Genomic DNA, 72,089 nt, shown 5'->3' on the forward strand with positions numbered 1-72,089 from the left:
TACTGTGGAGACCTCACGCCCCACGTGTTGAGCAATTCGGCGGTACGTCCACCCGGCCTCCCGCATGCCCACTATACGCCCTCACTCAAAGTCCGTCAACTGCACATACGGTTCACGTCCACGCTGTCGCGGCATGCTACCAGTGTTAAAGACTGCGATGGAGCTCTGTATGCCACGGCAAACTGGCTGACACTGACGGCGGCGGTGCACAAGTGCTGCGCAGCTAGCGCCATTCGACGGGCAACACCGCGGTTCCTGGTGTGTCCGCTGTGCCGTGCGTGTGATCATTGCTTGTACAGCTCTCTCGCAGTGTCCGGAGCAAGTATGGTGGGTCTGACACACCGGTGTCAATGTGTTCTTTTTTCCATTTCCAGGAGTGTATTATCTGAAGGCAATGGAAAACTGTAGCTTTCTGCCAGTAGTTCCTGTCTTCTGTAACGCAATGTGGAGAAGAACTCAATGATTTACTTACGCCTAATGAGACTTGGTTCCAATTTTGATGAATATGTGAATGCACACTATTCATGCATTTGGACTAAGGAAAATCCACGTCGGCTGTACAAGTCCATTCTGCATGCTAAAACAGTATGTGTTTGGCAGGCAATGTCACGTATCACATTCTGCCATGGCAGTTACGGCAAGAAAGGAAGAATGAATTGATTGTTGGTTTTAATAACGATCATCCTCCTTTACCTCCTCTGCATTACTGCAGATGACGTGTCACTGAGCACATTTGTACTGTGCATGCAGTACACGTGAGGCACCTAGTGGTTTCCACCGCACTGTATGGAATACTAAGGTTCTGTTATAGATCACTAACCTGCTGTCTTCAAGTTGATGTCCCCAGCGCAGAAAACAGCACGCAGGTCGTAGGTTCTGTATCTTGAGGCTGAAACTGACTTTAGCTAGGTTCTGTTCTGAAATAACGTATCACTCTTTGGGATGCCACTTGCGTATTTTAATATAGTCACACGAGAAGACTGCATGATCTTAATACAACACCTTCTGATACAGCAAAGTACATGATCAAACACAATTTTTATGAAAATGTATCTTTACCCTATTTGTGGCACGTGTCTGCGCCTCATGACTACCAGAGTGAATCTTTAAATACTGAATACTGGCAAACACATCCTGCCACAGACAAATGACTGCACATCTCGACTGCCTAATCCAGAGTGACGAACAGGAACTTAAATAAAAGTTGGAAACACATCCTACGACAGACAACATGTCTGTTCTCGACTGCCTAATCCAGAGTGACGAACAGTCCGAAACACTTCGCGCACCATACCAGAAAAGGTGTGACCCGAACGCTTCCAAAGTGCTTCATCAGCAATTCCGTCTGTCTATTGTTTTTTATTTAAATTGCTTTTAATAATTCTAAAATGACTGATTGATAGTCAGCTGTTGAGAGATTTTTATATTAAAAAGTAAAGTCATTCCAATGAGTAGTTTAACTAATAATAATAACTATAGTTTAACATTTTGGCGCCCTTGCTCCGAACACAGCAGCCAATCACAGAGCAGTAGTATTATGCAGGCAGTCTTTCTCACGGGAATGGTACCGAATATAACATCTGTCACAGGTGCCTCACACCACATTTCGACATCTATATACTTCTTGCATCTCCATTGCTCTGGAAACAGCTTCTTGGAGCCTAATATGATGGCTGACTAAGCCAGAAATATTACACAGTATGAACAGTGAGCCTCAAATACAGACGACGCAATCAACGGCGGCCATATGACAGGTAATTGGGAGAGAGGGGTCCTAGACCTGGAGGTGTGAAATATTTTTAATGTTTTCGAAGAGGAATCGCGACTTTTAAATAACCATAAAGAAGTTCCAGTTGCGACCCAGTTAAGAACCGACATACAACCGATCTTAAATTAATTTCTTGAAAGAAAAACATCTGACTACACTGTATTTTTACCTCGGCCTGAGAACAGGGTGAGGGAGGAAAGGAGGGGCGCTTGGTCCCAGGCATGGGCACCCTTGGGCGTAACATTTTATACCTGAAGACAGCTACAGTACAGGTGGTCTCAGAAGGATAATACTATGGATCATACAGCCATATACATCACAACTTTCTTGGATCAGCGTTTTATGGCCATGTAAGTTCGAAGGGATTGTGACCACCTCGTTCCCCAGATTTATACCCACCTGAATTTTTCTTATGGAGATACCAAGTTGCTTACAAAACCCACCCTCACACTATTCTGCATCTACATCTACACCCTCCAGATCACTGTGAAGTCTATATGCCACATGTTATGATTTCCTTCCTTTCAAGTGAGAAGAGTAGAATGACGATTAAATGCCTCTGTGGGTGCTCTAAGTAATGTAATCATTTTGTCACGAGCTATGCGGGGGTAATACGTAGATGTTTGTTGTGTATTCCTAGATTTCTCGCTTGATGCTACTTCTTGCAAATTTCTAAGCAGGCTTTCGTGGAATAATTGACGTCTGCTTTCATACGTTTGCTAGTTCAATTTTTTCAGCATTTTCGTGACTTTCTCCCATGTTCGAGTTCACTTTAAGGTGTAACGTTCTACAATGAGGTTCTTCTCATCTTTGAGGAGTCTGGGAAGCCAAGCTTGAAAAATGGGGTCAAAAGGCGTATTCTTGCCATTCTGTGGAAACATTCATTAAGAGAGAGTCAAAACATCACACAAACGCATTAGGAGTGATTTAAAATGGAATGATCATATAATGTTGATCGTCGGTAAAGCAGATGCCAGACTGAGATTCATTGGAAGAATCCTAAGGAAATGCAATCCGAAAACAAAGGAAGTAGGTTACAGTACGCTTGTTCGCCCACTGCTTGAATACTGCTCAGCAGTGTGGGATCCGTACCAGATAGGGTTGATAGAAGATATAGAGAAGATCCAACGGAGAGCAGCGCGCTTCGTTACAGGATCATTTAGTAATTGCGAAAGCGTTACGGAGATGATAGATAAACTCCAGTGGAAGACTCTGCAGGAGAGACGCTCAGTAGCTCGGTACGGGCTTTTGTCAAAGTTTCGAGAACATACCTTCACCGAAGAGTCAAGCAGTATATTGCTCCCTCCTACGTATATCTCGCGAAGAGACCATGAGGATAAAATCAGAGAGATTAGAGCCCACACAGAGGCATACCAACAATCCTTCTTTCCACGAACAATACGAGAATGGAATAGAAGGGAGAACCGATAGAGGTACTCAAGGTACCCTCCGCCACACACCGTCAGGTGGCTTGCGGAGTATGGATGTAGATGTAGATGTAGACCTAATGTACTGCCTTCATTTATCCCTGAATGTGGCTATTGAAAGTACAGGGTACTTCATTCCGACACTCACTGCACATACCGATTTGTGAGAATATCAACTATCATTTATGCTGAGGGCTCCCCATTTTTCTTTTCCCATTCGAACTGAAAATAAAATGTATTTTGTGACATGGGTAACATGGACAAAAAAGTTATGCTCACAGTCCCATTATTACTAGAATGTGCTACTTTTTTGTATGAATAGTATAGGTGCCCACTCCTGTCTTTTATCCATGGATGATAGAGTGCAGGCTTTCACAGCCAATGTCAACTTCTGTTAGAACTTTTGGGCTGAGAAGTAGTGGTCTATGCATTAAACTATTCAGTTACGTTTCATCCCTTGTGTCGGAGACAGCTTCAGAGACAAAACGCTGTGGCAGCTGCGTCTGAACTAGGACTGTTGATTTTTTTTAAAAAAATCAGGAATCCTATATATCGATATGTAAAAAGTATGCTTATTGTCTCACGATATATCGAGTAAAGTATCGATATATCAACATGAAAAGATTCGAAGTACCTGCCTGTAAAAATATCGGCTGCAAATTGTAAATGTACTGCCAGTTTTAGAGCAGTATATTTAAGTTTGCAAAAACAGACATAGTGTCTAATAGGATAGCCGCAATCAGTGATTTTACAATGTTAATTATAATCTGTCTTGATTGCAAAATGTTTATTCATATGACTGGTTTCGGTTCATCTAGAACAAAGTTCAGATCTGTAACAACAATGATACTAATTTACTGTTTGACGAATGCAAATCTTTTTCATCCTATGTAGTGAACATCAAATGTACCAGAGCATACCTGATATTTCGGTTACAGGAGTAACCCATCCAAATACAGCAACTTTCACATGCTGCATCACATAAAATTGGTTGGCAGAACGCATGTCATTTATATTAATTATATCACTATTACCGACAGGCAGGGTCTGGTACATTTGTTACATTACATATGCACACACTGTATTCAGTAGATTTTTGTGATTAACTTTTATCTCCAAAAATACTTAATTAAAATCTATAGATGTCAAGGTTAAAATCTGTACTTATCAAAATTAAAAAACACAGTAAAATTACTATGTTTATACGATCGAATACCGACATTTGCATACAGGAGAAATTTGTGGTGGTCTGCAGCAAATCAAACAGTAGGCTGATGCCACAACAATAGCTAATTGTGGAAAGAATTACCCTTTCCTGTTAGATTATAAGATGTACTCTTTAAGGTTTTCCCCAACATAATTTCTGTGAAAGCATGTGTCACAATGTATGAGAGTTTATGAAGCTGTAAATTGGTGTGCCTCTGTATAATTATAAAATATTTCTTTCATTTCCATAGTTATTATGTAAAGTGTATATCACCACTCTATCAAAATCTCAACAGTAAACATTCATGTGTTGTATAATATGTTTCGAGCAACTGGGAATATTTGTGGATTTCTGTGTGTCACCTTAATAAATATGTGGCAAATTGCCCAGTTATCTTTATATATCTTTCCCATTAATCTAACTCGATAAAAATCGCAGCCAGTGAACAATATTCAGACAATAGTTCCTCAGGTTTCTTGTACCTGTCTTCCCAACAATTAGATTTATGTGGTTGTTCCAGGTTAAATCTTTCATATTGAGAAAAGCACTGTATATTTGAGCATTGTAGCATATTCCAGTTGCAATGTATCGACTTGGACTCTGCTATATGTAGTTTTCTAAGTAGCATAAGCAACAGAGCATCTGGGATTCACACAACTGGAACCTGCAGAATCCATGTTCGTAACAGCAGATTAATTGAGAGTTGTGCCTTAGTAGCTTAGATCCAAGCCTGTGAAAGGTAAAAGTTCCTGGTTCAAGTCTCTGTCCATCAAACAGTTTTCATTTGCCAGGGAATTTAAAGCTGGAGTGTAATTTAGTTATTTGCATGTTCCATGAAATCTTAATTGGAACCTCTTGTTACGATGTGGAATGAATCATTCAGAAATTTTTCTATGGAGCAGGGTTGACAGCAGATATGATTTCAGTTTGTGTTTGAAGTTAATTTTATTACCTATTAAATTCTTTACTCCGATAAGTAGGTTAGTCAAAGATTTTTATGGTTGAATACCTCTTTCTTTTCTGTGCTAAGGTTGAGTTGCTGAGTTCACACAGGAGAATCGTACAAATATATCATCATTTGACCATCGGACAGACTTCCATATGGATGACATAATAATAAGTATGCCTGGTGTAGAGTAACAACTGAAAGATTTGAAAGCAAATAATTCCCCAGATCCAGATAGAATCCCGATTCGGTTTTACAAAGTATACACGACAGCATTGGCCCCTTACCTAGCCTGCATTTACCGTGAATCTCTCGCTCAGTACAAAGTCCTAAGTGACCAGAAAAAAGTGCAGGCAACTCTAGTCTATGAGAAGGGTAAAAGAATGGATCCGCAAAATTACAGAGCAATATCCCTAACTTAGGATTGCTGCAGAATCCTTAAACATATTCTCAGCTCAAACATAATAAACTTTCTTGAGACTGAGACACTTATGTTCACAAATCCGCTTGGTTGTAGAAAGCATTGGTTGTGCGAAACTCAGCTTGCCCTTTTCTCACGTGATATACTATGAACTATGGATGATGGGCAACAGGCAGGCGTCATAGTTGTAAATTTCTGGAAGGTGTCTGACACGGTGCCTCTATTAACAAAGATATGACCATAGGGAATAAGTTCACAGATATGTAAATGGCTCAAAGACTTCTTAAATAACAGAGCCCAGAATGTAGTCCTCGACAACACGTGTTCAGAGACAAGGGTATCGTCAGGAGTGCCCCAGGGAAGTGTCCTCTACATACATAAATTATTTAGTAGACAAAGTGGGCAGCAATCTGCAGTTGTTTGCTGATGATGCTGTCGTGTACAGTAAGGTGAAGAAGTTGAGTGACTGTACGAAGATACACCACAATTTAGAAAAAAATTCTAGTTGGTGTGATGAATGACACATAATTCTAAATATGGAAAAATGTAAGTTAATGCGGACAAATAGGGAAACCAAACCTGTAACGTTTGGATACAGTACTACTAGTGTCATGCTTCACACTGTCAAGTTATTTAAATATCTGGACATAACATTGCAAAGCAAAATGAAATGGAACAAGTAGGTGAGAACTATGGTAGGAAAGGCAAATGGCTGACGTCAGTTTATTGGCAGAATTTTAAGAAAGAGCGGTTCACCTGTAAAAGAGACTACATGTAGGATACTGGTACGACCTGTTCTCGAGTACTGCTAAAGTGTTTGGGATCCATACCAGGTCAGACTGAAGGAAGATGTTGAAGCAATTGAGAGGCAGGCTGCTATATTTCTTACCGGTAGTTTCGAACAACAAAGTGTTACAAAGATGCTTCAGAAACTCAAATGGGAATCCCTGGAAGGAATTCGACATTCTTTTCAATAAGCAGTATCAAGAAAATTTAGAGAACTGGCTTTTGAAGCTGAATGCCAAAAAATTCTACTGCCATCAACACACATTGCACACAAGGACCATGAAGATAATATATGAGAAATTAGGGCTCATATGGAGGCATGTAGACAGTCTGTTTTCCCTCGTTCTGTTTGTGAGTGGAACAAGAAATGGTACCATCCACCACACACCAAATGGTGGCCTTCAGAGTATCAGGTATAAATATACTCTTCAGGGTACAAAGGCAATACAAAAAACACTTAACATAAGTATACAAGGCTGTTTACAGTCTCAGCATGTGCTGTAGCCATCTTTATTCATTCAATATGGTTGTCTTCTTGTGGTGTGTTCAGTTGTGTCTACTGCTGTGGCTCTTAACCATTGATTATAAACTTGCAAATGACACTTAAAACAAGTCATCACATTCAACAATAACAAGGCTACCTAACTGCCCTCATAAAATTAAGTGCGACTGGCCTTAGAAATGTCATAAAATATGGCACAATGAAAAGGGATAAGCATACAGCAAACAATTCCTAACAGATATTGTAGTTTTTATACACATCAATACATATACCAGGTGACTGTTGCGGTTTACTGCTAAATGAAGCAACAAAGAGGAAATTATGTGTATGACACACATGTTGATTCAGGAGGAATCCCACATAATTTGTGAGGTGATTCTACATGTAAAAATAAACTAAGAAAGTCCTATGAACATCGTCTGATTGATGTTTGATCATTAGGGACATGGAGCAAGTTGAAGACTACACACATCCGTGAATGAATATGAAGAAAAGGGTGAATATTACTTATCGAAATGATGTGTAGGCACAGTGGACAGAATAACGGAGGAGGAGATGACTGACCCATCCTACAAGAGGTGTGGGACTTCTCCAACAGATGGCAGCACTGTGACATTGCACTGAGGCAGCAGCTACAAGAGTACCCAGTGTGTGGAGGGGGGGCGGGGGGAGTGAGTGAGTGAGAGAGAGAGAGAGAGAGAGAGAGAGAGAGAGAGAGAGAGAGAGACCACCTAGTACACAAGTAACATCAGAATGTGAGGACATATAGTCAGTTGAGGAAAGGGAAGACATTATTGCATCATTACTATGGAGTCCCAGCACCAGTCTCTGGGCATTTGTAGTCAGCTCGATATTCCACAAATGCAAGTGTGGCATACGTTATATTCTGAGGGCTTGTACACAATCCATTTGCAGCCTGTGTAACATCTGTATCCAGGTAATTCATAAGGTGACCAAATGCAATTGTTTAGAAAGGAGGACAAACAGCTTCAAAAAGGAGGACAAAATAAGAAAAGAGGGCACATCAAACGGGCCAACTGCAGATCTGGATACCACCCGTCAGTTTTGGACAAGTCACGTGACTGCCGGGAACTACCAGTAAATCTAGTAGTTAATTGTTACTCATGGTCAGGTGGTGGTTAACTGAGCAATATAAAAAAATTAAAAACATTGATTGTGGTGACAGTGTGGCGTCAATTGTTTTGTTATGTCAACAACACGAAATTGTTTGTAAAGCGAAAAACGTGAGACCATTCACCTCCCTTCTTTCGACGCAACGCTACCAACATCTACAATTCAAGCAGCAGCTGACGACATGTAAACAGCACTTTAACCTTCCGAATACAAATAAATTGAATGACTATGGAACAATGAAATAAAACCATGGCAGTTAATCTGTCGAGCTATTTCCTACCTTTATTGGCCACCGAGACGTACGTTCCAGCTCCACGTATCTTACATTCCACTTCAAATTCATTTATCCCTTTCTTAAAGCCGGATATTTGCAGGAAAGGACATCCGAAAAATGTACACTTTCGTTTAGGCATAGCCAAATATTTTACGTAACTCACTCGGTTAAAAATTACACTCACAAATCACACGTGCACTACAGAAAGCCAAGCCAATACAAAGTGAAGATACGAAACGAAAATTTTAAATAATCAATATTTGCATTCGCTTATAAGTAGATCAACAATAACATCGACAATCCTGGTGCCACCTACTAACACCGCCTTCGTGCGTGTTCATCAAGAAGGCTGTGCCAATAGTTAAAGTAAGAAATGAGCAATAGAACGGGACGAATTGTAAGTTTAACTGTATTACGCCCAACTTTGCGAAACAGCCGGAGACTGTAAAAATCCGCCCGGACCCCGGACAAAGAGCTGAAAAGGAGGACATGTCCGGATTAATCCGGACGTCTGGTCACCCTAGTAATTCAGTAAGCAGAAAACAAGTTTGTGAATCATTGGCTGTACACAGAGACATCATGCAATACATTTTACTTACAGACAAGGCTAAATTTACAAGCAATGGTATCATGAACACACTTAATTCTCATGCATGGGTGATGGAAGAAGCTACATGACACCAAGGGAGCAAGATTTCAAGTTAGGTTCTTAGTGAACACCTGGTGTGATATGCTTGATGACTTTGTGTTCCTGCCAAATCACAGGGCAGACGCAGGTATGCATGTTTCCTGGCAGAAAATCTATTTGCACTTTTGGAAGAGGTGACATTTGAGCAACAATGGTAAATGTACCTGCAACATAATGGATCATTGAGTCTCTATACCAGACATGTGTCCCAGGATCTGAATAACACATTTTCTCAATGGTGGACTGTATGTGACGGACCCATTAACTGACCTGCTTGATCACCCGACCTAACTCCATTAGACTTCTGTTTATCAGGCTGGTTAATGCAGAATGTGTATACTGTGAAGGTGTAGACATGTGAAGAACATGCCACTCACATCATAGACTCTGTTGCCTGCATGAACCCTTTCACAGGTGCATTGTTTTGTAGAAACCCAGCGAAGATAATTATTTTGCTATTCAGTTATAATTGTGATCAAGTTATCTTTTACTTTATTTAAAAAATTGATATTGCAGTTTACTTACCACAATGTGGAAAAAGTCTTAGAAACTTTATCATGCAATAAAGTTATGAGCTGATACAGGACACAATAATAATAATAATAATAATAATAATAATAATAAGCGAAGCAATGTGTTCTGACAACTGTAGCAAATCCACGACAAACTGAAACTGATTGTTGTAATAGTTTTCATACATCTGGTGCAATGTACTACCAAAAGATGTCAGACATACATAGAGGTGATAAGACATATTCCCACAAGCTTTGGGATACCTCTAAGTTGGTTTTATGTATGCTTCACAAGGACCACAAATGACAGATTAATTCTGTGGTGAGTATATTTCCCAAGCCCCTTCCAGAAACTGCTTTGGTGGGAACCAAACTTCCTAAGATCCATTAAAACACCATTGTTTGGTAGGATATATACTTCCCACAGTCCTTAGGACTATATTTCACAACAAACAGAAACTACAGCTGGTGCAGTAGATTGCCACTAGAAGCCAGAAGCATACAGAAGTGGCAACACAAATTCCCTTCAATGTTATAAAGAAACAGTGGACAGTTTATGCCCCAGGGTCCGTGCCAGGGTTAAAACCTGCCGAGATGATGTTCAATGTGCAACACAACACACTGTTCAAGGTGCTGACAAGTGCATTGAGATGAGTGTGGGACTTTTTGAACACCTCTTGTAGGATGGATCAGTCACCTATCACACCATTATTCTGTCCATCACAACGCCTACACAGCATTTCAGTAATATTCACACTTGTCTTCATAATGATTCATGGATGTGTGTAGCCTTCGACCTACTCAAGTTCTGCAAGGATCAAAAATTGGACAAATGTTCATAGGACTTTTTCAGTTTATTTTCACATGTAGAATCACCTCAAAGATTATCTGACATTCCTCCTGAATCACACTGTGTGTGTTTTTATTTTTCATGTAAATTATATTGTGACAGTGGAATTTAAAACTTACCTGGCAATAGAATGCACCATAAAATTTTGGGCCAACTGCTGCATGTGAATAAGATGCTGTCATGATATATATGACATGATGTTTCGATGTAGAGACTCCTGGCCATCTTCAGGTACACACTGGTGAAAGTACACAGCGCTCCTCTGTAAAAACTGCACCAGTGCATGCATGGTGTGCATGTTGTGATTGTGCATGTGTTACTAGACTGTGTGTGCAACTGCTGCATGTCTGTGTTGCTGGGAGCATCCTCTTCAATATCAGATTGGTTGTCTTCAAACAGTAAATTTGCAGAATGATGCCAATTACTCAAAGCAGGAAGTTTTTCTGTAATATTATTGCATGCATTATCTAAATGGAAACCACCATCCCGACTGATGAGGACCTCAAACAGTTGTATTTCCACTGCCTCATTGTTAACAAAATTCCAAAAGTTTGAGGTAGGCCACAATTTTTGTTTTTGTATATTTCACCAAATGACCAGTAGAATTACAGTGTTCTGTGGTAGTAGCTTTACTGGCATGGAGATTGCGAGTAAGCTGCTGGTATTCCATGATGTGCTCCTGAACAACTGTGGCAAATCATGTACACAAAGGAGCACATCATGAAACACCAGCAGCGCACTGACTTCCTCCAAGACAGCAAATCCACTGTCACAGAACTCTGTAATTCTACTAGTCATTCAATGAAACACAACAAAACAACAATTTTGGCCCCCACTTCAAACTTTTATAGCTCCGTTATCAATGAATCAGAGGAAATATGACTGACTGAGGCAGTTAACAATCGTGACAGCACTTTCCATGTAGGTAATGCATGGAACCCTGTTATAGAATAACTTCATGCTCTGCATAATGGCATCATTTTGCAAATTTACCATGTGACAACAATTGATACGTTAATGAAGAGGATGCTCCCAGCAGTGCACAGACTTGCAGCAGATCTGCATGCGCTCTAGCATCTATACTAAAAGTGATAAGTAGCACACCATGCATGTGTCGGTGTGGTTTAAAAAGATGAGCTTAATTTACTTTCGTCAATATACACCTGAAGATGACCAGAAGACTGTGCCCAAATATCATGCAGCTGATTATTGATATATGGCAGCTCACAAAAATTTTAAGGAACTGTTCTGTGGCTTGGCATGCTCATTAATTCTTCCAATTACAAAATTTATGTTGGTTTCAGAAGTACTGGATTACTCTTTAGAAGTTTGGTTTTTCAAGAAACGAGTTAGAAGATGTGCAGATGAAAGAGAGTGGGAACAATCTCGTAAGTGTTCAAACAAGTTGTTTACCCATCTTTCAGATTTCCTCTGCAGAATTTATGATTTCACAGTGTGTCAGTTTGCAGCTGACTGCAAATCTAAAAATTTCGAAAATTAGGTAGTTTACTACCACAGAAGAGATGCAAAGCTTAACATCAGACACATGACTGATATTGCTCTTCAGAATGATGTAAACACTGCGTCAGTGTGAGTTGTAAAAGCCCTTAATAAAACATTGTGTGGAACAAACTAACATAGAGTTTCGAAAGCCAGTCAAGAGAGATGGGCATTCGAAAGATTGATGCATCACTTGCTATTTAGTTGGATCCTAAGCAACATGATATGCATCTGAACACTTCTGGTTTATTAGTATGATGCCTTACAAATGATCTGATATCTTCTTATGACTGATTATTTTGACAACATTGCAGCTTACAAAAAGTGCCCCGTTTTAATCTAATTTCAACTCCAACACTTACTTTGTACTGAAACATTAATTGAAACTATGACAGGTAGTAACACTGTGTAAGGTTCCGACTGGTAAGTGGTGGTGGTTAGTGTTTAACGTCCCGTCGACAACGAGGTCATTAGAGACGGAGCACAAGCTCGGGTTAGGGAAGGATTGGGAAGGAAATCGGCCGTGCCCTTTCAAAGGAACCATCCCGGCATTTGCCTGAAACGATTTAGGGAAATCACAGAAAACCTAAATCAGGATGGCCGGAGACGGGATTGAACCGTTGTCCTCCCGAATGCGAGTCCAGTGTGCTAACCACTGCGCCACCTCGCTCGGTGACTGGTAAGTCACAATAGTCATATAAATATGACTACTATATGTAGACGAGTTGAACAACAAACTAAGATGGAGGCATCATGTAAATAATCTCATACGGTGTAACGGTACTGTAGTTTAGCTTGGCACATATTGCACTTGGGAGTATCTCTACTGTGTTGACACAGTGCTAACTTATGTTGCATACTTTCACCCCTGTACAGATCTATCTTCTGGGAAAATGTAAGTGAATAAAATACTTCAACAAATGTTAGCAGTAAGAATAGTGTGGAGACATCTTCAAAGATACAATCATGTCCCTGTAATTTACATCTCACAGATGTTTTGTTACAAACAATAAAAATTAGTTTCAGACAGACTGTGATTTATATATATACACAGTGCATAGTATGTTTACAGAATGAATTTCCATGTACACTTAGTCACCTTGTCTACAGTACAGAGTGGGGGTCTGCATTATGGCACAAATGTTTTAAACAAGCTACATCAGACGGAAACTGGGAATCCCACCAAATTCAAAAGCATCAGCTCTTTTGGAATTAGAAGGTTAAATTTAAATTTTAACAATGTAAGCACAAAGAGTATATAGCAAATAACCCACATGAATGAAATTATAAGCCACCACATGGATAGTGTCACACATTACTGCCATGTCTGTGTATCAGTTATGGCATCATTTCACCTATTACCTTTTTATTTTCAGGATCCGGATATTCAGAATACTACATTTCTTTGCAAGTGTATGTTTGTTCTCAGGAAACACCTAATTACACCCATTAACAGAGTGGTATATCAAATACTGAGAGATGCAGCTTTACTTCATTCTGCAATGTTTAACAGACACTAGTCTATAAATCACAAACAATAGCAGTCATTGGGGATCTACTTTTTTCTTATGAAAGGAACCATCACAATCCAAGTAAATCACTGACATTCTCAAATCTGTTTTCTGAATTAGATTATGGCAACAATTTGCTTAGAATATGTTTTTACATCTACAAAACAATTCTTCTTTGTAACTCAGACATCTATCTGTATCATACAAATAAGATCTAAGTGAACATAAAACTGTGACAGACTCCAGTGACCACACTTTCCTTGCACGGCAGTACGCACAGATTGTCCATGTTGGAATATCCGAAGTTTCTCATTCTGTTCTTGTTTTCTCTACTTACCAAAGGCGAAAAACCACTAGAAAATTCAGCTACATGTGACACTATCAACACCCGAAAGAGGTGGAGGACTTTATACCGCATCATGGTTGGCAATGAAACTTGTTGCTCACACAAGTGTGGAGTCTAAACAGCAATCCTTACAGTAATAACAGTTTAATTCAGCAAGCCAAAAAAGTTCAAAGCACAATAAAAATGCATTTGACATCATGGGAACTAAGTTTTCAGAACAATAATGTACGTTTTTGGCACATTTTATGGTCAAAAATAAATAACGTGTGAGATGTACAGTCAAATAATGCTGTGATCTGGAATTAGCTTACTAATGACACCGCATGCTCAGCAGCTGGTACCTGGACTATCTAACTGATTCTTAACCTTGTTTGGGAGATTTTTGAATGGCCGCATATGGTTAAACAATAAGCTTAAACATGGATCTTGCTTCATTTACATAACACAAGGTTTCTTTTCCTTCAGGAGGTGTCACCATCATACAAGCAAACAATACATGATTCCAGTAAGTGATCACAATGCTAATGTGTTGGCTAGTCACTCATAACAGCTTTCAGAATTTCCCCGCAAAAAATAAAACACGAATACATGCAATCAGTTACTTTTGACGAGTTACTTCTGTAGCCAGGTGTATTCCTTTTTAAAATAAATAGTACCAAAATTTCGATACACAAGCCCACAGACCATCCCCAATCCCATCTTATCCTATACAATCAAAACATAACACATCCAGGGACCATCACACATCTTTACAGCATAAGAAGAAGACTTTTCATATCATTTCTAACACATTTAAGTATTGAAACTTCCAAGTTCTTGAGAGGCTGAAATAGCAGGCATTGGAATTGTAAGCCAAGGGTCCAAACTGGCTTTTTTTATGCAAAAGGAAGTCGCTGTTTAAAAAAAGGAAAACATCAACACCAGACAATATGCTGTACTGAAAGCTAAAGTATAACAGGCAGTTTGTTATGAGTACTAGAAAGCACCAGCTTTACACACAAAAAGGATAGTTTAACTGCTTGTTGGTGGTACGTAGAAACCCTTCCTCAAAATGCGAGTGACAGACAAAGTGGACATCGAGAGTAGAGCATTGTTTCCTACTAGTGAGACGTTACTCTGAAAGGCTCATGACTGACGAGGTATTTGTTGCCAGTTGACTCTCTGTGCTAGGAAAACACATTCTTCCTCTAAACCAGTGCCTCAACGAGAAACATAATGGGGAAACTAACTGTCCTACAGGTAAACATCCACACTGAAGCCAATTGAAGGCTTCTTGAGCAGATAAGCTAATCTGCAACACATCGTAAGCAGTCATCCTGCAGGGCAAAACCATGAGAAAACTTGCTGGATGTGTGTACACAAAAGGTCCATAATAATAGAAGGTTGCCCCATTGGAATGAGGAATCAAGATGAGGAGAACAGCTTAAGAGGAATCAATCATCAATGGGCTGGCACCAACACATCATTAGCCAGCGATAAGATGTGACAACAAATTTCAGTGTGCTGGAAGTACACAAAAGAGAATACATGCACAAAAACTGGGTAGTTACAGAGCGGATAGGGCCGCTGTTGGCAGAAAGACAATGTTCAGCAGTCCTTTTCTTTTATGAGAGTGAGACTTTGTAGCATTCTTTCGCGAGACTTTATGTTTGCACTTAGGTCTCAAGACACGGTGGTCAGGACCTGGTCTGCACTTACCCTTGACATTGATCTGATCACGCAATGACTTCAGTCTACTCCTTGTTGTTCTGATTTCCATTTCAGTCTATGTTGGATTTCATTACAGTTCAATGCTTAATTTCATGAGTGTTCAACTTTGTTTCCTCTTATGAAGCTAGCCTTCTGTCTCCCATATGATGTTGCTAAGAGCATTTTCGAGTCCAATATTGATCCAAGTTTTGACTCTGCTGCCAACAAGTAACTCTCATGGCCACTGCCATCTAATTAAAATCTAATTTCCTGGATGGCATCTCTGTAACCCAGAGGCATACAAAACTTCAGAGAACTGACCCTTGCTGCTACCTGAATGATAGATGTGTGGTTGTTTAGCAACCACCAGTGGACCAGAGCACCAATTCTCTCAGCATGCACAAAGGGAATAGCCATACAACACCAATTACTGCCAATAATCCAGCAGGTACTGCCCACTTGCAGAGATGAAAGAGAAGATAAGAGCGCAAGATGCATAAAACCAAAGATTGACACTTGCTGAGAGCCAATTCTGCACTGACGTTGATCAATTGAATTTTGCAACATCTAACTGACAAGCCAGCTTCTCAAAACACTCGTTCAAGGACTCTGAGACCCTGTACTTAATGTTTACTGGTTTTTTTTTTTTTATTTTTTGTTGCTGTTTTAATAAAGTGTTTTGATATTAGTATCTGTATCCAGCTCTCAGTCATTCTGGTGTTTTGCATACATCCAGTGAAGAGGTGGCATCTGGTTTGATTAATTATAATCAAATCTGGTGCCTAGCAAATAAGAAAATCAACAGACTTTTCCCTATATCCATGCTAAAAACTCCCATTTGTCACATTTTCTGACTTGGGCTCAATATTACTTGAGTTACCACATATTTTTGCACCCAACAGGAGGCCATTTGCACATCCTTTTCATGTTCAACACATTTTTGGTGCCCAGCATGGGGCTCAATATAATGCAAGTCATCACAGTGTGTTTCTCGATCTCCGAACACATTTTTGGGCTCCATCTGTTGTGTTTTCTAATCAGTCAACCTTCATTTTAAGATATATCTTCTATGTCCTTGGGGAGTTCATATGACCAAGTTTTAACCAAATTAGTATGCTGAAGATTCCACAGCCTGTTGCTTGTCTCAACATCTCAGAGAACTGGCATTACTGAAAGACAAAACCTAACATGACATTTATTTCATTCATCAACTTTCATGCAGTTTCAAAAGATAGTGAGCTGCACTGATGTGAAATATAGCATTAGGTTGGAACATTCACAGGCCAGGCCTGTGGATAGTGGTGTCCAAGCAGGTGGGGAGTGGCACACAATGAAAGTGATGTGGTGATGAGAATTGGGAGGGGGTAACAAGACAGAGGAGGAAGGTGAAACTGTTGAGTGGATAACATGGGATCAGTGGGTTAATGGGGACTGATGCCAGGAGGGTTACATGAGTGGAGAATGTGTTGCTAAGATAACTCTCATAGTTCAGAAAAGTTGGTGTGGATGAAAGTTCTTTGGCCACAGTTTGGCAATGATCATTCTGGTGGATAGATAGCTAGCTAGCTGGCTGGCTGTCATACTGACATAAAAGGCTGTGCAGTGATTGCAGTAGGATTGGTATATGACATGGCTGCTTTCACAAATGGCCTTGTCTCTGATGGGGTAGGGTAAGCTTGTTACAACACTATAGTAGGAAGTTTCCCATTCCCCTGCCCCCTTCCAAGTTTCCTGTCAACTTCATTGTGTGCTGCTCTTCACAGGCTCCAACACCTGTACCCACATGCTCATCCTTCACACATCCCTAACCAATAAAAGACCTTTTTCTCTCCCACCTCCTAGTCACTACCCACTGACCACCTCTATTCCAGCCTACTGCCACTCTTCCCCGCTTCCCACCCCCACCTAGACCACCTGATGAACTGCAATCCTGGGACTGTGCATCCAGCCAACACAATGTAGGCAATGCCAAGTTTGCAATTCATCAGGTGGACTACGTTTGTGTGTGTGTGTGTGTGTGTGTGTGTGTGTGTGTGTGTGTGTGTGTGTGCGCGTGTGTGTGTGTGCGTAGCTCACACTCCAACTAGCTCATGGAAAGTCACAAAAAAGGAATTGTCTTGCTGTATTGTATTTACGCCGAGTGCCTGTTAGTTGTACCAGCTTACTCAGATGAATATCTGCTCCCCGACGTGTACCAGCCTAACTACACGTAAATGCACACACACTGATATTATTGCTCTAATCATGATTACAGTCTATATACATACTGAGTTTATCTATGAAAGTCTACAATCTCATGAGCAAAAAATCTGATTCAGTAGGATAACTCTCTAGAGCGCCAAAGAATATCTATGAAAGCTATGCTCTATTGATAATCTATGTTGTCGCACAGATAAATGTTTCATGAGCATGTAATATTAAATGGGTTGAAAGAAATGTCAAACACCTTTCTTTCAGGTGGGTGGAATTAGTTACGTAAATTCAGCCAAAGATTTACAGTAAGATCCAGATTACACTATTTACTTTAACACAGTTTAGGTGTATTCCTCACAGTTTATACTATTCATCACTTCCTATCAGTTGAACTATTAATTGTCTATCGCATTGGGTCTAAGTTCAGTCTTTTGTTGATAATAATCAAATTAAGACAATACACTCAATTATTTTCCTAGCCTGAATTACTTCAAAGATTGCTAATTTACCTCTTTCAGTTTTTAATCATGTGTAGCAGATTGCAAATCTTCAAAATGTAACAATCTCATGTCACCTACCAATATTACGTACGAGTGCACAAGTTCAGTTAAGACACGACAAGGCAAGCGCCAGCAGCACATTAACAATGTACAACTTAAGCTTCTGTATTTCGCAGGGGGACTGTTTTTCTTTCTATGAAATTTGGATCTTGGGCTTGGGGCTTTATTGGGGTGTGAGGACTAGATTTATACTTTTCATTTTTGTGTCCAAAGGGTAGCAGAATTACATCTGCCCCCCCCCCCTTTACTGTGGGTTGTGTTGATGATTACTTCCTTTTTACAATATAGATACATCGCTAAAAAATACATTTGTATTTGTCAAGGATTTAGTCTAGGGGCCTAACAGGATGGCCCATTTAAAAATTTCAGATTTTCTATATTTAGTAACTTAAATATTTCATACTTAATGCTATAAAGGTCTAATAATTTTGACACTTATTCATTTCATTCCTTAAATATCTCATTTCTAAACTATGTCATTCCTAAGGAAAGTGCCTCCTAGTTATTTCAGGTCTTAAATAATACCAATTATGACTAAGTAATCTAGTAATAGCCTGTGGTGTTTGCCATGTCTACAAATTTCCGGGACTGGATCAGACTCTGAATGTGGCTCTCCAGCAGGGATACCACTTCCTCAAATCCTGCCCTGAAATGAGATCCATCCTTCATGAAATCCTCCCCACTCCACCATGAGTGTCTTTCCGCTGTCCACCTAACCTTCGTAACCTCTTGGTTCATCCCTATGAAATCCCCAAACCATGTTCCCTACCCTCTGGCTCCTACCCTTGTAACCGCCCCCGGTGTAAAACCTGTCCCATGCACCCTCCCATAACCACCTACTCCAGTCCTGTAACCCGGAAGGTGTACACGATCAAATGCAGAGCCACGTGTGAAAGCACCCACATGATTTACCAACTGACCTGCCTACACTGTGAAGCCTTCTATGTGGGAATGACCAGCAACAAACTGTCCATTTGCATGAACAGACACAGGCAGACAGTGTTTGTTGGTAATGAGGAGCAGCCTGTGGCTAAACATGCCTTGGTGCACGGGCCAGCACATCTTGGCACAGCGTTACACCGTCCGCGTTATCTGGATACTTCCCACTGACACCAACCTATCAGAACTCCGGAGATGGGAACTTGCCCTTCAATATATCCTCTCTTTCCGTTACCCAGCTGGCCTCAACCTCCGCTAATTTCAAGTTGCCGCCCCTCGTACATCACTTGTCACTCAACAACATTTTTGCCTCTGTACTTCCGCCTCGACTGACATCTCTGCCCAAACTCTTTGCCTTTACATATGTCTGCTTTTGTCTGTACATGTGCAGATGGATGGATGTGTGTGTGTGTGTGTGTGTGTGTGTGTGTGTGTGTGTGTGTGTGTGTGTGTGTGTGTGCGCGCGCGCGCGCACGCGTCTACACCTGTCCCTTTTTCCCCCTAAGGTAAGTCTTTCCACTCCCGGGATTGGAATGACTCCTTACCCTCTCCCGTAAAACCCACATCCTTTTGTCTTTCCCTCTCCTTCCCTCTTTCCTGATGAAGCAACCGTGGGTTGCGAAAGCTTGATATTTGTGTGTGTGTTTTTTATTGAGTCTATCTATCAGCGCTTTCCCGTTTGGTAACTCACAGCATTTTTTAAATATACTTTTCCCATGTGGAATGTTTCTTTCTATTATATTCAATTTCATTATTAAATTAGACTATAAATAATGATGACAATACAAAGTATGTAAAATAATCAATTGCGTTGTTTTCTTTATTGCGTGACGCTCGAGGAGTAGACAGACAGTATGTTCTGGATTACTGTCTGCAGTCAGCACTCAAGTCCCCATCGGGTCATTTTGCTCGCATGAGAGGTGGATCAGACTGTGCAGGCAGGGATCACATTCTGATCATCCGCTACCTCTACTGCCTCTCGGATGTTTAGGCAACAGGAACCCAGGCGTCATGCAATCTTCTCATCTGCTACCTCTTGAGTAGGCTAGTAGTAGGATGCGAGCTTCTCATCTGCTAGCTCTTGAATACGCTAGTAGCAGGATTGGGCTGTTCTTGATCAATCTGCCGCCTCTTTGTTGGCGAGCGGCAGAAGTTGAAGTATCTTGTTTGCTGCTGCTAGCTAGCTGGTAAAGCTGACATCGATAAGTCTCTAACTCGCTCATCTTGAATAGTTGCCGGCCAGACAAAGTATCGAGCTTAGCTTAGTCAGCTATCGTGTTCAAATTTTGCTATTGCATTTACTTCGTGGTTAAATTAAAACATGAAAATCATTGTACCATTTCCTATCTCCACGAATATGGTTAGAACTAATTTCCTGTTATGAGAAGACAATTACATGAAATCAGCGTATGTCTCTCTCTTATGAAATTCTTACACATTTATTCTCTTGAGTGTATTATTGGTTTAAATAGTTCCATAGTATTCTGTGAAGTCCTTTAACTTCTACAGAAGTATGCTGAAGATTAGATGGGTAGATCACATAACTAATGAAGAGGTATTGAATAGAATTGGGGAGAAGAGGAGTTTGTGGCACAACTTGACAAGAAGAAGGGACCGGTTGGTAGGACATGTTCTGAGGCATCAAGGGATCACCAATTTAGCATTGGAGGGCAGCGTGGAGGGTAAAAATCGTAGAGGGAGACCAAGAGATGAATACACTAAACAGATTCAGAAGGATGTAGGTTGCAGTAAGTACTGGGAGATGAAGAAGCTTGCACAGGATAGAGTAGCATGGAGAGCTGCATCAAACCAGTCTCAGGACTGAATACAACAACAACAACTTAAACTTATTTTTCTGCATACTAAATTGAAAGAATTTAAACCAGCACATAGTGCACACAATGAAATTATTTCTTTATATTAAGTTGAAAAATACAACAATTAATTCCATTTTGGCTCTGAAAAAAATAAAAAATATCTTTACTATTCTTACTCTAAATACAAATACAATGTTTAAATACTTACCCTAATATTAAATGTTCAAATTGAAATTCATTTTAATTGCTGAAAAAATATTTTAGCTTAAATTTCTGTTGCAGAATGCAACTATGATTTTAAACATTTTTCTTATGCAAGTATTTTAATTCTGTAACTAAAAGCATAGAAAATGAAGAAGATTTCAATACTATTTATCATAGAATGTCTTATTCCACAAATCGTGAAGTCTCTTTATGATTAAAAGTTCCTTGCTTCTCCTTCCTTCATAAGGTTGTTCAGTACACGAATCCTCTACTAAAGGTGTACAATAACAGTTTATAACAATTTTTCAGGTTACAGCTTCTTAGTTTATTGCCAATTCACAATATTATAAGTTTCTTCAGCATAGGTTATCTCAATTATTAGTATTACTGAAGATCATCATCTCTGTCAGTTTCTTTCGACAAACAAGTCCACAGGCAAAATTATTTACACAGAAATCTTCAGTTCAGTTCAGTTCATAGGACAAGACAACTTAAAATTACAAATATTTCTTCTCTAAACAAAAACTTAAATCTACAGCCAAAATCATTTTAAGTCCTGGTGATTGTAGATGCCTTTGTTCATTACCTTACAATTAGACAAAACATAACTTCAACGATGAGGTATTCTATTTTGAACGGACCTTCATATTTTAATTGCCACTTCTTGTTTAACTTCTTTACGGCAGATCTTAACATGACACTTTCTCCAACTCGATAAGTAACAGGTTTAGTCAGATGTGTGACGCTGATGAAATCGACACCAACATGGATATGCATTCATCTTTGGACTCTAAGCTTATCTTTGGCTGTTCCGCCATGTTCAGTTCAGTTCTTTGTGATCCTTGTATGTGTTAAGGTTAATAAATTAACTATTGCTAAATAGGTGTGATTATTGGTGCAACCAACTCAATAATCCCCCTCACTGGTGACCCCGCAAAGTAACGGGCTAGTTGAGCGCTGGCACTGCACTTTCAAGGCGGCTCTTCGATGCCACGACTCTCTATGGGTGGAGGCCCTTCTCCTTGTGCTACTCGGCATTCATGTGATTTAAAAGGAATACCTCAAAGGCACAATAGCCGAGTTCGTATACGGCCAGAACATTGCTCTCCCTGGTGAACTTGTGAGCCCTTCCCGCTTGCCAGCCATTCCCGCCCTAAGGTTCACGTCCTGAAATCTCTGGACAATTGCGAGTACGTCATGTTCCGAGATGACACTGTCCCTGCTCCCCTCCAACCTCCATATACCAGCCAGTACCGAGCTCTCTGGCACTCAGTCAACACCTATGACATCCAGATGAAAGATTCAGCTGTTACAGTCTCTCTCAACAGACTTAAGCCTGCTCATGTCAAGCCTCCTTCTACCCCCCCTTCAGGCCACGACCACGCCACTCACTGTCGTGGCTCACGACACTCCAACCATTCCCTCCACGTCGGATTTATACACTCCGTTGAGTGACTTCCAGCTCCAATCGTCGACCTCTCCTCAGACCTCACCCTCTACTCCGGTCTCACGCACTCCGTCGAGTGAACACATAATCCCCACTTCGAGCTTACCTATGATCACTACCTCGCCGTTGGGCCCTTCGCCAGTCCCTTCGACCTCTCCACCATCGCCTGCCTCGTTCTGTCGAGGTTTCTCACGCCCCCACCCCCATATTGAACATGTCCTCGTTCGACGTGTTTGTGCCTGTTCCTCCACACATAATCCACGACATCTCAATAATACTGCGTGATTATACACTGTTCATCATGTGTTTCTCCTCATCCAGTGCTCATGACACAACCTCCGCCATTCCCTGCCACCTGGTGAAATGTGTTCCCCTCCCTCCTGACGTCGACCTGGACATGCTTCGTGTGTTCGCCACGCCCACCAGAGACGTCATCGTTGTCACTCCATTCCACCAGCAAACCGCCGGCCTACCTGTCGCCGCACAACCAGCATGCCCAGTACAACTTCCAGGTTTGGTGACCGAACCTTCCTTCATGACATCTACGCACACAGCTCCCCGATGACGCTGTCGAGCTGACCGTGGTCCGGTTCCCGCAGACCACCCCTGCCGACGCTATAGTCACCCCCCCCCCCCCAGCCTCTCAAGAGTACTCCATACCATCAGGGGGGGGGGGGGGGGGTGTCTATGTGGCGCCAATGAAATCGACACCAACATCGATATGCATTCATCTTTGGACTCTAAGCTTATCTTTGGCTGTTCCGCCATGTTCAGTTCAGTTCTTTGTGATCCTTTTAAGTGTTAAGGTTAATAAATGAACTATTGCTAAATGGGTGTGATTATTGGTGCAACCAACCCGGTAATCCTCCTCAGATGTTTATCATAGTAAGTTTTCCTTAATTTTGCGTGATGCTGAAGCGCAGCACACACTTGGTTAAATAAGGCAGATTTGTCTATAGGTAATGGATTATTGAATTTTGGTAAGTTTTCATTCCATTTGTTCGTTTGACAATTACCAAATAAGATATTGTAAGGAGTAAAACCGGTAGATTAATGGGGTAACTGATTATACACTCTCTCGAACTTCTGCAAATATTCTATGCAGCGGTAGTGTTGGCTTGAGACATACGTCCTCATGAACCGATTTAGTTCTCTGAATACACATTAATGGGACTACTTTTCGGATTGAAACGAGAAACCCGAATGTGGCCAATGCTTTCTCCACGCAGACACTCTTTCCAGGATCTACACGAAAAATATGAAGCATTGTCCGTCAACAAGGCTTTCGGTTTTCGCACTTTAACTATGTATTTTTCTGTTAATATCTTTAACATCGGCTTTACCCTTACAGATTTTAATGGATACACTTTTACGTATTTGCTAAACAGATCGTAAAATTCTAGCACACTAAATCATGAATATTGTTGACTACTATAGATCACACCTCTGTTTTAGAATAATTAATTGGCTTAACTTTTTTGCATATTACACAAGTTTTCAAGTTTTTCTGTGCAATACCCTTTCAATTTGGGTAATGCGCATATGCCGTTATTAATTAAGAACACTTATAACCAATTGCATGTCCCCACAATATATGTGTATGCAAGAGGAAGTTTTGTATATAATCTAAGGGAATGTAAAACTTCCACTGTCAGAAGAATCACTATTTTTGTAGAACAGAATATTGTCGCGAAGCCAATATTTCGTGTTTTGATGGCTACTGTTACTTTCAGAGAGGTATTGTTTAATAATTTTCCATTTAGAATCTTGTTCCTGAAGCTTAATAATGTTCTTGCACATGAATTCAATGTCTTTCTAGAATGGAGAGTTCTGAATCAACATTACAGAAAGTTGTCACTATTGTTTACTAGAGCATTTGTTCCAGCGATACTGTGCGGTAACCTAGAAAGTGCATCAGCAATAACATCATCCTTGTCACGAATATGTCGTATTTCCAACGAATATTTCTGCAAGAGTAATGCCCATCTGGTGAGCCATGCATGTAACAATCTACATGTCACCAAAAAAGTCACAGCTTGGTGGTCACAATACACGATTATTGGCTTTCCATACACAAAATATCTAAACTTCTTTAGCGAGCACACCAAGGCCAACACTTCCAGTTCCGTAGTTGTATAAACTCACTCTCAGTTTGTGAGCGTGCGACTGGCAAAACATAATTTTGATAGTAATAATATCATTGGGAATATCCGTTTGAAATAGTGTTGCTCCCAGACAAGTGTCTGAGGCATCTGTGGCTATATAAAACTGTTTGTGCAACTGCGGGTGGTGCAATATCTGCGCACTCAGCAAAGCGTTTCGTATTCTGTCAAACGCTTCACGACATTCAGCTGTCCAAAGCCACGAAACGTTCTTTCGCAACAGGTTAAGCAAATAATCCTGGTTTAGCACCCGATCAGGTAGGAATTTCCTGAAAAAAGATGCCAAACTGGGAAAGGACTTGAGTTGCTTACGAGTGCACGTCGTAACAGTTCTACATGACGCTCCCAGGTATCGGTTGCCAAGAGGAGGTCATCAACGTACGAGGTTACCTCATTTAATAAGTCCGGGCCTAAAACCGTATCTGATGCGGAAGTATCTGATGCGGAAATAAAAACTCCACCACTAATACTGAGGCCGAACAGCATGACTTTGAAGTGAAAACTTCTCCCCATGAAAATGAAAGCCGTATATTTCCGAGACTCTTCATCCAACTTAACCTGCCAATAGGAACTATGGAGGTCAAAGGAGGTCAAATACTTTACGCCAAAGAACCGCTGCAGTAGTTCGTCTAAGTTCTCGGGCCTCGTCCGAACAGGTATTAAAATTTTATTGATGCTTCTGGCATCAAGCACAAGTCTTATATCACCGTTAGCTTTTGCAACTGCTAGGAGTGGGCTGCTATACTCTGAGTTGGACGTTCTATTAGGCACCACTCTAACATTCTCTGAATTTCTAGTCGAACGGATTCTTGTTTAGACCAGGGTATGGAGTAAGTTGTTTTGCAATATGTTTTGTGAGGCTGCACACGCATCTTATACTTAAATCCTTTGATGACACGAGGATTGTTGCTAAAAACTGGTCCATACTCAAATTCGACAGCTCCTGTCTCTGTACACTTGACAAATATTCAGACTTGGTTATTTTGTCTTTGATAACTTGTTCGAGATCTCAATTGGAATCGACTTATTTAAAACACATACCCCTTTCTTTAAGTCAATGACTGCCCGGTTTTCGACTAAATAGTCCCATCCCCAAATGCATGGTACGGATAAATTTTTTACTACCAGGTAGGTGCACTTAAGTTTTTCCTCCTGTATGATTAATTCCGCCTGCACTTGAGCTTTAATGGGTTGAATACCTGTGCCAAAAGCTCCGGAAATACCAACCCTGTTACAGGAAAGGTAGGTGCTCTTTCTATTCTATTAATACATTTAAACAGATTAAATGACATCACATTAGTGGTAGTGCCTGTGTCTATAAGGACATGTACAGGTATATCATTTAAATCTCCAGCTATTACAGCTTGCACGTATTCTTTGGATTCCCGTTGGTGCGAAGTTGCCTTATTCAGTAATTCATCTCTAATGTCCACTCCAAAATTGTATCTTAGTAAACACACAGATTGGTCTAGGACTGGCTGGTCCTAGTTTGTTGAGTTATTTGGTTCATGGCGTGGCTCCTCAACTATTTCCACAACATGGACATTATGATTTTGTGGATTATATCTGGTATTTCGAACATCAGCTGCACCGTTTCCCAAAGGAATCGCTGCAGAAGCATTTTGACATGAATAGTTAGGCACATTTGTTTGGTTTACCAGATTGTTACAACGAGAATTTAATGGAACCCATTGATATGAAGGATTACAATTTTCCATGTTGTTTTGTTCCCTGTTCGGATATTGCCTTGTGTCACTATATTTTCTTTTTCGACTTTGAACACCATGTGCATCCGGTGAAGCCGGTCCCTGACTGTACAGGGTGGTCCATTGATAGTGACCGGGCCAAATATCTCACGAAATAAGCATCAAACGAAAAAACTACAAAGAATGAAACTCGTCTACCTTGAAGGGGGAAACCAGATGGCACTATGGTTGGCCTGCTAGATGGCAAGTCAAACGGATATCAACTGTGTTTTTTTAAATAGGAAACCCAATTTTTTATTACATATTTGTGTAGTACGTAAAGAAATATGAATGTTTTCATTTGGACCACTTTTTTTGCTTTGTGATAGATGGCGCTGTAATAGTCACAAACATATAAGTACATGGTATCACGTAACATTCCACCAGTGCGGACGGTATTTGCTTCGTGATACATTACCCGTGTTAAAATGGACCAAGACCAATTGCGGAAAAGGTCGACATCGTGTTGATGTATGGCTATTGTGATCAAAATGCCCAACGGGCGTATGCTATGTATGCTGCTTGGTATCCTGGACGAGAATAGGGAATCTCAAAAACGTCGCTGTTGAGAATGCTACATCAACATCAATTGCATCCATACCATATTTCTATGCACCAGGAATTGCATGGCGACGACTTTGAAAGTCATGTACAGTTCTGCCACTGGGCACAAGAGAAATTACGGGACGATGACAGATTTTTTGCACGCGTTCTATTTAGCGATGAAGCATCATTCACCAACAGCGGTAACATAAACCGGCGTAATATGCACTAATGGGCAGTGGAAAATCCACGATGGCTGCGACAAGTGGGACATCAGCAACCTTGGCGGGTTAATGTATAGTGCGGCATTATGGGAGGAAGTATAATTGGCCCCCATTTTATCGATGGCAATCTAAATGGTGCAATGCATGCTGATTTCCTGTGTAATGATCTACTGATGTTACTACAAGATGTTTCACTGCATGACAGAATGGCGACATACTTCCAACATGATGGATGTCCGGCACATAGCTCGCATGCGGTTGCAGCGGTATTGAATAGCATATTTCATGACAGGTGGATTGGTCGTCGAAGCACCATAGCATGGATTGCACATTCTCCGGATCTGACGTCCCAGGATTTCTTTCTGTGGGAAAAGTTGAAGGATATTTGCTATTGTGATCCACCGACAACGCCTGGCAACATGCATCAGCGCGTTGTCAATGCATGTGCAAACATTACAGAAGGCGAACTACTCGCTGTTGAGAGGAATGTCGTTACACGTATTGCCAAATGCATTGAGGTTGACAGACATCATTTTGAGCATTTATTGCATTAATGTGGTATTTACAGGTAATCACGCTGTAACAGCATGTGTTCTCAGAAATGATAAGTTCACGAAGGTATATGTATCACACTGGAACAACTGAAATAAAATGTTTAAATGTACCTACATTCTGTACTTTAATTTAAAAAACCTACCTGTTACCAACCGTTCGTCTAACATTGTGGTGGTGGTGGTGGTTAGTGTTTAACGTCCCGTCGACAACGAGCTCATCAGAGACGGAGTGCAAGCTCGGGTTAGGGAATGATTGGGAAGGAAATCGGCCGTGCCCTTTCAAAGGAACCATCCCGGCATTTGCCTGAAACGATTTAGGAAAATCACGGAAAACCTAAATCAGGATGGCTGGAGATGGGATTGAACCGTCGTCCTCCCAAATGCAAGTCCAGTGTGCTAACCACTGCGCCACCTCGCTCGGTGTCTAACATCGTGAGCCATGTGTTTGTGACTATTACAATACCATCTATCACAAAGCGAAAAAAGTGGTCCAACCAAAACATTCATATTTCTTTACGTACTACACGAATATGTAATAAAAATGGGGGTTCCTATTATAAAAAATGCAGTTGATATCCATTTGACCTATGGCAATGCCATCTAACAGGCTAACCATAGCAACATCTGGCTTCCCCCTTCAAGCTAGACAATATTCGTTCTTTGTAGTTCTTTCATTTGATGCTTATTTCGTGAGATATTTGACCCGGTCACGATCAATGCTGTTTTGGTTGTTTTAACTGGGATTATAGAAATTCTGATTATTGAAGTTCTTTCTACGTTGTGAATCTCTGTTAATAGATTGACGATGATTGCTGCCATTAGACAGAGAGTGATTATTATTATTATTATTGTCATAATCGTTACCGTTATTGTAATGTGCATCTCTACCGTTAAACTGACGGAAATCCTCTTGGATGATATCTATCGAATCAATCGTGGACAGAAATTGTTCAAAGTCGTCAGGGAGCATGAACAAGCATTTCACGAATTTTAATCAGAAGCCTGCTTTTAACGATCTGAACAACTTTGCGGTGCGATATAGAATCTGTCCAATACTGAGTTTTATTCATGTACTTTTCAAAGTAGGACCATGAAGTTCCCTTCTTTGGGTTATAAAACTTGGGATTGTACACTTCCTTCCGCAAATGCTCTTGCTTGCTCGTGGACCAGTACTTAGCCAGAAAATTTTTTTTTGAGCTCATAACATGTTCTACATGTTTCACTCACTCCACTCGCCCAGAGAGATGCTTCACCGACTATTTTCGAAACTATAAACTGAATTTTGTCATACTCTGTCCATACCTTCGGAAATATTCATTTAAAACTGTTAATGAAAATTTTGGGGTGAGTTGTGTTCTTCTCCGACGAGAATATTGGAAAGTGCCTACTTTTAAATATGCTGTTTTCAATTTTTATAGATGACAAAGAAGTTTTCTGAGTGAACCGCTCAGACTCGGGCAAGGATCGTTCGTAACTATTGATTCCTACTGTTTTGTAATTGTGACGCCTTCTTTTATCTGGACTAGTGTCGCGATGTTGTCTTCTAACAGAAATTTCCCATACGTCTTGATTACGCTCTTTTATGTTGTCATTCGGAATGCAGCCAAAATGACTTGAATTCTCCATATCCTTAAGTATTTCGTTGATTACTTTGTTTTTAATCACATGAAATTCCTCTTTTAGTTGTTCAGTGTCCTCAGCATTAGATATGTTTAATTTTGTTTCACTAGTTGAAGTTAATTTAAGTTCAACAGTGTCGTTTACTTGCTTTTTTTATCTCCTCCTATTTATCATCTATCCATAAGGACATTTCTTTTTCCCACTGATTAGATTTTTCGAGTAGAAATGAATCAACATTTTGTTTAGTGTTTAACTCCAGCTGATTCATTTTTTCAATTTTGATACCTGCTGTACTACAGAGTCTTGAGTTGATTTCACTACACTGAGATTTTCTTCTAGTGTTTGTACAGCACCAGAGATGTCACTGATCTCAGTCTGTACTTTTTCGAGTTTCTGATTATAGCTGGGATCACAAGCTCTCTGTAATTCTAACATTTCCTGCTTAAACTTTCTGTTCTCTTCTTCCCTTTCATGTTCTATCTTTCAAAATATTCTTCTCTTTCCAACTCTTTCTGTGCAAGATATTCCTCTCTTTCTAATTCTTTCTATTTTATAAATTCAGACATATCAGCTTTAAACATCCTCTCTCTTTCTTCTAGATGTGTCACGTTCTGCCAGCCGGGAATCCTGTTCAACCAATTTGGTTATATGTTCTTCCATTCGTAGCACACGCTCTTTTTGCTCAGCATCATGGCTCTGAGCACTATGGGACTTAACAGCTATGGTCATCAGTCCCCTGCTCAGCATCATGTTCTTCCATCTTAGATATGAATATTCATATCAAAGTGTTGTGTGGAAGAAGCATTCGTCAACCATAAGTTTCTCTTTGATCATTAATTACTGTTACTTGAGCCTCCACGGCATCTGGAATTTTTTCTATCTCATCTTCGGGAGTCATGAGTACTTTCAGTTCGTCCATTCTTTCTCTTGGCTAATTTTCTGTGCCAAGAGAAGGAATGTTTTCTACATTTTACTCGTTTCCTCTATTGATTCTTCTCTGATTTCAAATTCATCTTTGTCGTGATCTAATTTACCCTTTCTGGTTCTCTTTGACATTTTGAAAATTATTATTCTCTAATTAACTGTTTACTAAACCTTTCTGCACAATAAGTACTCAGTTGTCTTTATGGTTGCACACAATATTACACAGATACACAAATAATGGTACAAGGATTTCGGTGTTGCACCACAATGAATAAACTTTTGACTAGAACTCACGAACCTGAGTTGTTCAGTTCTTTACTGATTAGCGTTCTGTTGTGTGGAGGCGGCAGATGTGCAGTCAGCTTTGGCAGCAAAAGCGCTCCGCCCCCCCCCCCCCCCCTTCCAGTTCTCATGGCGCGGGAAGACGTTGCTCTCAGCAGTCGGCAGCCTCTGCGTGGGTGAAGACGCCGCATCATCATATCGTCATAGTTGGGCCAGCACTGCATCCTCCAACGTCGACTCGAAGTTCTGCGTTGTCGTATTCTGGCGCAAATGTGGCACCTACGTCTTTCTTGCTACTTAAAGTTCTATACTCTTAATCTCAGGGTCGTGCTTCGTGGTTTCGAGCCCCACATTATGGGCGTCAGATTTTTTTTGGAACTTCCCCTTTTTAGATTGACTGTTTGTTAATGAATGTAGCTCAGGCTCCATCTAGCTCGTGGTAGAATGTTTGCATGGAAAATCACAAAAAAGGAATTGTCTTGCTGTACTGTATTTACGCCAAGTGCCTGTTAGTTGTACCAGTTTACTCAGATGAATATCTGCTCCTTGACGTGTACGAGCCTAACTACACATAAATGCATACAAACTGAGATTATTGCGCTAGTCATGATTACAGTCTGTATACATCCTGATTTTATCTATGAAAGTTTACGATTCGCATGAGCTAAAAAATCTGAATCAGTAAGATAACTCTCTAGAGCGCCAAAGAATATCTATGAATGCTGCGCTCTGTTGATAATCTATGTTGTCGCACAGATAAATGTTTCATGAGCACGTAATATTAAATGAGTTGAAAGAAATGTTAAACACCTTTCTTTCAGATGGGTGGAATTAGTTACATAAATTCAGCCAAAGAGTTTACAGCAAAATCCAGATTACACTATTTACTTTAACGCAGTTTAGGTGTATTCCTCACAGTTTACACTATTCATCACTTCCAATTAGTTGAACTATTAATTGTCTATTGCATTGAGTCTAAGTTCAGTTTTTTGTTGATAATAATCAAATTAAGACAATACACTTGGTTATTTTCCTAACCTGAATTACTTCAAAGATATTTTCAAAGTTGCTGATTTACCTCTTTCGGTTTTTAATCATTTCTAACAGATTGCAAATCTTCAAAATGTAACAAACAATCTCATGTCGCCTACCAATATTACGTATGAGCGCACAAGTTCAGTTACAACACGACAAGGCAAGCGCCAGAAGCACAGTAACAATGTACAACTTTAGCTTCTGTATTTCGCAGTGCCCTCAAAGAGTACTCAAAAGGAGTATTCTATGAGGTCACTTGTTATACTTCGTGATCTAAAAGTCTACTACTTTGTGATCTACTATTATTTCATCTTGGAACTAATGGATTCTATTTCTTTATTCTTTTTCAAAACATTAAGTTACTTTGCTACCAAGATTCCTTTCTATTTCTTTTTATATTACTTTCTTTTTAGTCTACTTGCTACTAGTCATGCAATATTAGTACAGAGGGACTTTGTTTTTCTTTCTATGAAATTTGGATCTTGGGCTTGGGGCTTGTATTGAGGTGTGAGGATTAGATTTATAGTTTTCATTTTTGTGTCCAAAGGGTAGCGGCATTAGAGAGAGAGAGAGAGAGAGAGAGAGAGAGAGAGAGAGAGAGAGAGAGAGAGTGTGTGTGTGTGTGTGTGTGTGTGTGTGTGTGTGTGTGTGGGCGCGCGCGCGCGCGCGATCACGTGTGCCCGCAGAATTTAGTCTGAAAGCTAGCAAGTTTTCTTCACTTTCAAAGTGACATAGGGTGAATGCAAACTCCAAAAAATTGTTGTAGGTTGTACAGGGATATATTCTGATTACTTTGAATTATGTGTCCAGTGGTTTCCAGTGACTCATTACATACAAATACTGTAATTATGATATATACTGATTATTGCTCAATTACCTTCGTTTCTGTCAAAACATCTTCACAACAGTGAAAGTCTGTAACGTGCAATCATTAAAATATACACCAAAGAGTAATGAAACAATCCTCACAGAGGTGCGTAAAAAGTATTGTGATGCGGTTGCAAACACTGTGGGAGCAGCTCTTTATAAAGTCATTGTGCTTTTTCTCCATGCATTCAGTGAACCCACACACAATGTGTGTATCGGCCAACTCTTTACTGGTAAATCTATCCATACTGCCGCATATCACTGTTAACATACAACAAACACTGTCAGAAAAATAAATCAAAGACAGGAATATTGGGATACAATAGTATAAATGGGGGTAAGAAATCACATCATATACAATTACTAAACGAGGCACAGGAGAACAAGAGTCCCTTATGCCAAAATACTCAAAAATATCCCATACAACAACCTTCAAAATTTTGTTGGTTGAGTTTAGGTTCACCCTTTTTGAGTGTTCTCTCATTTCAGTTCTACACCTGATAATTGTGTCAATGCAAAACAAAGAAAGCTCATGGACCCCACCCTTTAAATCAAAGATGATAGAATACCAATTGTTTGGATTCATTGGGTTGACAATGGCAGTGAAAACCAGGGAAGTGCAAAAATGTAATTCCTTACACCAAAACTGTAATTTAGTTGCCATATTGTATATAAAAGCTTGACATATCATAGACTTCAGAAATCAGGAAAGAATAAATCACAATGACTGCCAAAGTTGACATAAGCTGTTTATTACAATTAATAATTACTTAAAAGTATAATACAACAATAAACAATCACAGGTCACCAAGGATTCAGCCATTTAAGCCGTAAGTGTTTCCGCAAGGTTTCTCCATCAAGTCTGTCCTTCTTACTCTGAAAAACCTCAAGTGCTGTTTCCTGTTCTTGTGGCACTTTCAGCTTCGGTGTAACTACGAATTCACCATTTTCCTTAAGGTATGTACCACTGTAGTCACCATCAGGTGGAAGACCATTTGGGCATGTAATGGGTGTTATCTTAATTAGATGTTTCACTTGCCAAAGGCGAGCGTTGTTCTCCGGTATGTTCTTCATGATAACAATATCACTCCTCTACACAGGAAACACAAAGAAGGAAAAATTACTACAAGAATTATGACACAGGAAACTTGAAGACACATACTTTGCTTTTCACAACAGAACTGCATGAAAATTAATTTAGGAATAAAGAAATGACCAACACAAATTACTCAAAATATCTATGGGATGTATGCCTGAAGAGAACATTGAATGCAATGAATATATGACTACAAAATTATAGCTTATACAGTAACTGCACACTCTGTCAATTTAGAAATTGTAAAGTACTTACTCATAGCAAGAAGTCCAATGAATCATAAATATGCAAGTGGAATGGAATTTGTTGTTACTACAATTTCACAATTACTATCTTGCTATTTACATCATTCATATTAAAAGTTTAAATGATAAATTTCATACAGTGAGCTAAATGTCTCTGTCAAAAAATCCCAAATATGTATAGAGCTTTTCTTTCCCATTTGTTGTACTTCTTACCCAATCTTCTTTTTAACAGTTTTATTGATTATGTCCCAATATATCATTAGTTTAAGTATTTCTTCAATCCTGATCTGCATAATTTTTTCCCAACTTTCTGTGATTTCCATGTCGTTTTATTGTTTTTTTTTCCTTCATTTACTCTACTGTCACGTCATTCTCTCTCACCCAATAAAAAAATGAGTCTTTTAGTGTGTGGTGGTGCAACAAGGCTGTAAAAGCAAATAATAATAAAGAGATTTAATTTCAAGTGTGTAATCTGTTCTACAATGCATGATAAGTGTGGGTGTTGTCGTAGAACAGTCAAAGAGGGAGTGGTATGTGTAGACTGTGGATTGGAACTTAACTTGGGAGGCTGTAGTGGGGAACTGAATGAGGAACTCAGCGAGGCTCTTCCCTGGAACCATAGGCTATGCAAAAAAAGACAAGAGAAGCGCTGAACAGGAGGCAAAGATTTGTGTCCTTCAGGTTGAATTACAACACATGAAAGTTGAACTAGATAGATTGATGGGCTATCTAGTTCAAATTTCGCGAGCTCCAATTCAACCTGAAGGACACAAATCTTTGCTTCCTGCTCAACTACATAGATTGAAGGGTACAAAATCAAATAGTGGCAATAATTTAATAATTAATAACAAAATAGGAATACAAGTACGCTACTATGAACAGCATAGCGAATGCATTATTGTAGCCAAGTTAGTCACAAAGCCCACTTCCACTACAGCAATACATGTTTATATGCCAACTAGCTCTGCAGATGAAGAAGATACTGAAGAAATGTACGATCAGATAAAAGAAATTGTGCAGATAGTTAAGCGAGATGAAAATGTAATAGTCACGGGGTGCTGGCAATCGAAAGTAGCAAAAGGAAGAGAAGGAAAAATAGTAGGGGAATATGGACTGGGGGAAAAGAACGAAGGAGGAAGCCGCCTTGTAGAATTTTGCGCAGAGCATAATTTATTCATAGCTAACAATTTGTTTGAGAATCATGAAAGAAGGTTGTATACGTGGATGAGACTTGGAGACATTGGAAGGTTTCAGATTGATTACGTTATGGTAAGACAGAGAGATTTCGGAACCATGTTATAAATTGTATGACATTTGCAGGGGCAAATGTGGACTCTGACCACAATTTATTGGTTATGAACAGCAGATTAAAACTGAAGAAACTGCAAAGAGGCAGGAATTCAGGGAGACGGGACTTGGATAAATTGAAAGAACCATAGGTTCCACAGAGTTTGAGAGGGAGCATTTGGGAACGACTGACAAGAACAGGGGAAAGGAATACAGTAGAAGAAGAGTGGGTAGCTTTGAGAGATGAAATAGTGAAGGCAGCAGATGATCAAGTAGGTATAAAGACGAGACCAAGTAGAAGTCCTTGGGTAACACAATAGATATTAAATTTAATCGATGAAAGGAGAAAAATACACTACTGGCCATTAAAATTGCTACACCACGAAGATGACATGCTACAGACGTGAAATTTAACCGACGGGGAGATGATGCTGTGACATGCAAATGATTAGCTTTTCAGAGCATTCACACAAGGTTGGCGCCAGTGGCGACACCTACAACGTGCTGACATGAGGAAAGTTTCCAACCGATTTCTCATACACAAACAACAGTTGACCGGCGTTGCCTGGTGAAACATTGTTGTGATGCCTCCTGTAAAGAGGAGAAATGCATACCATCATGTTTCCGACTTTGATAAAGGTTGGATTGTAGCCTATCACGATTGCGGTTTATCGTATCACGACATGGCTGCTCACATTGGTCAAGATCCAATGACTGTTAGCAGAACATGGAATCAGTGGGTTCAGGAGGGTAATACGGAACACCGTGCTGGATCCCAATGGCCACATATCACTAGTAGTCCAGACGACAGGCATCTTATGTGCATGGCTGTAATGGATCCTGCAGGCACGTCTCGATCCCTCAGTCAACGGATGGGGACATTTGCAAGACAACAACCATCTGTACGAACAGTTTGATGACATTTGCAGCAGCATGGACTATCAGCTCGGAGACCATGGCTGCGGTTACCCTGGACGCTGCATCACAGACACAGCACCTGCGATGGTCTACTCAACGAGGAACCTGGGTGTACGAATGGCAAAACGTCATTTTTTCGGATAAATCCAGGTTCTGTTTACGGCATCATGATGGTCGCATCCGTGTTTGGCGACATCGCGGTTAACGCACATTGGAAACGTGTATTCGTCATCGCCATATTGGCATATCACTCGGCGTAATGGTATGGGGTGCCATTGGTTACATGCCTCGGTCACCTCTTGTTTGCATTGACGGCACTTTGAACAGTGGACATTACATTTCAGATGTGTTATGACAAGTGGCTCTACCCTTCATTCGATCCCTGCGAAACCCTACCTTTCAGCAGGATAACGCACGACTGCATGTTGCAGGTCCTGTACGGGCCTTTCTGGATACAGAAAATGTTCGACTGCTGCCCTGGCCAGCACATTCTCCAGATCTCTCTGGTCAATGGTGGCCGAGCAACTGGCTCGTCACAATACACCATTCACTACTCTTGATGAACTGAGCTATCATGTTGAAGCTGCATGGGCAGCTGTACCAGTACACACCATCCAAGCTCTGTTTGACTCAATGCCCAGGCGCATCAAGGCCATTATTATGGCCAGAAGTGGTTGTTCTGGGTACTGATTTCTCAGGATCTATGCACCCAAATTGCGTGAAAATGTAATACATGTCAGTTCTAGTAACATATATTTGTCCAATGAATACCCATTTATCATCTGCATTTCTTCTTGGTGTAGCAATTTTAATGGCCAGTAGTGGATAAAAATGCAATTAATGAATCAGGTGAAAGGGAATACGAACGTCTAAAAAATGAAATCAACAGGAAGTGCAAAATGGCTAAGCAGGAATGGTTAGAGGACAAATGTAAGGTTGTAGAAGCATATATCACTAGGGGTAAGACAGATGCTGCCTACAGGAAAATTAGAGAGACCTTTGGAGATAAGAGAACCACCTGTATGAACATCAAGAGCTCAGATGGAAAACCAGTCCTATGCAAAGAAGGGAAAGCAGAAAGATTGAAGTTTACAGAGAGTCTACAAACAGAAGATGTACTTGAGAACAATATTATAGAAATGGAAGAGGACGAAGATGAAGATGAGAAGGGAGATATAATACTGTGTGAAGAATTTGACAAAGGTATTTTTGAAAAATTGAAGCTAGGCTCCAGGAATAGACAACATTCCATTAGTGCTACTGATAGCCTTGGGAGAGGCAGCCATGACAAAACTCTTCCATCTGGTGAGCAAGATATATGAAACAGGTGAAATACTTTCAGACTTCAAGAAGAATATAATAATTCTAATTCCAAAGAAAGCAGGTGCTGACACATGTGAAAATTACCAAACTATCAGTTTAATAAGTCACAGCAGCAAAATACTAACATGAATCCTTTACAGAAGAATGGAAAAACTGGTAGAAGCTGACCTCAGAGAAGATCAGTTTGGATTCTGGAGAAATGTAGGAACACACGAGGCAATACTAACCCCATGACTTCTCATAGAAGATAGGTTAAGGAAAGACAAACCTACATTTATATCATCTGTAAACTTAGAGAAAGCTTATGTTGACTGGAATTCTCTCTTTAAAATTCTAAAGGTGGCAGGGGTAAAATACAGGGAGCAGAAGGCTATTTATATTGTACAGAAACCAGATGGCAGTTATAAGTGTCAAGGGGCACGAACGGAAAACAGAGGTTGAGAAGGGAGGGAGACAGGATTGTAGCCTATCCCTGGTGTTATTCAATCTGTAGATAGAGCAAACAGTAAAGGAAACAAAAGAAAAATTTGGAGTAGGAATAAAGTTCAGGCAGAACAAATAAAAACTTTGAGGGTTGCTGATGACATTGTAATTCTGTCAGAGATAGCAAAGGACTTGGACGGGCAGTCGAACAGAAAGGACAGTATCTTGAAAGGAAGATATAAAATGAGGATAATGGAATGTAGTCAAACCAGGTGATGCTGAGGGAATCAAATTAAGAAATGAGACACTTAAGTAGAAGATGAATTTTGCTATCTGGGAAGCAAAATAAGTGATGATGGTAATTTTAGGAGGATATAAAATGCAGACTGGCAATGGCAAGAAAAACATTTCTGAAGAAGAGAAATTTGTTAACAGAGAGTATAGATTTAAGTGTCAGGAAGTCGTGTCTGGAAGTACTTGTATGAAGTATAGCCATGTATGGAAGTGAAACATGGACAGTAAACAGTTTAGACAAATAGAAGCATCTGAAATGTGGTGCTACAGAAGAATGCTGAAGATTAGATGGGTAGGTCACGTAACTAATGAAGAGTTACTCACTAGAATTGGCGAGAAGAGAAATTTGTGGTATAACTTAACTAGAAGAAGGGATTGGTTGGTAGGACACATTCTGAAGCATCAAGGGACCACCAATTTAATACTGGAGGGAAGTGGGGGGGGGAGGCAAAAATTGTAGAGAGAGACAAAGATATCAATACAGTAAGCAGATTCAAAAAGATGTAGGTTGCAGTAGTTACTTGGAGATGAAGAGGCCTGCACTGGATAGAGTAACATGGAGAGCTGCACCAAACCATTCTTTGGAGTGAAGGCCACAACAACAACACAGATTGATGGGGTGGGAGTTCGGGGGTTGAAGATAATGGGAAATGGGTAACAATGACAAGCAATAGGTAAAAGGAGACAGGTCTTAAATTTCTTCAGCTGCGTTTCAGCTACTGAATTAATTTGACTTTTTGCCTGAAGTAGGTGGGGAAGAGCCTCATCCAGCTGTAGGTCACACTAGGATGCACCAGACTTCTAGTGAACAAATTAAGAGTACATCAGCACCCAAAGAGAATAGGAAGAAAAGAGTCTTGCCATTAGATAGTAATCATGGGAGGGGTGTAGGCCAGATGGTACCAGGTCACAACTATTGTGAAGCCAAGTGCTAGGCTATTGACAGAGGACGTAGGGAAATGGTGCAAATGATTTTGGAAGGTTATTGCAGTAGGTGGAGTAGGGAACAGTGTGGCTAAGAAATTACAGCATTTGAAGTGACCTGGATGAAATAGGAGTAGCAAATACACACACACACACACACACACACACACACACACACACGTGAGTTTTGTGGAGGTCCTACAGTGCAGTGACCAGCCCTGGATTAACACTGCTGTGAGCCCTGTATATATTGAGTTGAGCAGGCTGCTACTGACCAAAATGACATCTCATATGAGCACAGTGTCTGTCACTACACTTGGGAGGTGGGGATATACTTGCCATGGCCTACAACTGAGCTTTTTGCAGAAAAAGTACAGAGGGCCACCATACACAAAGCAAGATCCCTGTGGTTCCTGGTGTTGCATCAGAGAAGTACCTTTTTCTGATTGGAATCAGGATTCCCGCATCTTGTTTTGAAAGAAGTGAAAATAACATAAGAGCCCCACAAAATGCTTAAGAATGCACAGAAAATTAAGGTTAGTTTATTTCATCAATAAGGTAGCAGAGCTTCTTACCAATTCAGAAAATTTTGAAAGCACTGAAAAGTATAGTGAAGCCAGTCCTGTGTCTTTCTCAGCTCCATACCCACAGTGTTAGATACGGCACATACAAAAGATTACACTCTAGTAGTTTACCCATGCAGAACCAATATCAGAAAAGGAGGAGCTGTTACATACACTGATGGAAAACAAATTGCAACATCAAAGATTAATTAATGTATAGTACTGAAATTTCAGGAATCTAGGTTAACGTATGTTAAGTGTTTCTCATTGCAAGATCACAGGTTAATATAAGTGTGAGATACACCACTGCAAATGTGAAATGTTGGTACTTTAACAACCTGTGTAACTGCTAGAATGCTGAAAGCAACCACACAAAGGTGCATGCACCATGTTGTACAGGTGCTGGATGTCAGTTTGTGGGAAGGAGTTCCATGCCTGTTGCACTTGGTTGGTCCATACATTGGACAGTTAATGTTGGTTGTGGGTGATGCTGGAGTTGTCATCCAATAATGTCCCATATGAGCTCAAATGGAACCAGATCGAGTGATCGAGCACGCTAAGTAATATATTGACACTCTCCACAGTATGTTGGGTTACAACTGCAGTATGTGGATGAGCATTCTCCTGTTGAAAAACACCCCTGAAATACTATTCATGAATGGCAGCACAATAGGTTGAATCACCCAGCAACAGCCCCATTCCTGTAGCCAGAAATGGGAGAATCTACTATTTAAATGTGACTCAACTGTGCATGCGCATGAGCCCATTTGTAACTGCTAAAACAAATCTCATGTAAACAGTCGTGGCTTCACGCTCATCGGAGGTAATTTGTTGTTAGGAAGCATTGCATAGTCTTCCTAAAGCCTTTGACACATTTTGCAGTTGGCAGACGCTTGCATGATCACTGTGTGTCGTTGCTGTATATATTTTCAATTTCAGTTACTTCCATTTTTTCTCTCGTTTATGTTTTACTGTTGAAGTATTATTCTGCTGTAGCGGGATACAGTAATATCCTTTGTTAGAGTATTGGTTCTTACCAGTCAAAATTAAAAAATTTAACAGAAAACTAAAACAATGAAAAACTCCCTGAATTCTAAAAATTTCCCAGGTTCCTCCCGGATGAAAAAATTCCCAGGCTTTTCCCAGATCTCCTGGTTGTCCCAGGTCATATACACCCTGATTAATTAAAAAAGTCCAGATGCTGTACGATGGTTGTGAGAGCAGTGGACAAGTAGGAGGTGAAAGATCAAAATTGTTTAAGACAACGAGAGGTGTTCAGCAAGGCAGTTTGCTCTCCCCTTTACTCTACATTACACTTATGGACACAATAATGAAAGAAATCAAGGAAGAAGAAAATTAAGATCTGAACGCTTTTGTTTTTACTGATGACATTGCCATTTGGGGAGAGATGGAAATGGAGGTTCAGAGGAGACTAGACTACTGGAACACAAAATTTAAAAAATTCAAGTTAACTGTGAGTAGGAAAAAGACAGTGGCAATGAAGATGAGCAGGACAGCCACACCTTGTTACATCATACTGGAGGGGGAGAAGGTTGAATGTGTGAAAATCTTCAATTATCTGGGTAGCATCATATCACGCGATGGAAGTTCCAAACTAAAAGTCTTAAACAGAATAACAAAAGGATCTAGCTTTTTCCACCACATACAAAATCTAATCTGGGACAAGGAAGTCCTTCAAACAGCCAAACAGACCATGCATAATACTTATCTCCTGCCAATCATGATGTATAGTCTAGAGGTGTGTCATAAGAGAGAAGAGAGTCAAATACAAGCATGTGAAATGAAGTTCCTTAGGTCAGAGCTCGACAAAAAACTAGGAGAGAGAGAGTCAGGGATGATTATGTAAGGAGAGACCTGCAGGTGACACTGACTACAGAGGAGAGAATGAGTGCTTTGAGACTGAAGTGGTTAGGTCATGTGAAGCGAATGCACCTAATTCTAACTCCACGCCAGTATTTGGAGCTGAAGGTACCAGGAAGAAGACCAAGTGGGTGGCCTAGAAAGAGATGGACAGACCAGGTTAAGGAAGATCTCAAGAGGAGAGGAGTAACATGAGATTTAGTGGAGAGGGAAAAGCTATACCAGGACAGAAACCAAATGAGGCATATCGTTCACAAAGTTCCTATCCGGCTCGCTGGAAGTAAGTCCTGATGATGGCGATATTTTAGGAGAATAACAGTTTATTGTGTTCAGTAGCAGCATTGTTAATTAATTGTATCACTGTTAAGTTGTCGTTAGCGTCGACAACTTCCAGCCACTTCAAAAACACTTGTTGCTGCTAATATCAATTCCTTCACACCACATAACTGTTAGATTTTCACATCATTTTACACACTGCATGGCTGATCAAAGTCTTCATATATTTCTCTCTATGATCATCTTCTGTTTGTGTCGTAGGCATTGTTTCCTTACATCACTGTTAATCAAAGCATGTCTTCCTCTGTCTTCCATTTTTATTGTTTCCTCTCGTTCTTCCAGCTAATGTAAAATACTTGTCTTTTATCACAGCATGTGGTATAATAAAAATAACACATTAGAAGATGGAATTCAATTAGACCAAAACATCTGCAACCTTTCATAAATGTATTCATAATGTCGGTGGTTGGGAATTCAATCAATCCTCAGTGGGTTTTAAAATTCTTTTCTACTATTTATCACTTCTTTCAGCTCCAACAACAATTTATACATTTGAAAAACGTGCTAATGCACTGTGGATTAAATTCTATCTTGAACTATACATCATCCTGTAGCTGGCTGGTGAAGTCAGTGTGAATGGGAAGGGCATACCACTTCAAATAGGGCCATGCACAGTAAAGCACTGAGGTGTTCATACTTACATTTGGTCTGAAGACAGCTTTAGTTAGTTTCATTCAAATGCATTTTAATGAAAAATTGTAAAAATAAAATTAAAGGCTGCTGCTCTTATAGTCACTACACACAAACGACATGTTTATACAAACCTTTCCAGCCAGACCAATTTCTTTCATCATATTTTTCTCCCAGTAAGGGCGGCCTTTGAGAGCTTTCACACGTTGCACCATAAAAAGTTTTGATGGTTCATAAGGTGGGTCCTTGAAGTCTGGAAACCTGTAATGCAGTTGCATATGTTAAGTAATTCATTACAACCTATTATAACAGTAATTATTAGGTGAAAAATCCAAAGCACTTTTTACAGTATTTTTAGCCTTATACTATTGCATAGACAATGCTTACCATTGGCATCTGCCATGAATTGTTTGTGGCATTGTTCCTGTAAATGTGTGTAGAATTTTGTAGATTTAAAGAAAGTTTTCCACTCTTTGAGCTAAAGAAAAATCTCACAAATCTGAAAAAAAGCTAGTACTTCTAACACTTTCTTTATATTTTAGTCTGACAGAGGATCACAGGCTGATGATTTCATTCAAAAACTTATGTATGGTGATAATGCCACAGTTCTGTCATATCAAAGAATTTTAATGAGAGCAATTCATCATACTCGAAAATGCTATCAGGCTTTGACAAAAACCTTCTGAACACTTTACACAATGATTCTTGTCATCCCAATAGAAAGCACCTCTGACTTATTTAAGTCCCTGTCTCTATTTGACATCATTAAGGAGGCTTACATGTCCAGATGTTTAAACTAACTGTGTCATGTAGGTTACTGTGACTAGTGCATGTGGAGTGTATTGTCTTGTCTCCATGATGATGATGAGTAACGTCCTCTCAATGGTCAAGTAATCATAGACTGAACACTAGCTTGGACTGGAAAGAATGAGGAAAGAAATCCACAGATACTTCTCAAAGGGACCACCAAGATATTTGCCGTCACTGATTTAGGAAACCATGGAAAACCTAAATCTGGTTAGTTGCACAAAGGTTTGTTGACACTGCTGAACCTGACAACCACTGTATTGCACTGATTTGTTCCATGGAAAATACTCAAAAACCTGATACTTCCAAAAATCATAAATGTATGACAATGATTACAGAACAGTACGCAAATTGAAATATTTCAGGTTATATTCACTAAAAATCAGTTGATGAAAAATCATCTAAAATATTAATTTTTTAGTTTGCTGTGATATGGTACTCTTCATTAGTTTTAAATGGAATTGTGTATTAATAGTTTACACTATAGACAACAAACTGTGTGAAAGACTTAATTCCTGGAGTTAACCATAACATATGCCAGAACAAACTGATACTGAGTGATTTAAAATTTCCATGTTTTAATGAGAAACCATAAACTTCAATGAGATGGATGCCAGTTTTTCAGATTACAGTTTAGTAAAATAGTGATGTGAAGCTCAAAATGACTACTCTTGCTTGATTACAATGTTTAACCTTGAGTGATGTTCTGATTTTATTCAGCTAATGCAGAATAGTCAGTCCTGCAAAAGTAAGTTTTTACAAATGAAATCAGAAACTTCAACACCTTTTGATTCATAAATGGGAATTTTACACCCATATGCATATAAAACTTGTCATAAACATTCCATAAAATTTACTTTCCCCCTGAGTGTTACTAGCTGCATTTAGCAAAATGATTCACAGTTTGCACTTCTTATACCATAGTTCCTTAAAAAAAAAAAAAACCCATCCATCACAATATACAACACTGGCAGACATTAAAATTTTTTCTACGCTAACAGTGTTTTCATTATTACTGAGTTTTTTTTGTTTTGTTTTAGGGTGCAAAAACAACTAGTGCCTTACGTGTCCATGTCAAAACTATAGAACACAAAGACAAAGAGGAGTTAAAAATGACTACACGTCAATTCCAATCGACAGAAGAGAAGACAGCTAAAAAGAGGGACGAGAAGAAAGGTCTATAAAATATGCATTAGAGAAACAGACGTCCAGTACTAAAAATTAAATGGCCTTCACCATATTGCTAAAACGGATAAAAAGTAAAACACTGTCGACATCAACCATGTTGTTCACTAAAACGGCCGATAACTCAGACGGCAAACACAAACGAGTATGTAAGGAGTTAAAAAAAGGGGATTCTGTTAGGAAATGGCAGACCATTAAAAGTTAAGTGCAATACGCACAAAGAGGCGGGGAGGGGGGGGGGGGGGAGCATCACTTAACAAATGGCAATGGCTAAAAAGACATTGCCCAATACGCAACCTAGTTAAAATGATCTCATGGCAAGAGACCCGAGAGGAAGTCATCCCAGCTGCTGGGAGAGATTTAATAACCCGGAGCTTGTTCCCATGAAGGGAGGACCAGTGGTGATGCCTATGCGACGCTACCTGCAGATGGCAACACAGAGATTGCTGGATGGAATAGTGGGCTGAGGTATGAGAACTGTAGCCTGGGAAGCCAGCATCAGCAGCCTCGTTTCCTGTCAAGCCTACATGACCAGGAACCCACATGAACTGCACGGTCGCTCCATCAAGAGTGAGCAAGTGACAGCTTTCCTGGACCTGTAGCACTAAGGGATGGATGGTGTACAGCACACAGATGCCTTGAAGGACACAGAGATAGTCTGAGGAGATGACACAATTGAAAACCCTATGTCACCAGATGTAGTACATGGCCTGATACAGGGCGAAGAGCTCTGCTGTTCCATAAGCCAATACCGAAAACTGTCAGTGCCAATGACAAAGGCACACTTGACACGACGCTCAGTCTGAGAGCCATCAGTGCATACAAAGGTACAATCGTGAAGTTCCATGCGAAGGCCGTGAAACTGAAGGCTATAGAGTAAGGCTGGAATAGTGTACCTAAGAAGTAAAAGAAGGCCAAGGTGAACATGGGCTGCCGCACAAAGTCAAGGTGGTGAAGGTTTTACACCCATCGGGAAGGTTGCAGATAGCATGAAGTTAAGCTGCTGGAGCAAGAGCCGAAAGCAAACTCCAGGAGGTAACAGAGAGGAGGGACGCGCCCCACACTGGTGATCAAAGGAAGTATTGAAGGAGGCATAGGACAGGTGGCCATGCACGGCACACAAACGGCATGCATATCTGCTGAGAAGAAAGTCATAATGGTAGGGCAAAGGTAGTTCAGCAGCTTCTGCATACAGACTCTCAACGAGGCTAGTGTAAAAGGTGCCAGTGGCCAAATGGAAGCCACAATGGCGGGTAGTATTGAGACAGTGTAAGAGGGACGGACATGCAGATGCATAAAGGAAACACCCATAGTCTAGTTTCGAATGGACAAGTGACCGGTACAAATGGAGGTGGGTGGTTCGATCTGCTCCCCAGGAAGTACCACTGAGGACATAAAGGACACTGAGCGACCATGTACAGCAGACTGCTAGGTAAGTCAAGTGGGAAGACCAAAAAAGTTTCCTATCGAGCATAAGCCCCAGGAATTTCGTGGTTTCAATGAATGGAAGAGCAACAGGTCCAAGATGTAAGTACAGTGGAAGAAACCAACTGTGCCACCAGAAATTCAAACAAACGGTTACGTCAGCAGAGAAACAAAAGGCACTGTCAATGCTCCATGAGTACAGACGATTGAGATGCCGCTCAATGAGACAGGTCCGTTGCAAAATCATCAACACAAAGGGAGACTGATATGCCCAGCAGGAGACAGGCCATTACAGGTTTAATGGCAACAGCAAAGAGGACGACACTAAGGATGGAACCCTGAGGCACAGCATTTTCCTGAATGAAGGTGTCCAACAAAGCAAAACCCAGATGTATCTTGAAAACTTGATCTTTTAAAAATTCCTGAAGGAAACTAGGGAGGCTGTGATGGAAGTCCCACATTTAGAGAGTATGGAGGATACTAGTCCTCCAGCAGGTGTAATAGGCTTTCTCCAAATTGAAAAAACACGGTCACAGTCTGGGATTTCCACAGAAAACCAACCACAACATGGGTGGACAAAGTGATGAGATGGTCAATTGCAGAATGGTGCACTCGAAACCCACACTGTGCAGTGGTTAGTAAATTGTGAGACTCAAGCAACCACAACAGCTGGGCATGAATCATATGTTCCATCACCTTGCAAACACAGCTGGTGAGAGCAATGGGGCGGTAGCTAGAAAGAAGGTGTTTGTCCTTACCAGGCTTAGGCAAGGGTACGACAGAGGCTTCACGCCAGAATCTGGGAAATGTTCCCTCTGCCCAGATGCTGCAGTACGTTTGAAGCAGAAAATGCTTGCCTTCAACAGAAAGGTGCTGCAACATCTAAATGTGAACATCATCCGGCCCTGGGACAGAAGATCAGGACGGAGTGAGAGCATGATATAGCTCCCTCACAGTAAAGGCAGCATTGTAGCACTCACGATTCTGAGAAGAAAACTTTATCACCTGAGCCTCCTCTGCTCATTTCCGATGGAGGAAGGCAGGGTGATAGTGAGAGGAGCTGGAAATCTCCGCAAAATGGTGGCCCAAGGTGTCGGAGATACCAACAGGCTCCACAATGACATTGTCTGCTACAGTCAGGGTGGAAATCGGGGAATGGATCTTGGTCCCAGGGAGCCATCGGAGGTTGGACCACATGATGGAAGAGTGAGTGGAACTGTTTAAAGAACTAGTGAATGAAATTCAGGTAGCTTTTTTGTTATCCCAAAGAACGCGATGACACCATGCACGCAACTGTTTACAACGAATGCAGTTTGCCATCGTAGGAGGATGGTTAAAAATGCGGAGAGCACATCTCCAAGCACGAACTGCATTGTGGCACACCTCAGAACACAAAGGGACCAACAATACACAGTGTGGTAAAGAGGAAGTGTGAGGAATGGAACGTTCTGCAGCGGTAAGGGTAACATTTGTAAGCTATTCTACCTGGTCATCGCAACTGGGGAAATGTTGTTCGTCGAAGGTTGCCAAGGAGGAGTAAAGCCTCCAGTTGGCCTTAATAAGCTGCCATTTGGGCGTGCACGTAGGTGGGGTAGGAGGCAGAAAATGGACAGCACATGGGAGATGGTCACTCGAGTATGTGTCAGAGAGAATGGACCACCCGAGACGATGGGCATGTTGGGCAGTGCGGAAGTACAGGTCCAAATAAGAATAGGTGTGCGTAGAGTCTGAAAGGAATGTGGGTGCTCCTGTGTTAAAGCAGAAGAGGTTAAGTTGATTGAGAAGGTCAGTCCAGTAGGCACCTCCCGGACAGGTTCTGGGAGAGCCCCAAAGGAGACAGTGTGCATTAAAGTCACCAAGCAGCAGAATGGGGTGGGGTAGCTGTCCAACAAGTTGGAGGAAGTTTGCCCTGGTGACATCGTACGGCAGGGGGATGTAAATGGTACAAAGGTAAAATGTCAAGTGAGGAAGGAAAAGGCAAACTGCAACAGCTTGAAGGTGGGTAGTCAGGGAGATGGGGTGACTATGAAGGTCACCCTGTATGAGCAGCATGACTCCCCCATGAGATGGAATGCCTTCCTCAAGGGAGGAAGTTCAAAATGGACAGGGAAGAAATGCAAGAGCTCAAAGTGGTCATGAGGACACAATTTTGTTTCCTGAAGGCAGACAACAAGTGGACGCTGCAATTCTAGGAGCAGCCATAATTCCTCTTTGTTGGATTGATGACTGCAAACGTTCCACTGGAAGAGAGAGACAATGAGAAAAATATGAAGGGGTGTTACCTCAGTGTCTGCCAAGTGCCAGCTTTCCAAGACTGGCTGCTATAGGGCACAGAGGAAGGAGGATCTTGCTCCATGAGGTCTACAGAGATGTCGGCATTCTCCTTCAGCAGGCTGCGGAGTCCAGAGCAGAAAAATGGTTGGCGGTGCATACCGGAGACATGGAGGTCGACCGGGCGAGGGTATCACATGGTGACACCATCAAAGAGGATATCCAAGTCAGCGAAGGAGAAGACTGTTTGCCTTTGTTTGACTTCTTAGAGCCTTTCCGGTTGGTAGAGGAAGAATGGTTGGTTGGCTGGAGGGACATAGGAAGTCTTCACGGGAGTATTCCTTCTGTCCTTTCTGGCCTGCCGGTAGTGTAGCTGGTGACTTCACCCCGTGAGGCGAAAGTCTGGTATTTTGTTGCACAGTTGGAGGAGGAAACAGGGACACTACAACATTGGAGGGTGATTGCACAATCTTGGTGCTAAATTTCAGGTCAAATGTCTGCATGGCCACGTTCTTTGTGGAGGGAGATATAGCAAGAACAGTACTGTTGGTATCAGATGGTAGAACGCAGGGTTTTTGACTAGCAAACAGCTTGTGAGTGACCAGCTAAGGCACGAACAGGATAGCCATGGAGGAGCAAAGCTGCAAGCAGTTGTACTTGAGAATCAAAAGTAGTCTCCTGGACAGCCTGCTCATCAAGATACATGGGACAATCACAGGAGGAAGTGGCATAGTCACCATTGCAGTTGGGAGAAGGAGGCCTTGTGAGTATCCCTACCACATGTTACACATTTGGTTGGGTGTTGACAGGACTCTCGAGTGTGGTTGGGAGCAGCACATTGGGTATGGAATATACAGCCTGACTGTGATAACTTCAAAACCTGCTTTGATCTTTGACGGAAGAACCACTTAATTCATAAGTGAGAAAGAGAGTGCTTGGGGGCACTAAGGATGCACCTACTTTTTTCATCACCCGATGGACTGCTATGACACCCTGACCAGAGACATACGTTTGGATTTCTGCATGTCAGACCATCGAGCAGCTGAAGTGTAAATAACACCACGGGAAGAATTCAGGATTTGATGGCCCTCAACACGAACAGGATGGCCATGGAGGAGTGAAGCTGCAAGCAGTTGTACTCGAGAATCAAAAGTAGTCTCCAAAAGCAAAGTGCCATTGCGTAAATGAGAGAAGGATTTCACAGGGCTAGCAATTGAATCAACACCTTTCTGAATAATTAACGGATTTACCACAGCGAAGAACTGACCGTCTTCAGTACATGAAACCATGAGGAACTGTGGTGCAGCTGGGAGGCTCTTTGAATCATTAGCCTCATTCCGTTTACGTTTCGTAGCCACTGACTTTGAGGATGATTGGCTCATTGCGAGAAAATTTGATATAAGTTTTGCCATGTGAAAGCACATGCATGATTTATGCAAACAGGAACCTACTGCCCTAAAAATGTGCATCTGTTTGTTTATTCACAGTATACCACAAGATCTGCAATCTCAGTAAGATATGCATCATCCTGTCCCTCCTACATCATATTAGAATGGTTTGAGAAACACTTGGTGGGCATGAGTGTGTGCTCATCTGATACTTCCCGGACAGTTAACTTCATTGCTATTAACTATATCTGAGGGACACTTGCATTAGACATGGATGCCATAAACCAAGTTATGATCTATCTCTGAGAGTTGTTAGTGGCTGATGAGCTGTCATGAATCAGGACAATATTAGCAGTGTCTAACACACACTGTCATTAAGGCAGAGTCTGACAGACATAATTAGGTATGTGTCTAAATCAACCAATCATCAGTGTATATTGATGATTAATTTTTGCACACCATTTAACTAATATAAAAACTTTTATTACAGTGAAATAAGACTTTGGAATCAATACAATAAACCAAAATGTGACTAAAAATTAAATACCGATTGCATACTTTTACTTGCCACAAGCAAAGGATGTCAGAAGGGAAAGCTTGTGATCAGCTCATAGCACATCGGCTGCTATAAGTAGCCAAGCTTCCTCCCGGAACAGCCAGCTTATAGTTAAAAAAAAAAAAAAAAAAAAAAAATTTAATGGTTTAATTTGTAGCAGAAGTGATGTGAAAGTTGATAATGATCCAGTAGAAGGTTCAGGTACAGCCCCTTCACTCATTTTTGTAAATAAATTATCAACAGTCACTAGACATGGATCAACACTCTATTTACACTGGCTACTTATGGGTGTTGTTGTTGTTGTGGTCTTCAGTCCTGAGACCGGTTTGATGCAGCTCTCCATGCTACTCTATCCTGTGCAAGCTTTTTCATCTCCCAGTACCTACTGCAACCTACATCCTTCTGAATCTGCTTAGTGTATTCATCTCTTGGTCTCCCTCTACGATTTTTACCCTCCACGCTGCCCTCCAATACTAAATTGGTGATCCCTTGATGCCTCAGAACATGTCCTACCAACCGATCCCGTCTTCTGGTCAAGTTGTGCCACAAACTTCTCTTCTCCCCAATCCTGTTCAATACTTCGTCATTAGTTACGTGATCTACCCATCTAATCTTCAGCATTCTTCTCTAGCACCACATTTCGAAAGCTTCTATTCTCTTTTTGTCCAAACTATTTATCGTCCATGTTTCACTTCCATACATGGCTACACTCCATACAAATACTTTCAGAAATGACTTCCTGACACTTAAATCTATACTCGATGTTAACAAATTTCTCTTTCTTCAGAAACGCTTTCCTTGCCATTGCCAGTCTACATTTTATATCCTCTCTACTTCGACCATCATCAGTTATTTTGCTCCCCAAATAGCAAAACTCCTTTACTACTTTAAGTCTCTCATTTCCTAATCTAATTCCCTCAGCATCACCCGACTTAATTAGACTACATTCCATTATCCTTGTTTTGCTTTAGTTGATGTTCATCTTATATCCTCCTTTCAAGACACTGTCCATTCCATTCAACTGCACTTCCAAGTCCTTTGCTGTCTCTGACAGAATTACAATGTCATCGGCGAACCTCAAAGTTTTTATTTCTTCTCCATGAATTTTAATACCTACTCCGAATTTTTCTTTTGTTTCCTTTACTGCTTGCTCAATATACAGATTGAACAACATCAGGGAGAGGCTACAACCCTGTCTTACTCCCTTCCCAACCACTGCTTCCCTTTCACGTCCCTCGACTCTTATAACTGCCATCTGGTTTCTGTACAAATTGTAAATAGCCTTTCGCTCCCTGTATTTTACCCCTGCCACCTTTAGAATTTGAAAGAGAGTATTCCAGTCAACATTGTCAAAAGCTTTCTCTAAGTCTACAAATGCTAGAAATGTAGGTTTGCCTTTCCTTAATCTTTCTTCTAAGATAAGTCGTAAGGTCAGTATTGCCTCACGTGTTCCAGTGTTTCTACGGAATCCAAACTGATCTTCCCCGAGGTTGGCTTCTACTAGTTTTTCCATTCGTCTGTAAAGAATTCGTGTTAGTATTTTGCAGCTGTGACTTATTAAACTGATAGTTCGGTAATTTTCACATCTGTCAACACCTGCTTTCTTTGGGATTGGAATTATTATATTCTTCTTGAAGTCTGAGGGTATTTCGCCTGTTTCATACATCTTGCTCACCAGATGGTAGAGTTTTGTCAGGACTGGCTCTCCCAAGGTCGTCAGTAGTTCCAATGGAATGTTGTCTACTCCGGGGGCCTTGTTTAGACTCAGGTCTTTCAGTGCACTGTCAAACTCTTCACGCAGTATCATATCTCCCATTTCATCTTCATCCTTTTCCATTTCCATAATATTGTCCTCAAGTACATCGCCCTTGTATAGATCCTCTATATACTCCTTCCATCTTTCTGCTTTCCCTTCTTTGCTTAGAACTGGGTTTCCATCTGAGCTCTTGATATTCATACAAGTCGTTCTCTTATCTCCAAAGGTCTCTTTAATTTTCCTGTAGGCAGTATCTATCTTACCCCTAGTGACATAGGCCTCTACATCCTTACATTTGTCCTCTAGCCATCCCAGCTTAGCCATTTTGCACTTCCTGTCAATCTCATTTTTGAGACGTTTGTATTCCTTTTTGCCTGCTTCATTTACTGCATTTTTATATTTTCTCCTTTCATCAATTAAATTCAATATTTCTTCTGTTACCCAAGGATTTCTACTAGCCCTCGTCTTTTTACCTACTTGATCCTCTGCTGCCTTCGCTACTTCATCCCTCAAAGCTACCCATTCTTCTTCTACTGTATTTCTTTCCCCCATTCCTGTCAATTGTTCCCTTATGCTCTCCCTGAAACTCTGTACAATCTCTGGTTCTTTCAGTTTATCCAGGTCCCATCTCCTTAAATTCCCACCTTTTTGCAGTTTCTTCAGTTTTAATCTACAGGTCATAACCAATAGATTGTGGTCAGAGTCCACATCTGCCCCTGGAAATGTCTTACAATTTAAAACCTGGTTCCTAAATCTCTGCCTTACCATTATATAATCTATCTGATACCTTTTAGTATCTCCACGGTTCTTCCATGTATACAATCTTCTTTCATGATTCTTAAACCAAGTGTTAGCTATGATTATGTTGTGCTCTGTGCAAAATTCTACCAAGCGGCTTCCTCTTTCATTTCTTAGCCCCAATCCATATTCACCTACTATGTTTCCTTCTCTCCCTTTTCCTACACTCGAATTCCAGTCACCCATGACTATTAAATTTTCGTCTCCCTTCACAATCTGAATAATTTCTTTTATTTCATCATACATTTCTTCAATTTCTTTGTCATCTGCAGAGCTAGTTGGCATATAAACTCGTACTACTGTAGTAGGTGTGGGCTTTGTATCTATCTTGGCCACAATAATGCGTTCACTATGCTGTTTGTTGTAGCTTACCTGCATTCCTATTTTCCTAGTCATTATTAAACCTACTCCTGCATTACCCCTATTTGATTTTGTGTTTATAACCCTGTAGTCACCTGACCAGAAGTCTTGTTCCTCCTGCCACCGAACTTCACTAATTCCGACTATATCTAACTTCAACCTATCCATTTCCCTTTTTAAATTTTCTAACCTACCTGCCCGATTAAGGGATCTGACATTCCACGCTCCGATCCGTAGAACGCCAGTTTTCTTTCTCCTGATAACGACATCCTCTTGAGTAGTCCCCACCCGGAGATCCGAATGGGGGACTATTTTACCTCCGGAATATTTTACCCAAGAGGACGCCATCATCATTTAATCATACAGTAAAGCTGCATGCCCTCGGGAAAAATTACGGCTGTAGTTTCCCCTTGCTTTCAGCCGTTCGCAGTACCAGCACAGCAAGGCCGTTTTGGTTATTGTTACAAGGCCAGATCAGTCAATCATCCAGACTGTTGCCCTTGCAACTACTGAAAAGGCTGCTGCCCCTCTTCAGGAACCACACGTTTGTCTGGCCTCTCAACAGATACCCCTCCGTTGTGGTTGCACCTACGGTACGGCTATCTGTATCGCTGAGGCACGCAAGCCTCCCCACCAACGGGAAGGTCCATGGTTCATGGGGGGGTATGGTATGGTTCACAAAACTGTTACAAAGCTCAGGTCGGTAATAAGCATACACATTTAGAATTGGCATGAAGATAGCCGCCTTCCACTGATCAAATACGGGCTAAAGTACAAGAGCAGTATTCCCCTTCTCCGGATCACGTGGTCGTAAGCACCCTAGAATAGTGCAGATGAATAATTATATGTAGGTTACATAGCAGGTAACAGGAATGCAATACAAATTTAAAAAGATGGAAAGTTTACAAATTTATATGTATGAAGACCTATAACACAAGTATCTAGAATCATCTGACTGTTACATTCCATCCTGGATTTTCCATTGTTTAATTAGAAGACTCTACTACATAACTTTAGGAATGATGAAGGAAAGCCAAACAGAAACACAGAGGGCACATAACATATTTTACATCTACTTACATATTCTGCAAACCACTGTACAGAACATGATAGAGGGCGCTTTGTACTAATATTAGTGACTTTGTCACTCATCAGCTCTCAACTGCGTTATCACCTTCCAACCTAACTTAGATCTCAAACTATCTCTACAGCAGATCTCAAACTATGTCTACAGCTAAGCTACAGTCTATCTTTCAGTTGGTACTGGTCAAAGCAGAACGGCATTATTGCAGCCTTCTACACATTTGCCATCTCCACTAGACATATATAGATCTAGTATAAACAGTACCTAAATCATTGTACATTTGTATGCACAGACATCTCCATTACCGATAGTTCTAGCAAACAACACTGTCTATGCCAGCACCAACAAGAATTGAATTACTTCCTGCAAATACATAACTGAAATGTTCAATACTGCTTTGCCAATTCACAACCAAACTGTCACCTATCATCTTAACCTATACGTCGCACTAAGCTATGGATCGATTTGTTACCACATGTAGGTTTTCGAATCTGCATTCGTTGACTTCACCAACTCGCAGGCAAACTGCAAGGTTCCAACCTAACCAAGTTCTCAGGCTGTGCTACTGATCGGTCTGTCAACCTAAGTCCAAAAGTAACACAGACGCAATAGAAATAATGTCATGGTTCTGTTGACTTTCTGTCTGCATGTGTACTGCATCATACGTAACATGATGATTATGTTACGAGACGAAGCTGACATCTGGTATCCGTAGGTTTGGTTCATACTGACAGCACACCTCAAAGACTATATCTATAGTTCGTGTTTTTCACTAGATCCGTTTGAAGAATAAGCATTAACTGAGGAACTTGGACATCAGATACAGTCCCCTATGTACTAAACCTTTCGCGAATGACCAGTCATTATTACCATGCCTCATACGCGAATGGAGCGGGATGAAATACTGTTACATGGTACAACGGGAATTATACTAATATATTTCCCAGTCCTTTGCAAGATGTGGATGTTGACGTACGTTACTTGTTTACACATCCCCGTCGACTCGAGAAACCAATTTTGTGCGAAACAATTAAGTAATACCACATAAAATTGTGCGATGTATCCAATTACGCAAATGGAATACGATGTAATTACAAAAAAGTGGCTCAGAACAGTTAACGTACAAACATATATATTAAAATTCTGATTTCTCTGACCGAGCAATTACGATTTCGTGTGAAATGTAATAACTCTTGAATGAATACAATAGAGCTTAAATGGATGCTAAGACACAAGTATGCAAAATCATTACTAATAGCGATATAATAATGTAACTTGCTAAGCGATCCTTTATCACGAAAATAACACAACTGTATCAGAAAATTAAAAATCATACCTTGGGTAATACGTGAATCCATGGTATTTAATGCCACCACCATCCGTTGAATAATTCCTCAAACGTCCATAGCTCCACAACCTGCTAACAAACCTTCCGAACATTCTTCGAAGTTCAAAATATAAACAACTCACAGATTACCTTTGTATTTCGGAAATACCAAGGACGTAAATACTAAGCACCATAGACTTTCCAACAACACGGGTATCACGCGAAGTTCACTTCTGCTCCATAATGGACGCATTTCTTAACAATGAATGGAATTATATTCAGGGGTAAGATATTATATACTTTTATTTTCTACCGGTCCACCGGAAAAGCATACCCTACTTCACAACAGTGATAGTACCTATCTACGCTTCAGTAACAGACAACTTTGAGTTTTATCGTTGACATTGGTTAAGATGATAACAAATACCGCATTATCTGTTGAACGGACCGTATCATTAACTGACGACTTGTAGTATAATTAATTTTTATAGTAACTAAATGCGCCATTTCATGTTTCTTCAAAATTTATGGTAAGGTCATTTGCATGGGACTTAAATAATATAGAGTAGACGATCCTGAGAAAGACTATGTGCGGGAAGGTTTTGTATAGTTGTGAAATAATCACTGCAAGTCTGGTGAAACTTGGTGTTGTTATTTTCTGCCTGTGCCGTGTATATACCCAAAACTGACTTCCTTCATTTCCTTTTGCTGCACTTTTAATGGACGTTGAGGTTCCCACCACAGCCCAGTTTTCACCGAAACCAATTCCTCAAAATTGAGACAATGGCGATGTGTTCATGCAAAGATGTAAGTATGATTTCCTCTTTCCTTTTATCATTCGTTGCAGACTTTAACGTGATATTCAACGATCTGCATGATTAGACACACTTTCTATCGCTCATAGCAGTTGCAGTATTATAAATCAGGCACCATGTAACAAATAATAACATTATGCAGATTCACATTCACACAGTGCGGGTTACTTGCAAATGTTTAAGCATCAGATAAGCTTTACAAATGCAGTTGTTAACCTCTTTCATCCAGAAGTAATTAATAGTACTCCACTTATATATATATATATATATATATATATATATATATATATATATATATATATATATATATATATATATATATATTTGCAAACTGTTATGCTTATTGGTATGCACGTCCACTTTTGTGTTAAACTTTTTTTAACAGATTCCTAATATTTACAAAATTTTACAAATCTGTATGTCACTTTGATGCCTTCTATTGCCATGACTAGAACAATACCATTCTATGACATGTGATCGTTACTGGATAAACTATTTATTTATATACCCTCTTACTGATCTTCCAATGCTTGTCTACTTTTTTAAAAATGTTTATATTGAATAAAAACTGAGTACAGATGATCTGCATTTATATTCAATTTATACAAATTCACAGATAAATAATAACAAATAATATATAAATAATAACCTAATACAGTAAATATAATAATAAAAATAAAAAAATAATGGTCAAACTTAAAATATGACTGGAATAGTTACTATTGTTGACATGTAACTTTGTGACTAACCTTTGAGCACTAGAAGGAAACGTCTTCCCAATCTTACTCAACTAATACACAGTCAAATTCTTCGACAGTACCCATAATGGATAAACTTAATACGTGAACTGAATAATAACTAGGATTCACATGGGACTAACTGATGTTTGACCTATAAGCAATAAAAAGAAAAATCTTTCCAATCTTATCCAATTAATCTACAATCAGAGAGTTCTATGAATAGCCACAATAGACAGACTTTAAGTGTGACTGAATATTAACTAGTGTTCAATGAACTGCATGATTAACTGACACTAGTATATGAGGAGAAGAAAGAAACATTTTTCCAATGTGAAATATTTTTAGCTTTGAGTGTTACAAGATTTAAGTTAGCATTTTGTAGAGCAGAAATGGAGAAAGAAGGAGTTGTCACAGTCATCAGGAATTGACATAAACGAGAGAACTTAGAAATTATCATAAATTTTTCGCAGAACAGTGCATGAAAGCAACAGAAGTACAATTTCATAATAAATCCTTTGTAATAGTAAATGTATATGACACACCTGCAGGCAACTTTAATCTGTTCTTAAATTATCTTGAAGGTCTACTGACCTACTTAAACACAAAAAAAGAAATAGTTGTTACTGGTGATTTTAATGTAAAATTTCTTAAAATCTCTTCCAGAAATGATTTATTAGTCAGAAATACTATCATTCAACATAATTCCTACCAAAAACTTTTTAACTAGGGTAGCTAATCGCTCACAAACAGCCATGGATAATATCTGTATAGAAAGGTCTAATGAAATAAAATTGATATTGCAAAAGTAATGGTCAATGGCCTCTCAGACCAATACATGCAGCTCCCTTTGTAACATGTTACTAAGGACCAGGATATAAAGCTACTAAATCTGAATTCAAGAGGGTATTCAGTAAGCAAAAAATAGAGTATTTTAGGATACTCCTTAAAGACATCATCTGGAGTGATGTATGCAGTACTCATCACATCAGTGAAAAATACGACACTTGACTGATGTGTACAGTGCTCATGGCATGAGTGAAAAATACAACACTTTTATTAATAATGTCCTTACTAACCCTGAATAGACCTAAGCTACAAAGAAGTCTTGAATTACTGGAGGAATAAAGTATCATGCAAAACGAAAAGGTAACTGTTTCTGTCAGTCAGAAATAGTTCTGATGTTGATGCTATAGCACATTACACTACATATTGCAAATATTAAAGTTAGTAATATGGACATCAAAGCAAACACATTAAGAGAAAAAGACAATCACAACAGATAACAAAATAAAGACTAAGTTGGATATAGTGAAGGCAGAAACTGGTAGAACCAGACTTGAAGAGGAACATACAGCATTAAGAGTAAATGACACATTGGCGCTGTTTGCAGTATTTGGAATACTTTTAACTGTTATTGAAAACATGGGGTTTCATGTCCAGTAGATGCTTGCATGGAATACCTCTGACCACTTTCTACAAATAACTTTATTAATATGAATATGTCCTTCACAGATAAATTCTGGCATATGATTCCGCCTATCAGCTTTGACCAGCGGCATCACACTAGATCCAGAGATTGCACAGACGCGCGCGCGCACACACACACACACACACACACACACACACACACAGACAGACAAGATTTGGAAATAATGACGATTAGTGATAAACAAACGAATATACGAATATACATCAATGAAACAAAAGATAATATACATACAAATATAAATAATTACAATCATAGAACATATGAGTAATGTTTAACAACAAATTATATGGCAAACAAAATACAATAGATAAATAAAAATTACCACAGAAAGAAAAAGAAATATATGTACATAAAAGAAATTAGAATCATAGTTTATATGATTATCTAAAAAATCCACAGACAACCTTTAATATCCACTAAAATACTCTGTATGGCAAACTCATGGCACCTTAGTATCGCAGTAGTACTTAATAATAAATATTACAGCAGTAATGTGGAAGTTTTGTGACAGGGGCAAACTAAAATGTAACATAATAACTGCAAAATGAATTGAATAGTAGCATAGGTTCTTTGAAGATAAACTTAGACAACAAATGTACTGAATGGAAATATTGTGTTTAGCATAACATACAATCTAGTGTATCCTACCCATTGTATTTTTTGTACCTCATTGGATATAGACAAAAGCGACAGTAGCAGGAAATAGCAGAAAATGGACTCAGATATTCTTTAAAAAAAGCATGCTACAAACATAAAGAAAATTAATGAAATTTAACGAAACATTGAATTAGGGTTGCCACCTATCCCAGTTTTGTAGGAATCATCCATACTTTTCTATAATTATCTCCATCAGTGTGACAGTATATACCATCAAGTCTATTCTTTTATGGTTTTGCTTTATTATATCATATTGCTTAATTTTTAATTTCCTGTTCTTAAATAAAATCTTCCCAGTTTTCAAGGTGCAGCATTTCGAATCAAACACGCAATCTTTCGATTCCTATCTCTGCCATCATCGACAGGAGTAAAGACCACTGACTGCTGGGGCTGGGACAGTATACTGGTTATGTAAACACAACTGTAGCATGTGTCATCAATCAGAGAGGTCCGAAATGATGTGTGCGTGGAAGGTGAGTTGGGCAGCTGATAGCTGCTCTGGCCCGTTGCAAGACTGAGTGATGTCAAGTGGCGTGAGGGTCAGGCTCCACATCTGAAACTGCCACTCCCACCTTTCTATAAGTGTCAGCCATGTCTCTCTGCATTCTTTCAATGTTCAAACGTCGCCCTCTCCACTCTCCTAAATGAGTACCTCTGGTCTCTGTTAAAATTATAGCTTTTTATTACAATCTCAACTGTCTCCTTTATAGCGGAATCCCAATATGTTGATGCATGAGCCAAGACTCTCATCTTATCAAACTGTATTTTGTGTCCATTTTCAAGGAAATGCTCAGCTATGGCCAAGTTTTAAACCTCCCTTTGTTTAATATGTCACTTGTGTTCAGTACAACGCTTCGCAACTGTTTGAATTATTTGACCTACATAGGTTGAAGAAGAAATGCTTGGCAGTCAGCATACGATTACTCATCCCATTTCAAGGCAAAAGTTTATGTAGCAAAACCTACTCCTACCAACAGGTGTAATAGAAATTCTACTCAAGAACCGACGCTCTGGCGACGCTGTAACTGCATGCATTGTGGCCAAGAACACATAACATGAACTCTGGGCTTTGCACGAGCTGTCCCATTTGCTCAGTGGATATGCAGAATCGCCGATTTGCAACTCGTGTTTGCGTTAAACTTTTTTTCAGTTAAAGCATCAAACTGTATCCAATTTACACCTCCACAGTGCAGTATCTTGTGTATGTCCCCCTGTAATTGTTGCCTTTACTTAAACATTAAGAGATAACATGAACATCTCTCAGACATAAATGACTACTTTGTTTTGTCCATGACACAAATAAAGCCAATAAAAATAATAGTGGACACAGTAACATTGTCTATATTCAATGAGGTACAAAAAATACAATGGGTAGGCTACATTAGATTGTATGTTATGCTAAACACAATAATTCCATTCAGTACATTTGACGTCTAAGTTTATCTTCAACGAACCTATGGATACACACACACACGAGCAATGTTCACTTTAGAGAAGATGTTCAAAGTGACCACTTTGCATTTGCAAACACTTCACCACTCACTCGCTCATCCTTTGCTGGACCCCTGCATCAAGCACTGCTGAATTGGCATGATGAATGCTATTAGATAGTGTATATCCACAGATGGAGTACTATAAACTTGTTCCTCTAAGTGTCCTCACAAATAAAAATGAAGTGAATTAAGGTCTGAGAAACTTAGAGGCCAAAACACTGGACCTCCACGAGCACTCCAATTCACTGGGAACACTTCATTTAAATACTTAGGCACATTCATTCCAAAGTTTGGCGGTGGACTGTCATGCTGAAACCATAGCCATTGCTGAACGCCAAGTGAAAACTTTATAATGCATCATGGAAGTTTGCAAAGAAACGTGCGATATAGGGGCGCATTCAACTTGTCCAGCAATAGATAATGGCCCAAAAGCACTTCTCCAATGATTCCAACCCCCAGGTTTATGCCAAAGTATGCCTGAAAGCCAATTCCACAAGTGACATCTGTGTTGTGTCCCAACCAATAAAGGCTGCTAAAGAGGTTGACAATACCGTCATAAGTGAAGCTAGATTTGTCAGTCCATATTACATTATTTATAAAATGTGCTTTACCTTACACTTGGTGTAAAAACAATTCGCAGAACTGTACTCGTCGAATGTGGTCATCTGGCCACTAGTTTTGAGTTAACTTGTAATGACATGGATGCAGTTCCTCATCATGCACACTTCAACAAGCAGTGTCCTCTGTTTGTGAAGTATGTCTAGTCTTTGGACAACCTCTGTCCATTATCGGCTTCTCAAACCCATTGCTCCAGGCGATGAAAAACATTCTTATTGGGATGACACCCGTTAGGGTATGGCGCAGCATAACTATGAGCAGCAGTATCTGCTTGATTAATGGGTGCTCCCAGCGCCAAAATGTATCGATATGATCATTGTTTGTGTACTCCATTGGGAAGCCACCTTACATAAACTTGACAGTACCAGTTATGATTGCGGTTAGTAGACACATGCATGCAGTTCAATGGATCCAACTGTCATATGATAAACAATGGTTGTGTGAGAAAATTATATACTACTTACAGACAACAAGAGCTGGGGAACAGATGCTAAAAAATAAAAGAGGAAATAAAAAAGGTATCTCACAGGGATTCGAAACATAGCTCCATGGTGGAAGAGGGTTTCATGTCCCAGCAGTCTACTCAATGAACTATGATGCTGATACGGTTGTGTGAGGTGATACACGTTCCTCTGTACAGTCTGCTGCCCTACACAGTGTGGCAGAGTTGGCAGCTTCTTGTTTTCGCTTGTATGTTTTCAAAATGCACCCTACATGATTTTTCTAGGTAAACTTTTGTCTTCAGCCTAGATGACGAATCACGAGTGCAGCATATCTCTTCACCCTATATAGATGATGCCACATATGCAAGGGACACCATACAAGTTCGATACATGAAAAGCTATACCATCTTCAACAGAGTGCTGGGAGTGGGCCAAAACAGTGGTCTCAGTCCACGTCTTTGGAGCACACATCCTAACTTGCTGCTCCATTGGCCCACAATACAGCAGGAAAGCAGCCACCTTGGCCTCTTCCGCTGATTCACAGGATGTCTTTCGTTGGTGGCATCTGAACGCGTTTGCAATGTTTCCCTTGCTATAACCATTCTCTCTGAACATGTGTCTCAAGTCAGAAACAATATTTGCTCTGCCTGCTAACGTGTTCTGGACCACTTTCTTGAGTACGGGATGCTGAAAACTATCAGCTTTCAATTATCGACTAGTGTGCATTTGTTTCCTGTACACTGAATGAACAAGCTATCCTCCTGAAGCTAACCTCCTGCCTTCTGCACAGCTAAAACATCCAAGAATGTGTAAGGGGTCAACCGCCCCTTATGTATTGAGATCATATATCTTTGCCTCACGCAGGTCGCAGTAGGTACTATCGATAGCCGAGTGCCAAGTGCGCCAGAGAGTATCAGTGTTGAGGCTCTGAGCAAGTAAGTTTGTGGATATTACATGTCGTAGATAGTGTACAAACGTAGCGCGCTGAGAAAACATAGACAAAGTGAGTCAAAGAGCCTTGGGTCCAAAGATATGGCGTTTCACGCCAGAGGCGCCACACAGCCTGGCGGTTGAAGGTGGCGTCCAGCGCGATCAGTGGGTACCTCGGAAGCCCCACCAACAGGGTCACATGTGTCGGACCACTGCATAGGCAGTGGAGCGTCACTGGAGGTCACATTGGCAGCGTCAGTGGGCGAGGCGGCGGCGATGGCAGGCAGACCAGAGGCGTCAGAATGCGGATCAGCGAGGGACCACGTCTCTTTACATCGCTTAACTGAAACCATATTGGTCGTCCACGGCGTAAGACGCGGTGCGGACCTGAGTAAGGTGGTTCCAAGGCCGCACATACGGAGTCGTCGTGCAGCATTACAAATCTGCACAATGCCATGTCTTTGTGTACAAACACCAACGGCGAGGAATGAGCGCAAGGCAGGGGTGGTCGAAGGCAGGCCACGTGTGCACGCACTCGTTCTACACGGGCTGGAAAGACGGTTGCGTTCGTCAGGGGTGCATCCTCGATGAATTACGCTGGCAGGAGGAGGGGTTTTCTTTATAAGACCTCTGCCAACAAAGCATTCAGGCCAGATGAAGCACTGCATAACCAGGTGCATTGCGGCTCGCGTCCCAGGGTGGGTTAGGCCATGCAAGGTGGTAAAGACCGTATGATGAATGGTACTAGGGACCAGCAGGCAGAGTGTGTCCATAGATGTGTCACAAAGGACAGGGATCATCGACCCATATAGTATATAGGGCTGGACAAAGAGCGATGATTCATTGTCTGATATTATTTGCTGTATATCATCGTCGTCGGCTTATAGTTGGGCGAGCTCCTCCAGATTCAGCAGTGCAATTAGCATGCAGATGTGGGAAAGGTAGTCTGCCACAACATTCTCGATGCCGTGGATATGGAACATGTCAGAAGAGTGCTAGCTGATGTAGACCATATGGCGGAAACACCTCGGTGGAAGGTCCTTAACCAGATTATGAATAGTGTCCATGAGAGCCTTCTGATCATTATAGATCATAAACGGTCGCCCCTCGAGTTCACTATGGAAATGTTTAATCGCCTCGTACACAGCGATTAGCTCACAGTTGAAAGCCGAACACTTGCACTGGCTCTTAGTCAGTTTCTTGGAAAAGAAGCAGAGGGGTTGGGTGGATTCGGTGGTGTGCTGTTGTATAACAATGCCCACAGTTGTGATCGAGACACAGGCCTCAGGGTCTGGGTGGGTGAGTGTGACAGCTTTTCCAAGGGCAGATTTAAGGTTACCAAAGGTGACGAGCATGGATTTGTCCACTCCAACTTGCGTTTCCCAGTGGTGTTTTTGCCAGAGAGAGTGTCGGTGAGAGTAATTTGGATGGAGATAGCTTGAGGACTTTGGTGGCAGTAAAAGTTTGCCACACCCAGAAAACGATGGAGGTAAGCATAATCCTCAGGGAGAGGAAGATCAAGTATGGTTTCGACATGAGAACTCGTTGGTTGGAGGCTGTTGGGAGAGACAGTATGGCCTGATGTGGAACACAGTTGAGATTTATCATGGTTGATCACCATGCTGTTGGCAGTGAGGGCCGAACAGACTGCATCAAGGTGAACTTGATGCTCCTTAGCGGAGGAGAAAAAGATCAGTATATCTTCTAAGTAAGCATAAGCGAATGGCAGAGGGAGCAAAATGAAATCAATGAACTGCAGCCACATATGCGCAGCATTTTTCGGTCCATAAGGCATGTAACATTATTCAAATAGTCCAAAGGGTGTGATGATGGCAGTCTTTGGAATATCCGGTGGATGCATAGGGATCTGATGGTACGCTTTGGAAAAATCTAAAACAGAGAAAAAGTTAGAACCAGTAATTGCGTGAAATCCTGGATATGTGGAATGGGGTAGTTACCGATGGTGCCAGCATTAACGGACCTGTAGTCCCCACACAAGTTTAAGGTGTCATCCTTTTTGGGAACAAGCAGAACAGGTGAAGATCAGTTGCTATGAGAGGGGTGGAGACTGTCCAAAGCCGACAGATCCTCAGCCATTTCCTTTTCATGCAGAAGTTTGGAAGCGTTAATGCGCCTGGCCTTATAACAAACAAGTGGGCCTTTGGTGGTGCGAATACTATGACAAGTGCCATTACTGATGACTGATACTCGCGTAGGAGGGTCAGCAAAAGGGGTCAAGAAGCTATCTGCAGGCAACGTCGGTTCACTGAGCTTGGTGAACCAGGACGGAGTAGGTGGGGCATCGGCTGAAGTCAGCGATGGAAGACGCAGTACAGGACTGTAGCATGCAGATGCGTCTTGTAGGTTCGTTTGCAGTTGTGAGAAAACAACAGCAGACAGTGGAATGTTTGTCATAGGGGCAGATTGGGGAGAAGAGACTGTAGAGGTGATTGATGGACTGCCTCGTTGCGGGTATGCATGATACGCCATGCATGTGGCAATTCAGTGGAGGCAGAGGCGATGCGGGTGCCTAAGGCATCATTCTGGGTGCAAAGTTCGTCGATTTGTGAATGCACATCTGCCCTGTAATAATGCGCTCGACCAGGGACACGCATGTGGAAAGTGAGAGCGAAGTCATGCTGAACTTGTGTGAGCATGGAACTGTAAAGCCAGATGTGTGGTGGAGCATAGCAGCCTGCAGGTCTGGTGAAAGCTCGTAATGGTGTAGAAAATCCAACCCAATCACAGGTTCATCCATGTCAGCAACGTGGAAGGTCCAAGGGTAGGTCTGAACCAGTGATAGATGCAGCAATATCTGATGGAGCCATGGACTGCAATAGGAGAACGATTGGCGGCGATCAAGGCAAGGATAGAAGGTGATAGGGTGTTGGCAGCGTGTTTGGCCAGAATCACGCTAACGTCGGTGCCAGTGTTGATAAGAAAGTGGATGCCTGTCGACATGTCTGTGGCAGAGAGCGAGTGGTGCAGCGTTGGACGATAGGCGTGCCGTGAAGGAACGTGGTGGGTGCATGCCACCTAAACATGCTCGCCGTTCTCGTTTGGGTGGGCACAAGGCACACGACAGCTGCGTGTGGCGTCCCCGTAAGTGGTTAGGCAGTTGACGAGAAAGTGTTGTGTGGGAGGAGGCTGCAGCTGACTGCGTCGGGGCTGGTAGCCGATTGGGTTGCTGTTTGGGCAAGGTCCGCAGCTGTCAGGAGCCCGCTGGAAGTACCTCCTGCAGGTCACTAGGTGCAGCTTCTGACTGGCAGTTGAGGTGCTGAGGCAAGCACACTGGCCTCTGCAGAATCAGAGGTGCAGGCATGCCAACTGAGGGTGATGGAGATGTCATTTGTGACAGGCGGTGTCGGTGACGAATGATAGCATAAGCCTGATCCGCCATGCGTAAACGAATCTCTGTTGTGTCGACAACATAAGGCAGTAGATGAAGCTGCGGATCCGAAGGCACCTCGACTATCCACAACATCCAAAGCACTGTGTCAGGTAATGGTTGATCGTCGATTAAGGCGCCACCAAAGCTGCGAAGGGGTCGTCGAGGTACTCGTCGTGAATAATGTGGTGGATGGCCTCCACTGGAGGGCAAGAAAGGAACTCGATAAGCAGTGCTTTCGCCATCGAATATTTGTGTGAGGCAGGCATTGAGAGAAGCAAGTCACTGATGAGGTCCGTTTGAGAGTGGAAGTGGCTCACCAGGCAGACGAAACGGGCGTCATAGCCCGAAATGCCGTGGATGTCCAGTAGGTGATCCACCAAAGTGAACCAAGTCTTTGGTTTATCTTTTTGCAAAGCAGGTAACTTGAGAAAGCTGATGGGTAACACATGTTGAGGCAGCACCAGCAGACAGAGATCGGAAAGAGCAGAGCAGGACACCTATGACACCGGAAGTGCAGTGGCAGTGAACAGTGCATTGCTAGAGGTCTGCGTGGGGCAGTGGCCTCATGCAGCACACGGAGCGGAGGGAGCAGGCATATAAGTCAGCATGGTGTGTCCAATCTGCTAGCCCAACGAAAAACGTGGTGCGGGTGTAATGGCTGGTGTCGTTGCAACAACAGGCAGGTGGCGGTCGTGGTGAAGCCACAGGGGTGCTGACCCAGTAATCGGTGCAGGCGGAACGGCCGGCACTGTTACGATAGTGAGCGGTCGTGGTGCAACCACAGTGGAACGACCATGGAAGCCAGCACAGATGAGGTGAAATTCGTGGTCACCAGCATAGTTAATAGGGCCCCGTTACACTTGCACTGAAAGACACTACTAGGTCCATTGTGGCGGAAACAATGTGGGCTGGCACACAAAGTTCGTAAACGACGAAAACAAGCACAAAATAACTCGCAATGAGACGATGACGGTGTTGGGGTGACCACTGTGCTTATCACGTAGGATCAGTTGGAGATAACACACACTAAGTATCGAATATGCATTTATTAATCACTGATACATAACAGACATGGCAGTAGAACAAGTTATGCGCCGAAAGCAAAGACTAGAAAAAAGCAGTTCAAAGAAGCAAAAGTCACAAAGATAGGGCACTCTACGCCAGAGATGCCACACCTGCGTACTTAGCCAAGACCTGTACTGAAAATAAATATGGAGGGTTTGCTACCGTAACGTAATATAAGAGACAGTTAAGACTTGGATTTCGTTGGATATGTTTGATGTTTCGTTTTCTCAGTTGCAGTGGTGGCTTTGTATTGTGATAGGCTATGTCACTAGACAACAGATAAATAGGCATTTCCAAATTCGTTGATTAATTTCGTTGCACTTACCTCCTTTTTCCGCCAGGAGAGTGGAGTTCCTACCTGTATACAAAAGAATGTGAATGTCTAATCAAAAATCATCCAGCTAGTACACTCGTTTGCTGTAGTAATCATATAGGAAAAATGTTGCGCCAACTGCTACAATTTGATTACTCTTACACAATGGCTTTTCGGTTTACCTGTTCAATGAATACTTTCTGAATATGACGTTACGTAAAATCGGTTCCAAGTGAGTGTAATGGGTTTCCGATTCACTACAGCTTACTTAATGTTACCAGCAAAACATCGTTGTATCGATTTGTGTTTAAAACAAAAAGGCTGCAATACCAGTTTAACAAGAAAAAAAAACATCTGCAGTCTGATTACTGAAATGAGAGTAAAATTTACTGCATTCTGTTTTATCATTCCAGTTAAGTAGCATACATTCAGTGGCGAAGTGTGTCATGTTTTGTAGGTTAGGCCGAGAATTACGAATATCGAAAAAAGAAAAAAGTCTTAAAACAAAAACTTGTAAAACAGAAACATTGCAAAAGTAACTGAATTGCATATTTTTACTAGGACTGAAACTACTATAGAAATCGTTATAAAGAAATATGTTAAATATTAAACAGCTACACATTAATGAGAATATAATACATAGTGACTCACAGTTAAATCTTTTTATAAACTAGTTGAATCTTTATCTCCTTTCTCTGGACATAAACATTGATAACATGAGATATGAACCCCCTGATGTTTGGTTGAAGATCTCACAGTTCCCTTCTCTATAGCCAAAATCACAATGCCTTACACTCTGTCATTTGTCATTGTGTTGTGAAGGTATCCTTTAACGCGTTTTAATGTGGTCATGCTTCTTTCACAAGATGTGGTGATTGCTGAAATTGCGAGAACCAACGACAGTAATTTCATACAATCAGGAAACACGTTTTTTAATCCATTGTTTGTAATTGATTTTACGAAGGCTTGAGACTGTTGATGTCTAGCTCCATTGCTGTAAATAAACGTAAGTTTTCTTTTCAGTTTTTCGCTGTAAACTAAAGGATACATTTTAAGTAGGAAACTGTTTGGCTACTATAATCTGAGAGCTTTATCTCATTTAAGTTCTGTAAAATCTGTTTCACAGCAGTTATCGTACCTAGTTTCCATGTAATGTGTCAGTTTTTTCGAAAATTTCTGAATACTTGCTTCTGTTTTGTTAAAATTAATTTCAGATACTCCTCTTGAATTTTTATAAGGCTCTTAGCTTCCAGTATGCGTTTCAGAAGAATTCCCTCACATCTTAGTCTTTCAACAGCCTTGATGAAGTTTACGCCTACAGAATCTTATGTCGACAGTTTTACTTTGCAAGATGTCAAACAAGATACTTGTATGCTGGAAAATCGAATTGTACAGCTGCAGTAGAAAAAGAAAAGTTTGATTATCCATAATATTATTTACCCCAATTGCTTGGTGGCAAGAAGTATCATCCTACTCTTCATCTTTATCACATGATCAAATTCTTCTCTCAGGTCTGTAGAGTGAAAAATAATGGTTTGTACAGTGTGTGATTGGAAATTCCACCTTGTTTCACAAGAACTTGGTAGCTTAAATCCCTTTTCCCTCAGAAGTTCACTTCTTTTACTGGAATGTCTATAAAATGTTTGGAATCTAGATAGATTTTCTGCAAACATTTCAACTTGCGTAATTCATTTTGCAAGCATACAGGAAGACCAGGTTCAGCTGATCTGCGTATCAATGGATAAAGAGAGCATGTAGATATGCTTGTTTCACAATACAGTGGACATCATAATTTTTCCCTGTCATTGCACTGCAGCCGCCATATGTTTGCAACGCTAATTTGTTTTTATCAGTATTCCAACTGCTTAACGCTTGCAACAAAACTGGCTATGTCTTATGCCCTCCGGTTTTTGGATAGGTTGTAAAACCCTATGAATCTCTTTTGTATTTCTCCTGATTCTATACTTACAGAACGAAAAATTGATTTGTAGTTGAGATATCCACTGTTCACTTGAAATTTGTTCTTCAACAACATCCGTAATACAACCTATTAATTCATTCTGTGTGTCAGAAAATGACTTTTCATGCATTGTTACAATTCTGCCACGAAATACAAAAGCTCTAAATAATTTTCTTTTTTTACTTACACCTCAGATTCGTCATGACCTGGAAGAGCTAACTGTAGCTGTGCTAAAAAGCAGATAGTCGAAATATGTCTCTTCATAATACTTCTGTTTCCATCCTCCTCCTCGTTATGCTTCAAAGGCTCCAGGCTTGTTGCTTCTGAAAGAGCATGACCAATTCTTACTGTACCTAGCTGATTGTATTTAACAGCTGCTAAGATATGTGAATGGAACATTCACGCTTTTTACCTTTGAGGACTCTCTTCGCCTACACGCCACTTACGTCATTCAAAACCGTCATTACCCACTCCAAATAGTACACAGTAAGGACAACAAAGTTTGTTTCTTAGAAAGCTGCGACTTAACAATGGTTTTGAATTGTACCAGCGCCTTACAAATTTTCGGAAAGATATTTAATAGACAGACGTGACGTCGGCTTTCGTTCTTTCGCCAGGAGTTTATCTTCCAAAGAAAGACGAGAGAAGCATGCAAGGTTTTCTATTAAAAAATCCAGTGGATCTTGCGATGAAATAAACACGTCCATGGCAGTTTGAGGTAGTCAGCAATAGCAAGTGTTACAAGACAATGATTTCAATATTAGACATTTTTTAATTTTCCTCTCGACAACACAATGACACCTCACATGTGTCAGGGCACACCAAAATATAGATGACAAGTCAGTTAGCCACTGCCACAACTTACTAAATTTTAACTACAGAATTCGGTTCCTGGTTTCACCGTAAGCACTTCTAGTGTTGGGTTAGATAGAGCAGCAATCAGTCGTGGAATTAAGTTGCTTTAATATGACATTTATAGTCAAATGTCATATTAAAGCAACTTAATTCCACGACTGATTGCTGCTCTATCTAACCTAATATAACCACAGTCGTTGCGTGCACCCACCCCATGGACGGCAACCTGACTTCTAGTGTTGTTTATATGAAAACCTACAGACACGCTACGGAACTACCAAAATTTGAAATAAGAGAGGCTACTAAATTTTAATCTGAGGAACAATGAAAATACATGCGCTATTTCCTAACATCTTGTAACAACATCCAATGATGCATTCACATTTATTTTCTATGAATTATGAATGACTTCTTGTTCTTTGTGTTTTAAGTAAATATTTAAATTACGAGTTAATGATTTATCATTCTACCTGACTTGCTGCTAGCAAGCTAGATGATGTGAAGTAGCGCTATCAGTTAGGGAACTGCTGAATGACTTGTCTTTCCACTTAGGCATGTATCCACCAACTGCCGAGAAAGAGAAACGAATGAAACTTAAGCTTTTAAAGACCGTATCCACGCTGTAGAAACACCAATCTGCCACGTGAAAGAAATGGGCTTACTTCGCATGCTCGTAAGAAGCACAGAATTGCCGGCTGCTGTTGGTTGCAAAGCTAGAAAAGTGATGCTCTATACTGGCAGGTCATGTGCGAAGCTCAAAGGTAAATTTTTGAAAGCATTTATGAGGATACGTGATATGTTCGGATGAAATTCATTTTTGGCTAATTATTTTGGGACTTCTTCATGTCTATAATCAAACAGGTGCCAGCACATTTCATTTCTCCATCCAAGAAAGAACAGAACGTTCTTAAGAATAAGAAATTAATACATCACCATATCAAAGAATAACACTGTTCGACATGGGTTCTATTTCTGATATTAAAGTATGTGCTTCTAGACCATTTTACCGTGAGAAATTCAAATATGTAAACAAAATATCGTTGTCAGGAATACTTTTTATGTAATATGTATATATATGTATATTCACAATTCATGGCAAACACAGAGACGTTATAGAGAAATACGGGTATGTTGCCACATCCAGTAGTGATATAACGTGATAATTTCTTGTGAAACAGCAGGTGGGAAGAATCAGACATCATTAGGTTAACCCCCGCCACACCTATGTCATTAAGACCACCTGAAACATCTCATTAACTCGAACGGCGACAGCCGGTCGCTGCCTCGGCGGTAAAGTTTCACGCCTCCTAGGGGCAGGTGCATTGAGTTTACAACAGTGGTGTTAGCCGCAATTGTGTCAGTATTAACGAGTGGGTGTTTTGGCTGACAAGTAACTGTCTGTCATATTTCCGAGCACGGTTGAATTTTTTAGTTCCTGTGTGTAAACTGATTGAGCCTGGTGCTGAAGGTAAAACGACTACTTGATTTTACACATCAGTGTTCCTCTAGTTCCCTACTATTAATTTAATACAGGTGTATTACCAAAGTGGTATTTTTAAATTTGCAGAAATGCCACGTCGTCGTGGATGTCTATATAAGCCGGACAACTTCTGCTGCCAGAAATAAGAAGAAAATTTCTTCAGTCATAAAGAAAGCATACAAACATTACTTTGAAGTAGAGGTAGGAGACCAAGATAAAGAATAGGCACCACATTTCTGTTGTGCTACATGTTACTGCAAACTAATTCAGTGGTGGAAAAATAAAG

General features: G+C 40.6%; 1 protein-coding gene across 1 annotated transcript; it reads right to left on the reverse strand.

The window, feature by feature from the left end:
* Nucleotides 1-33,404: 33,404 nt before the first annotated feature.
* On the reverse strand, nucleotides 33,405-55,719 carry LOC124711887 (39S ribosomal protein L30, mitochondrial). Its single transcript, XM_047242131.1, has 3 exons — nucleotides 55,564-55,719; nucleotides 42,732-42,858; nucleotides 33,405-33,769 (listed from the first exon to the last, which is right to left on the reverse strand). Exons 1-3 carry the CDS (start codon nucleotides 55,665-55,667, stop codon nucleotides 33,482-33,484), a joined length of 519 nt encoding a protein of 172 aa, XP_047098087.1. The 5' UTR covers nucleotides 55,668-55,719; the 3' UTR covers nucleotides 33,405-33,481.
* Between the last annotated feature and the right edge of the window lie 16,370 nt (nucleotides 55,720-72,089).

The sequence above is a fragment of the Schistocerca piceifrons genome, chromosome 8, assembly GCF_021461385.2.
Source record: "Schistocerca piceifrons isolate TAMUIC-IGC-003096 chromosome 8, iqSchPice1.1, whole genome shotgun sequence".
In the NCBI taxonomy this organism is placed as follows: Eukaryota; Metazoa; Arthropoda; class Insecta; order Orthoptera; family Acrididae; genus Schistocerca; species Schistocerca piceifrons.

What these genes read in the sequence shown, in the direction of transcription:
- LOC124711887 (XM_047242131.1), bottom strand. Translation starts at nt 55,667, where the DNA reads ATGTTCGGAAGGTTTGTTAGCAGGTTGTGGAGCTATGGACGTTTGAGG. An exon ending in GGATTCACGTATTACCCAAG is followed by an intron (nt 42,859 to 55,563) that starts GTATGATTTTTA and finishes ACTGCATTACAG; the next exon opens with GTTTCCAGACTTCAAGGACC. An exon ending in AAATTGGTCTGGCTGGAAAG is followed by an intron (nt 33,770 to 42,731) that starts GTTTGTATAAAC and finishes TTTCCTGTGTAG; the next exon opens with AGGAGTGATATTGTTATCAT.